The sequence below is a fragment of the Erythranthe guttata genome, chromosome 10, assembly GCF_056151865.1.
Source record: "Erythranthe guttata isolate IM_541 chromosome 10, IM_541, whole genome shotgun sequence".
Taxonomy (NCBI): Eukaryota; Viridiplantae; Streptophyta; class Magnoliopsida; order Lamiales; family Phrymaceae; genus Erythranthe; species Erythranthe guttata.
In genome coordinates, this window is record NC_142542.1 from 8,832,559 (window position 1) to 8,893,636 (window position 61,078).

The 61,078-nt window shown below is 34.6% G+C and overlaps 5 protein-coding genes and 1 pseudogene across 5 annotated transcripts; 3 read left to right on the forward strand and 3 right to left on the reverse strand.

The window, feature by feature from the left end:
* Window positions 1–4,400: 4,400 nt before the first annotated feature.
* On the reverse strand, window positions 4,401–5,201 carry LOC105963623 (uncharacterized). The gene has a single exon (XM_012988042.2). The coding sequence runs from the start codon at window positions 5,139–5,141 to the stop codon at window positions 4,758–4,760; it is 384 nt and encodes a 127-aa protein (XP_012843496.2). The 5' UTR covers window positions 5,142–5,201; the 3' UTR covers window positions 4,401–4,757.
* A 16,450-nt stretch (window positions 5,202–21,651) lies between these two features.
* On the reverse strand, window positions 21,652–24,594 carry LOC105954308 (uncharacterized; annotated as a pseudogene).
* A 2,777-nt stretch (window positions 24,595–27,371) lies between these two features.
* LOC105963613 (uncharacterized) lies at window positions 27,372–29,587 on the forward strand. The gene is made up of 5 exons (XM_088824623.1): window positions 27,372–27,396; window positions 28,196–28,863; window positions 28,940–29,083; window positions 29,152–29,307; window positions 29,425–29,587. Exons 1-5 carry the CDS (start codon window positions 27,372–27,374, stop codon window positions 29,527–29,529), a joined length of 1,098 nt encoding a protein of 365 aa, XP_088680749.1. The 3' UTR covers window positions 29,530–29,587.
* Window positions 29,588–34,965: 5,378 nt separating this feature from the next.
* LOC148767441 (uncharacterized) lies at window positions 34,966–36,307 on the reverse strand. The gene has a single exon (XM_088824369.1). The coding sequence runs from the start codon at window positions 36,294–36,296 to the stop codon at window positions 35,340–35,342; it is 957 nt and encodes a 318-aa protein (XP_088680495.1). The 5' UTR covers window positions 36,297–36,307; the 3' UTR covers window positions 34,966–35,339.
* Window positions 36,308–55,192: 18,885 nt separating this feature from the next.
* LOC105966430 (polyprotein of EF-Ts, chloroplastic) lies at window positions 55,193–56,108 on the forward strand. The gene has a single exon (XM_012990982.2). The coding sequence runs from the start codon at window positions 55,193–55,195 to the stop codon at window positions 56,012–56,014; it is 822 nt and encodes a 273-aa protein (XP_012846436.2). The 3' UTR covers window positions 56,015–56,108.
* A 1,293-nt stretch (window positions 56,109–57,401) lies between these two features.
* On the forward strand, window positions 57,402–60,505 carry LOC105966425 (putative serine/threonine-protein kinase At1g09600). The gene is made up of 8 exons (XM_088824107.1): window positions 57,402–57,599; window positions 57,784–58,199; window positions 58,299–58,583; window positions 58,674–58,994; window positions 59,069–59,296; window positions 59,385–59,485; window positions 59,665–59,752; window positions 59,850–60,505. The coding sequence occupies exons 2-8, from the start codon at window positions 57,813–57,815 to the stop codon at window positions 60,282–60,284; spliced, it is 1,845 nt and encodes a 614-aa protein (XP_088680233.1). The 5' UTR covers window positions 57,402–57,599; window positions 57,784–57,812; the 3' UTR covers window positions 60,285–60,505.
* The last annotated feature ends 573 nt before the right edge of the window (window positions 60,506–61,078 follow it).

Consider the following 61,078-nt stretch of genomic DNA (forward strand, 5'->3'; position numbering starts at 1 on the left):
ATACATTGTTATTTGGTGTTTGAAATAATAGAATCATTTTAAGCATATAATTTTTCAGTGCCATGGTTTATTTTTTATCCAATGATAAGTCATTATATTCGTAATTGACTTATTTTATTTATTTTCCATGCAATGATAATTAATTATATTAGTAATTGACTTGTTTCCTCAACAATATAATGTCTTGCTTACACTTTATCTTATCATAATTAAGATCCATTTATATAAGAATTTGATAAATCTTGATTTTGTTGGTAAAGGAAAATAGTGTTGTCTTTTATTCTAGGCATCCACAATTACTTTAATATTGTATTGTATATGGGTTCTTATTATGTATTTTAGAGAAGGGATTTTTTTTCAGTCTTGACATGCATTATTCTACGAATTTAGAAATTCTGATTAATCATAATATTATTTGTTAGGAAAACAATTATGAAAATAAGTTACTTTTTGTATTCTATAAGTTCCTATTTATATCCTTTTCTATCATCATTTATATTTAATTTAATAATTCAAATAATATTTTTTTATTAAAATATGTACCTTGAGTTTCATAAAGAAATTAAGTATAACTTGACTGTATGGAGAACATCTTATTACAATTTTATACAATTATACTTTGTCATTTGTATTTAAGAATACCCCTATATAATATAAAAGTTATCTTTTTGAACCTTCAATTTTGCACGAATGTAAAAGTTGTGATTAATCATAATATTTTAAGGAAGTCTTTTTTATATTCTAAGTTCCTCTTTATTTTTATTGTTATTATTTATATATAAATATTCAATATATTTTTTTGTACGAAAATATATATGTACAGCCAGGGGCGAGTCCACCCAAGGGCTAGGGTGGACTCAAGCCCCCCCTCACTTCCAAAAATTTTCCCATTATATATATATATATATATATATATATATATATATTATATATATTTTTGATATATATTCTATTTAAGTTTTTAGTCTATTCAAGTATATTATTTAAGTCCACTTATTTTTAGTCTATTTACTCAAAGCCCCCCATGTATATTTTATTTATATTTTTAGCCTATTCAATTATATCTTTTTTTCTTTTAATCTATTCAATTATATTATTTAAGCCCACTTATTTCTAGTCCACTTACTCAAAGCCCCCCATGTCTGACTTGCTCTCATCTTCTATTTTTCAACTTCGTTACGTTTCTTGAAAAAGAAAAAAAAAACTTTGTTCTCTCCCACAGTCTCACTAATAGCAGTTAAATTGCCACCCACCGACAATCGTTTAGCATTTGACAACTTCTCTCTCATCTTAATTTTCAGATTGGGTATCAATTAGAAGTCGATTGTGTCAATTTGATAATCGACTTGATATTCATGTTTCTTAAATTTTTATAGCAATTTAGCTTTCACGATTCGTTTTGGATTATCATCTGAAAGTGAAGGGAAAAAAATGCGTATCAAATTTTCATCTCAAATTTCTTTTATACAAATTTTTTTTCGGGGGCGCTGCCCCCGAACCCCCCGTGTGTTTAAGCCCCCTCTCACCAAACTTTCTGGCCTCGCCACTGTGTACAGCTAATTAAAGAAACTAAGTATAATTTAACTTTACGAAGAACATCTTATGATAATTTTCATACGGTAATACTTTGGTCATTTACTCATTTTTATTACTAATTAAAAGCACCCCTATATAATAAGTGACTTATTATCTTTTTCAGTAGCTCTCCATTGAATTATCATTTTTTTAAATTTTATAAGTGAAATAGTATATAATCTATTTATGATATTGTTCTCTACTGAACTGATTTATTATTCATATTAACTTAAAAGAATAAAAAAAATTAAATTTATATAAAAATGAAAAGATTGAACAAGAAATATAGTTCTAGAATATCTTTTCTCATTTTTGTGCTTACGACCTTACTAAAGCGCCCCAACATAGTTAGGTTTCGATATCTCGTAATCGAAGTAGTATATATAAGTAAAATAATTATGAAGATCAGTGCCTTTTTTTTTCCTTTTTTTTTTATGTTCTATAATTCTTCTTTACATTTTTGTATCATAACCTCTACAGCATTTTAATTTTGTTTTTCCTATATAAGGGGTGTCACATTCTAGTGGTTTTTTTTTTTTTTGGTTTAATGCAAAATAATTTATCTCTATGTTTTTATTTGTTTTTTTTCCTAAATATATAGTTCATTTACATTTAATGAAAGTTTAGTTAAAGACCATGGCAAAATGAATTTACATAGAACAACTTTCCTATTGAATTAGGTTTTGATATTGATTAATCATAGAAAATACATGATATAGCATAAGGCGTTTAACAAACGAACTTCCAAGTGAATTTCATCGTCCTTTTAATTAAATATTAAGAAAAAACTCAAACTTTGCAGATTTTAGAAATCTGTTAATTATAAAGAGTAAAGACTATAAGCGTCAAAAGTATTCATTTTCTATTAATTATTTTATTAATGAATATGACCAAATTGTCCTTATAAATTTACATATGCTAAGGATATTTTTGTACATACAAAAAAGGGAAGAAACTCCTAAGTCCTAACTATTCATACTTTTATAAGTAGTATAGATATAGATATAGATAGATAAAAACACAAACTGTAAATACACATTCAATTGTCTGAACTCTAACACTATGCTTTGTCTTCATCCCTAAATGAAGACAAAGCTAAAGAGGTCATCATGCAAATTATCTCTCATACTTTACGCCCGTTATAATACTAGAAGGATCTTATGTACCTCATCCGGAATATAAACACATGCAGAACATCCAAATAGAAAATACTACTTAGGGATCATATGTTCAATGTCAATCTGGTAATATTATACATTTAAGTTACATCAAATAAGTGCGAAGACGAAGCCATATACCAAAACCAACAATATGGTTGAAAAGGTGTCTTAAATCCATACTTCCTTACCTCCAAAACTACAAGTACCTAAACATACTAGTTTGATATTCATTCCAACTCAGATAGATGTCTGATCCTTAATGCTTTATCTACTGAAAAAAACAAGACAATTGAAACCAGTTTCCACTTTTGCTACGGTGGAGATCGATGAATTAAAGTAACAAAGTAAACTACCATTTCCAATTTAACGCAGCACGAAAATGTGAATCCATAAGAAAATAGACAACTTTCTCAAGTATGGTATTAAAAGTTAAAATACAAAGATCACCTATTCCGGACGTGCTAGACGTTTTACACTCATACGAAGAAAAAAAAAACAAATCATATTAGATCTCAAAAAACATTATCAAAATACGAAAATACAAAAAAAATAATGCTAGGTAACCGGAAATCCCAATAAAATAACAAGTTATGAAATTAAAATCTGAATTATTACCAAAATTTAACTTTTGAGAGTCTAGACGACATGGGATTGCCAAAATCTGTCATACGAGTATTGATCGTTGGGCCATATTTCTCTATGTCAAGTTAGCCTGGAGCTCAAACTCGATAGTCGTTTGAAAGGTCCTACTCAAAAACATTATCTTTTTTTTTCCTTCCATACCCCTTAGCACTAATAGAAATCCTTGTTGAAATACCACTCTGCCCTTTTGCATCACAATTCCACGGTATAAAAAACTACGACTGGTTCATCTCGTATACAAGTGACGGAAATTTCTAAATTCACGGCGAGGCTAAAGATTTCTGAGAATATCTACAAATGTAGGATACCCATCGACAATTGCACATCATGTAAGGGTGCTCCAAAACCATCAAGTACTCAGCATATTTGGCTTAACCTTGGAGGTTGGGTTGCGATAACCTTCAAATTCTGATTTTCCTTTTTCCTATGCTATGTCACATTTTTTTTCTTCTTCCCATTTTTTGTAATACCTTCTAAACTAAATAAATAGAATAGCTACTCAAGAATGCAGCTTCAATGAAATCGAAGTTCTGAAATAATGAATAATTTCTGGAGACATTTATCTCGCATTTCTTTGGATTGTGCACAATAATATGACTAGTATCAAGTACCAACTCAATTTACTTAAAGAAGAAATAATATTTTAAATACACTTTTTTATCCCTTACAATTACCATTAATTCAATCCCAATGTTTCAGCCATAATCAGAACCAGTAATAACAGAGAAATAATTCATAGCAGAGCTACTTATGTATCAAGGTGTGCTGCACTCGAGCAATTCGATCTCGATTAAAGCTGTTCAAACTGGCAGAACTGATTTGTTTATAAAAGAGAAATACGAGTAACTGATTTGGCAACAGGGTGAACCAGATTGACTGAAATTAAATTGATCAATTGAACCATGTACAGGGGAGTGTACTAACAGTAGGACAAAAAATCATATAACCAAACATCATAAATATATCCTAGTGAGTAAGATAAAGTTGTGCAGAGAAATAATATATTACCCTTACACCCAAGTGTTGCTATAATGAATCAACTGATTCGATCAATATAGATCAACAAACGGCTATTGCTAAAATGTTTTTTCAGTTAAGGCCACAATCTCATAGTCTCTCTTACCCCTACCATTATATAATGTACAAGAGACTAAGTAAATACAGTAAACCAATTTGCAAACAAGACCATCATAAAGTTGTACACAAACAAATCGGAAAGAAATATATCTGTTATCGTTATCTCACCTATTCAGTAACAGGATAGCAGCATTCAAATTCTAATTCACACTCTCATTCCCCACAGGGGCATTTCAGCAAACACATTGCATTCATTAAGTCTAGAATGAAATCATGGGTAATTAACATGATTCAGTATCTCACTCAGATGATGCAAACATAGACACCAAGAAGAATGAGAAGAGTACCGAACAAGGCAAGACCAACACGGGTTTCTTCACCAAGAATGATCCCAAAAACAGCAGTGGCAGCAAATGTAGTTGCATTCGTCACCGGCACAGCTAAAGAAATGGGAGTGTCAATCAAAATGCCAAAGAAAGTGGCTGATGCTGACAGATTTATCAGGAAAGGCAAAGTGTACTGCCAAATCAACACGAGCTTCAACCATTTCTTGACCTGTCCCGTGTTTGTTTGAGGGGTAGATTTCAGTGCTTCGTCCCATATGATTGCGCCTCTGCGCATAAGGGCGTTTGTGGCGCCCCAAACGAGGCCTACTGCCACCATCTTCTCTACATCTCTCCCCACCATCTCTGATCTCTTTCTCTAACAAAAGAAAAATATTTTTAAACCGATGGGGTCGAATCAATTTACTGGGTCAACGCCGAGTTTAGTTGTTCTCGGATTTGGTTCACCACAACCGGATCTCGGATGGATCCGGGTCCCGGGTCTACAATCACGCCAGACATTGACCCGACCAAGCTATCCGAGGCCACGGTTGGACCGTTTCAACCAGTGTCTAATCGGGTTTTTGAATTATTTACTTTTTATTTATTTATATTTAATTTATATGGTATTATTTATTCAAGAAATTACGTAAAAATAGCCTGTTTATCATCAGTATTAAATATTTTTATAAACTACAATTAGCACAACAAACAAATCATAAAATAACATGCAATATAAATCATAGTCATCTTATAAATTCAAAATTAACATTTAATTTAAAGTCTTACGTCTTACTGATAACAAATAAAACTCAAGTTTTACTTTCAAAGCAAATATTTAAAATAAGTCTCACATTAAAATTTAATATTTAAGGGTTTATTAGGGATAACCCCCTTGTTCATATTTTCTAATGAGGTAGATCCAATTTTTTTTCCCCTTTTTGAGATAGACCCAATTTTGCCAACTTGACAAAATATATTATATAATTTGCCTTTAATACCCCTGTTTTATTTTTAAACGGCATTTATTTCATTTACTACGTGATTTGAGATTTGCTGATACGTTGCCTAAAATCACGGAATAAAATTACGTGAGATCATTGGCCGTTATATCAAATCGTGTACAATATTTTTCGAAGGTTCTCTTCAGCGTTCCAGCGGTTTTTTATCGTCTTTGAAGATTTCTGCACCGTCGTTGAAATAGGATCGAATTTGAGCGTTCGTTGTTGGACGTTGTTAACCGGGTATGAATGCGTTATTCGTTTTTATTTTTCGCTCAATGTCTAGGATTGTCGATTACGGTGGTTAGAAATTTTTAAGAATTGTGTTGATACTTGATTCTATTAAGTAGAACGTTTTTTAACAAAATTATTCCGTCATATATACATCGTTATTTTTTGGCTGATGATGTTTGTTTGGAAGAGGATTGACAGAGTTAGATGATGATGGTTCACGCATATCGGACCAGAGTTGTTTTATATGAACATCGTAGTTGGTTTACGCATTAATTGAAATAACTGTCCGCTGTCGTGGAGTTCATGAGTCTGATCCCGGTCGATAGTTGGTTTATTTGTTTGTAACAGCGGATTTTAGGACGCTGGGTAGTACATTAAAATATATTTCGTAGTATTTTTTAAGTTATCGTATGGATTTTGCATTTTAAGTTTATTTTTGATCATATTAATATATTTTTTAGTATTCTGCATTTTTAATGTCGTATCATGATTCAAGGTTTTTATCGATGGCGAATTTTGTACGGATCTTGTTGAGATTTGGTGGGTTGGTTGCTATAAAGAGGTGTTCGAATGGGTTAACTCGCGGTTCATTGGTTGCATTTGTTATTTCAAAGTGGCCACAACTCGATGGGTGGGATATAAGCATACATATAGGCTGGAAGGCGTTGGTGAATGTATCTTGGCTCGATAACTTCGGTTAAGTTTTAAACCGTTGTAATACAGTAGTATACTATTATGAATACCGTATGATACTACCATTATCATTTTATTATACTATTATGAGATTATTAATGTACTAGAGTTTTTTAACTCGACATATTGGTTTGATTGTGTTATGATGTGTTTTATGTATTTTATCAAAACCCTAGATTGAAATTATGGGATTATTAATGTACTATTTTATTGGTTATGTTGGAATACTTTACGTTGGTGTTGTTCTCAATGTTCTTGTCATTTCAGTGGTATATTGTTTGTAACACAATTCATATCACTACTATAACCGTAATATACTATCATAGCAGATCAATGTACTATATTGAAATTATTAATATACTATGTGGTTGAATAATACGGGATCCATAGTCGATTAACGAGATCCATAGTCGAATTAGATCAATAAGATAGTCTATTACATGGTATAAGGAAAATTACCCTAATTGATTAGTATTTCAAACAAACATATTATTCAGTTTCCATATATATTATTATTTTTTCATATATATTATTATTTACCTTAATCGTTTTCATATAATAAGGAAAATTACCCTAATTGATTAGTATTTCAAACAAACATATTATTCAGTTTCCATATATATTATTATTTTTCCAATAGTCAATTAACTAAACCCATAGTCGAATTAGATACATGGGATAGTCTATTAAAAGATATGAGATAGTCTATTAATTTTAAAACACAAATCCGCCGCCGTCACTCTCAAATCTAGGGTTTTGATGATTCTTCGGCCCATAGTCGATTAACGAGATCCATAGTAAAATTATACCAGTGGGATAGTCTATTAAATGATATGGGATAGTATATTAATACAGATGTAAGTCGACTATGCATCTCGTTAATCAACTATGGGCCGAAGAATTATCAAAACCCTAGATTTGAGTAATCCTAAATTTGAGTAACCCTAGCTTGGAGCAGTGACGGCGATGGCGACGGCGACGGCCAACGACGATATCACTTATGGTGGATGTCCTGCCCATCAATTGTTGCAATATCACTGATTTAGTGCTCGAATTCGGTATGCGATTATAACAGATCTGCAATTACACAAACGTGATAATCGATTTAGCCAAAACATATCAACAAATCGATGGATGATAGCGATTCAGCGAGTGGCGACGACGTGCCTACGACAGCTTGCTCGGAGTGCACGAAAATCGTCGTTTCACGGCAGTCCAGACGTCTTCCCCTTTCAATCGGCCGTACCGGGAAGTTGTTCTGGGAGGTTTTGCAGTTTATTCGATAGTGGGTTTGGGATGATAGTGATTTAACGGGAAAATAGGAAGGATTTGATTTTATTTCAAAAGGTAAAGTAACGGGTTTTGTGGGATTTGATTGAGGGTAATTATGTAATTAGAAAAAGTTTGGGTTGTTATCAAAATGGCAAATATAAATTTGGGTCTACCCCTATTATTTGAATGTTTAAGGGGGTTATATCTAATAGACCCAATATTTAAAGTAAATAATAAATACATGTAAAAGACAATAAAACCAAAGTCTTTACGTTTTTTTTTTAAGATTAAAACCTACTATTGTTTAGTTGTTGAGTTGTTAAACTGTATTAGGCTATTATTTAGGGCATAAATCAAATTGCAATTAATTTCTTGTGATACAGGCGAAAAAAATGTTTGTTTTTTTTAATTAATTAATAATGTGCGGGTTAGCCAAAAAATCAGTTTTTAGCCGGTTTCCGGTCGGACCGGTCAAAGTACCGGATTTTGACAATTGGACTGGTTTTTTGTGATTTTCGAGTTTATAGTGCTAACCGGACCGGACAAGGCACCGGTTCACGGTTCAACCGGCTGGTCCGGTCCGGTCAGGTTTTCAAAACATTGGGACCATCTGATGTGTGAGATAGGGTAATTCCGTATGTCTTTCACTCAAATTTACTATGTTATTTTACTTTTCTGCTATCACATTCCACTTCTAATTACAATTATACCCGGTATATATATACCAATTACCCTCAAATCGTTTAAAGCCCTAGCCTTATATCCTTCGTTGAACATCTTCGTTCTCTTTCAATTCTCTCATGTATGCCCGTTGTCATACCCCTCTCCCCCTCCCCCCCCCCCCCCCCCCCCCCCCCCCCCCCCCCCCCCCCCCCCGCCCCCCCGAATTCTTATGGTTGATCTAATTCCGTTGCAGTTATACTTTTGTAGGAGCCCACACATAGGAGTACTCAAGTTCACAAGCATTTTAGCATTGTTGGTGGAGTGCGGCCACACATCGGAGCTCAAGAGTGGAAAACATTGACCTCACCGGCAGGTTGTGGCAATAATTTAATGTAGAGGTCTTACGATATAGGTCCTTGGTGATAAAACTTATTAGAACCAAATAACAAATTCAACTAAACATTTCCTTCGCCATTCGTTATAAATTTCATTCCAAAAATTCAATCCACGCCCAAAAAATGAATGTTGCACCAAGTAACTTATAAGACCTTATAATCTCTTTCAAAATGGTTGGCATTTTTTTTCAAAAAGATTTTAAAAACTTAAAAACTAAGACTATGTTTGTTATCGTTTTCAAATTGTTTTCACTCTTTTCCCAAATAAAAAATATCTTTCAAAAACTTTCTCCAAGAAAAATTCAAATGTTTTTCTCTGTAACAAACGTGATTTGACTGCTACAGTAAAAAAATATCTTCACTGAAATACAAACTAAAATAACTTTTTTAATACAAACTATAATCACTTTATCTTTCAAATTGTTCTTACAAAATACCTTTTTTCCTGACGCGTTTCAGACATGATTTGATTGGCTACAATACAAATTGTTTATTCTTAAAACACATATTTTCATATTTTTCTCCAAAAACATCATTCTCCAAAATAAAATTGAAACGGAAGCCCAAAAGCTTACCAAACATACCTAAGTTGCTCGAGGGCTGATAACAGACTTTTTTAAATTATATATACCCCACATTTTTATTTAAAATCTTAAAAACAATAAAAATGACTTAAAACCTAATCATCCAAACACTTCAAAAATTAATTCTAAACATAAGAAATAACAATTTGTCCGCTCATAAAAACTTTTATCAAATATAAGAGGTTATCAGTTATTTAAAATAATCTTTGTCGAATGGGCTTTAAATCTAAACTGAATTGTGCGACTATGATGTCTGGAAAAAAAAATCCAAGATCCTATTTATATTTGCTACAAATAAATTTATAAAATCAAAAGTAAAACTAAATCTAACATTGACATTGAGCTTAAAACATAAAAATCAACTAGTACTTTACCCGTGCGTTGCACGGAGGTCAATTTCAAAATGAGAAAAATAAAAATATGTAAACGACTATCTCTTATTGAGTTTGTAACTAAAAATGGATTGTACAAACTACTGATTTGCCGATTGATATTGTATTTGTTAATATAAACTATTTAAAGCACGAGCACCTCGAGTGGGGTTATTAAATGGGCTATGAAAACCTTTAACTACCAATTTTCATACTAAAAAATAGTAATTTTTAATTCCAATAGAGTTATGAAATGAGGGTGGTATTTTGATATTTCATCTTTCGAAATTAAAAATACATCATGCAGAATAAAATATCAATGTGTGTGTGTGTGTGTGTGTGTGTGTTATATAGGGGTGAAAATATATAATTTCAATTTGAAGGGTTAAAGGGCAAGTTGTAAATATGTCACATTATTTTAATAGAAATCTTGAAGATCAGGGACTGAAATGATAATACTTAAACCTTAAGAAATCATATTAAAATTACTATTATTGGAAACTAGCCCTGATCCAGTTCAAAATTTACATAAAATTTGGGAGCTAATTGCAATTTTAGAAGTTGCATTTTGAAACAATAATACTTCTTCTAAAACCGGCTTCCTCACCCCTTGGAACATATTTCACTTGCCAACAGAATACATGCACGCTAGTCGCTACACCATCCGAGCGAAATCGAAACGAATTCAAACCAAACCGAAGCATTGCTTACAGCTCTCTGCAACATATTTTAAAACCTATTTTTCTCTAACATCAAAAAACTAAAAAGTTTAGTAATATTATTTGGAAAATGGTAAACTTTTTCTCCCAAAGCCACATATAAGGACGTGACTGAATGAGGAAGATGAAGATTTTGTTCCAACTATCGATCCATGACTTTAAGGCTGTGACAACCAATAATTCGTTCCTCCATTGAGGTAAAGCTCCATATATCAAGCTCGAATTGCGAAGCGGCATATATCGTCACTGACATTGACATCATCATCAGGAGAATCAATAAAACCGTCACTGCTTCTCTTTGAAGGAGTGGCGCAGCAGTGATCAAGCAATCAACCTCACCATCATGTATTTCTATTACCAAAACCGAATCCTGCAGGTCCAAAATATTGATTATGAGGCAAATCAGAAGATACATTCATTTATAAACAGTTTAAATATTGTTTGAGAAACTAAAAAATCTTTAAATTTTATACCTTTGACGACAACACAACACCATCATTAACTTCATCGGAGCTTTCCATCTCCATGTACATTCTGTAACGTCATCGGAGCTTTCCATCTCCCTATATGTGTTATTGTATTGGAAATAAATTTAAATGTACAGTAAAAAAAGCTGTTATGACAATGTATATCACGTACCTCATAGATTTCATACTTATTGTTCGAATGAAAAATGGTGGTGGAATAAAGTGAATTTGTGGGGGTTTATATATAATTGTCTATGAACGATGGAAAAAAAACAATAAATTACATATGGTAATAATATAAAAACATTAAATGCAATAAAAAGATGATACATTTTTTTATGGGATAATTAGTGAAAACCCCCAACACATTTGGTTATATTATGATGGATATAACCCTATTTTGCATATTAGTGAAACCCCCCTTATTTTAATTTCAATTTAGCATAAATTAAAATTTGAAATAGTAAACCTATATCACCCTTAATTACCATATAATATCACCAAACCCTATTTATCTTCTTCCTTTTTCTTTTCTCTTGACTAGCCGTCTCTCTCTCTCTCTCTCTCTCTCTCTCTCTCTATCTCTCTCTCTCTCTCTTGTTTCTTCTCTTCTCTGTTCTTTATTTTTTTTTATTTTTTTTCACGTCATCTTCAACTCTAACCTCCTCCTCGCTGCTGCTCCTCCACAGCCACCGACGACTACGACATCTCCTCCCTGTTTTCTCTCCTTTCTCGCTCAAAATCTTATTTCACTTGTTCTCAGGGAATTGTCATAGATAATTGTTTTAGTTTGAGGAGATTTTCAAGACGGAAGAGGCATATGAACACAAAGAGATTTTTCTACAAAGACAGTTACTGTAAGTTATTCGTAGTGTTCGTAATTTCATGTTGTAATGGATTTCAATTCTATTCATATCCTTGCTAGAAATTCTTTTGAAGTTTTTATGTATTCCATTGTAATTTGAATATTTATTCGTTTTTATTTTTCGATTAATTATTTTCTTAGATTAAAAGTTATGAGTTGTGTCTTGATTGAATCATTAAATAGCATTTGATCTCGAAGAATTGTGCCATGTTAAATGTTGAAGAGTGAATTGGATCTGAGTAGATGGTGTTTTGTACTTGTATTCTCTCGAAGTAATAGTAGTTTTGCTGAAATTTGGATATTTATTGTTATAGTTGATTTCGATACCGGTATAGTTGTTTTTGTTAATGTTAAAGTTATTTTTTTATTTTTTGTAGTTATTTTCAGTTTTTTGTAGTAAATTTTTATAATGTTGTAGTTGATTTTTATAATGTTGTTTTCAGTTCTTTGTAGTTGATTTTTATAATGTTGTAGTTTTTTGTAGTTATTTTCAGTTTTTTGTAGTTGAAGAAATCAGGCGTTACGTCAGCCAAGCAGCGAAAACCAACTTCCCCATCAAAGAAATCTCCACTTCTCACTTCCAGTGCCATTGGGGGTTTTTTAATTTCATAGCCAATTTCGATAATTTGTTGTTTGATTTTTTTTAGTTGATTTTCAATAATTTTATAGTTGATTTTGACAGCTTTGTAGGTGATTTCGATATTTTATAGTTGATGTACGTTAATTTATAGTTGTTTTACAATTTTCTAATAGTTGATTATGGCGAAAAAAACTAATAGTTGAAAAAAGTAGTTATTTTTTAATAGTTGTTTTATAATTTATAGTTGTTTTTATTAAAAAAAACGTGGCTAAAAAAATGTTGTTTTCTGGAAAAATGCAAAAATTAACTGAAAATTAAAATTAAGAAAAATGAAAAAAAAATTGAAATTACAGTCGATTTCGGAAATATTATAGTGGGTTTCAGAATCTTTATAGTTGATTCCGAACAAAAAAATGGAAATTAAAAAAATTAAAAAAAAAGTAAAATATTTTATAAATAAAAAATTAAAAGAAAAATATTTTTTTAAAGCTATTATTGTTAATTTTTAAATAAAACAATAAATAAAAAATTAAATTTATTTAAATTATATATCAAAAAAACTAGAGTTTGCAGATGGGAGTTATGGAAAGATTTGAAAAACAATTTTTTTGGGATATAATCAATCACACACCATTGCAGGGATCCCAAATTTACGGATTTTGTGTATGTGTCTTTCAGGAGGCTATTTTCGGGAATCATTACAATAGTGGATTTTCTACTAATATTGAAAATATGGCTGGATCCCCCTTATTAAAAAACAGTAGAGGGGGTTATGGCTAATTGTCCCCATTTTTTATTGAGAGAAGAAATATTGTAGATCTTATTCTAGGAAAATATTTGTAAGAAGGTGGTTTTATAAACGTGTAAAATTAAAATTGTTGTTGATTTGTTAAATGTGATACGCATGCTTTGATGGTAATTTCTATATCTACAAATTAATATTATATATAAAGTTAATAATTATATAATGACATGTACAGTTATACCCAATGATGATATGTTTTTTGATAATTTTTTTAACCAATCAAATGGATGTTAGAGTAGGTGATCAACAAGCCAACTTGTGGCAGTGGTCTTTCCATTTATTATTGTAATAAACAAACCTTTTTCGTATTAATGATAAAACACATTAACATTCTATATCTTTGTCCATTTGTCACAAGCATAGATATAGTCCTTACAGTTATTACAAGTACTAGTAATTGATCGTTAGAATCGTGAGATATTTACTTTAGTATTATAACTGTTAAACGTGTTCCTAGTCGAAGGGTTACGCCACCAATGAGGATATCGGCCTTTCCCATTAAGAGACTAGCACTTAGTGTATGTGTACATCTCATCAGTAAACGTTATTGTGATATCGGCATGCAGAAGTGGATGCTCGTAAGTTGACGAATTCACTGAACCCCCTCACCCTAGAAATCTCTAAGTGGTTCTCAATAATCGAGTAGAGATATCTATGGTATAGTTGTACACCATTAGTCCTTATGACCTAGACATCACTGTGACTTCACTAGAGGACCAGCTGTATCGTGACCTGTCCCTGAGTTCCACCGAGGACCACCCCAAGGACCAGTGTTCATGCATTCCAAAATCTAGTGGGAGGTCTGTGCATTGTAGTCGGGGATTGGATCGCTAGAATAGTCTTGGATGTCCTGTGTGTTCTCATAGTTTGTAATCTCTAAGTCTCTGGCCAGAGCTGACTAAGTGATGATTAGAGAATTCGATTATCTAAGTCATGTACGTACCGATTACAACACTTAGAACGATCGCACAGTCATTGAACTACTAAGGAGGTCTCGATGAACCAATGCCTCTAATTTAATCGGGACATATGAATCGAAGGGATCGTACTGTACGCTAACTGTATCAAAAGGTTCTTGCAGGCACTTCATTTGTATCTAGGGAATCATGACGCGTAGTTGCTAGACACCAATCTTGATTCGTTTGGTCATTAAGGTGAAACGAGCTTCATCTTAATCGTAACTCTAAGGACCGAGTTTTGACCACAAAGGGTTGTGGGCCCACGGCTAGCTTACACCTAAACCATCGAGAGTCACACTGTTCGTGCACATGAGATCTTTGAATAAACGGTCAAAGATAAAAATGTTTTATCTTTGCATGATTGGAAGTCAATATGATTGAGTCCAACATTCGTAATTTTGAATTATGAAACAGAATAAGAAAAGGACAAGAATAGGCGAACATCTTAGTGAACTTTCTAAATCGGGAAGTTTCCAAATTTAGAAGTGCACTGAATTAGGGTTTCCACTTTTGGAAAGTTGAAAATCGAGAATTGGCACTCGTAATTACGAGGACATTATAATGATTCATAAATTTTAATTGTTACAATTTTCCGATTATTGAATTGAGATAAACGAGCGAATAAACAACTAACGAGCTTAAGATGTTGGGCCCAGTCCAACTTAAGCACGTTAGGGCTTTTATGCAAGACACTATAAATACTTGATTTATAGGTCTTGCAAAGACACACAACCGTAAAACAAAACCCTAGCCGCTCATCTCTCTCTCTCGGCCAACCTCCTTCCGCGGCCACCACCGCCGCCTTCGCCACCATCTCGCCGGAATCGGCCAACTCTTGGCCGATCCTATTGGTAGTTCTTTCCTCTTTTCGTTTCTTCTGTTTTATTCTAACTATTTCATGTCTAGTGCCACGTTTTAGTGGATCGAAGTATACGAGGTGAAATCCGAGAGGAGGAAGATCGAAGAATCGAAGAATCGAGGAGCAGCCACCGAGCCAACGACGCACGCGCCTCCACGCCCCACCCGAAGACAGCGCGTGAACCACACGCGCCGCCGTTGCTCACGCCGTCGCCACCGCCGCTTCGTCGTCGCTGCCCCGGATTGGTTTCCGTTGCAATCTTGCTTCGTTTCGTGTGTCTACCTCACGCTTCAAGAGGTAAAGTTTTGAATCCGTAGATATTCGATTCCATTTAAGTTAGATTAAATATGCATGTTCGTATAGTAAGTACGTTGTATGAATTTATGTATATTATGTGATTACATGAAATTCGTTATTTACTGCGAGCATGATTAACTGATTTAATGCGAGAATGCTAGTTGATTTAATGTCGATTAAATAATTCGCATGTATGTTGTTTTTAATTTCGCTGGAAGCGCAAAGGTACGCAATTAATTGTTTACATTTATCGGGCATGTGATTATGTGTTTTAAATTCATTTAATTCGCATAAAATTTTTGTTTTCCGCTGCGTACACGTGCCCGATTCCCAACATTGGTATCAGAGCTCGTTGCGCAATTAATTGCATTTTTAATATGCTATTATTTTGATGCATGTTCGATTTATTAAAGTAGTGATTGTTGTATTATATAATTGGGAGTTTTCGAAAGTTTAAAATATTTTTGATATATTGTTTAGAATTTTTCCAGTTTTAAAATTGTTTAAAATTTGAAAATCGGATCTGAAATTTTATTTAAAACGTCGGTTTTTAATTTGTTCGGATCGAACCGGTCGAACCGGCCTGTGCGATGGTTGTGCACGATCCAATTGACCGAATCCACTTGGATTCGGTTGGTCAGACCGGTTCTCGGTCCGGCTGACCCGGCCCACTGATTTGGGTCAACTGGACCGGGCAGAACCGGACCCTTTCGGTCCGAACCGGTCAGACTGGTCGGGCCGAACCGGTTCACTGAAAAAATAATAATAATAATAATAATAAAAAATATATTTTAGATTTCTAAAATTAAACTTAAAACAAATTGATTTTAATTTTCGAAAAATTATTTTCATTTAATCCCAATTAGATAATCGAATCAACAATCATCTATTTAGTAAATAGGTGTTAGATTAATTAATTAATTAATTTAAGTTATTAAATTGATTTCCATTAATATATAGAACACACATATAATATTGATTATACTTCAACTTAATTACTAGTACCTCAACATTATTTGAGTGATTTATGCTAGTTGAGGTCCTATTATTATTTTGAGAAACCCGATAAGTAATTAATGTAACTAATTATATAGCTAGATCGTATGTTCCTCTTTGGACAATATGCGCTTCCATATACCTTTAGAGAACATAGATGTAGGAATCACATAGACCAATCCGAACCTTCTGATGAGATAAAACATTTTATTAAAATCCCTCATTCGTAATCTAATTAAGAATTATTTCAAGCCATAAAGAAAAACCAATTTGTTGAATTTTTCTTTCCTTCTGCGAACGATTGAATTATGTGTAGCCCTTTACTGTAGTGCAGTAAGCCGTGTTAGCGGGGAGTGCTATGGTAAAGTAAGCTGTAATTCAATTGACATAACGATGAAGGTAGCCATAGAAAAGAGTTATGCTAGATTAACGTGGTCGGCTAGATTAACTAGGGACTGCATTAGTTTGGAATAATTAAGTTCTATGAGCATCTTTGATTGGTAGGTTAGACTTGACACACGACGATTTTGAATTCGCGAGATTATCAAGTGTGAGGAAAATTAATTTAGGGTCATATAATGGATATGATTGATTGTGATCTACATTTGGGCAAATATAATCGGGCTAGATTAACTACGGGTTATATTTGTCTATTGGATCTAAATCCCATCACTACAACACAAAACTCCATTCATAGCGTGTGAAAATCGCTATCGTAGGATAACATAGCGTTTTTGCAAACGCTTTTTCCGCCCAAGCTATAATAGGTCCGAGATATACCATAGCGTTTTATAAGTGCTATGATATTGGAAATTTTCTACAACGTTTGTACGTCGCTATTGTAATGGACGATTCAATAGCGTAATTTTAGTGTTCTTGTTATAGTATTTTATGACTCATGTAAAACGCTATTATACAGTTTCTCTGGCGTATAATAAACGCTATCATAGGTGCATACCATAGCGGTTTGTTAATCTAATTGAAAGTCTTCTATAGCATGAGAAAGACGCTATTTTAGTTGTACAATAGCAGATTGCTCCCGCTAGTGTATGTATTATTGATAGTATTTTAGAAACGCTATGGTTATATCTTGTGGTGCAGTAATTATGCTATTGTTAACTTTATAATACGCTTGTCGTAGTGTTGTATTAGGATTTATTTGTTTCAAATATATATGATAACTTTGAATTTAATGCTATGGTTTATTTCTTATAGCATTTCATAAATGCTCTTAATTATCTCCCAAATTTTGGAATTTTCTGCGTAGCTATTATTTTTTGCTAATATTTACAATTTGAAAAAAACATTAAAAAGAATAACTTCTAAGATTTTTGTAAATAACATAAACAAAATAATAATCATTGTTAATATGATTCGATACGATTCAAGTCATAAACTTCAAAAATATCAGTTTAGATAAATGTTTGAAATAAGACAAGAAAAAAAGGATCATCTTCACTGCCAATTTCAAGAACTCCAAAATCAGCTTCCGTGCAATGTCTCTTAATTTCTATATTTCCTGTTAACAACATAAAATTACATAGTGTTTATTCAAATATTACAACTAGAAGATAAATTAATGACCTAAGACTAGTCTAATATCCAGTATATCGAATATAACTAAATTGACGAAATGAGTATAATTAATCATTACAATTATCTAACAAAATAAATCCACCAAACAAGCATAAGACTCATTTTACAACCTGTATTACCAAATTATAAGGCGATCTATATATAAGTTTTCTCGATATTAAATATATATAAAGATTTTCTTAAAGGTAAGAGGACATGCAAGTCACAAATACATTTCTCCAAAAAAGTAAAAATCTGTTATATTACTTACCAGAGGTTTAAACTAATAATACTTTATCCGTAAGACCTCCAAAGCGACGCACTGGGAATTTTCGAAGTATCGATCCAAACACTCGTTGCATTAGGACCCAGGGGAACAAAATGAACAACTTGTTTCGGATCACTTGAGGACCATCGTCCTTCTGCAGCTATTCTACCAGATCCAGTAACATCCAATAATTTGCACTTCTTTACATTGTTAGTGTTCACACTCTAATAAATCAAACATGAAAAATCATAAAACATAAAAAGAAGAAGAAAATAAGATTCATATTCACAATTTGTATGTATATACATAAACACAGACACCTTCTTACCACAGGGGATGAAATATTTACTTCTCTTTCTGAATTCGATTCCATTATGACTTTATCTGCAGGCCAAGCTATTGTAGAGTTGATTGCATGTGTGATAAGTGACATATGTGATGTAGGCCGCCATAAACATGCTTCAGGACTTTTTGGAACATCCCCCCAAACTATCATGGCGTTTGGCCCAAGAGGAATATCATTTATTAATGCATTTGGGTCATTCGAATATAAACGACCTTCTGCAACCAATTCATCTTTCCCTCTCCTCCAATTAATCAATTTGCATTTGTTCCTTGAGTTACTCTATCAACAATATAATAAGTTCATATTAATCATAGCTATCTTTTACAAAATTTTCAAGTAAAAAAAAACACATCCTTACCGAATTAGGAGATACGTTGTCTCGTTCATCAGACTCTTGCTGAACTTGCAAAATAACGCTCTCAGCAGGCCAAGCTATTATCTTATCCTGAGCGTGTTGAATAAGGCTCATATTAACAGTAGGCCTCCACAAAAAAAACATCTGGTTTTATTAGAATATCAACCAAAACTTTCATTGCATCAGGTCCAAGGGGAATTCCACCGACGAGTTCTTTTGGATCAATTGATATAACACAACCTTCGGCAACAATTTCGTTTGTTCCTCTCCAATCTACTAACTTGCAAACTTGATTTGAGTCGGAATGATCATCCTACAATCAATCACTATGTAAGAATCTTTGTAAACAAATTCTCAAGCACTGCTAATTATTACATGCTATGTGTGTGTGTGTGTATATTTAGTTTAAAGCGCTGGTATAATATGTTAATAAATACATTCATACAAATTAAATGTTCATGTAGAGAATCATAGTTTTACGTAATCATTTAAACTATAGAGAAGTACCTTTGAAGATGATTTGTCCGCTTCTTCACTTTGATTAACCTAACACCAGAGGTTTGGATGTAGTTAAGTAATAATATTTCAAAATTTATATAATGACAATTACTTACATTATTCTTCTTGATCAAGTTCTCCAATTGTGTTATCCTATTTTCCATCTGTGATATATACTTCTCATTTGCACTGAACAACATCAATTTACTAATGGTCATTCCTCTTCCCATTCCTCTTAATCGACCATATTTTTCTTGTCCCAAAACTTTGGAAAGAGAATCATCCCTGATATTAATTGAAGACGATGGTGACTCATTTTCAAATTTATTGAGCTTCTCCTGATTCACACATATAAAAATATCCAATATTAAAAATGAAGTAATTAGAAACATTGCACAAATTAAAAAATATTTTTATATATAGTACATATTAGTATAAATCCTTACAATAGTTTCTTAACCCAAGTGTTTACTGGTTGACCATCCTTTCTTGTGCGTGACGTAATCCAAACATCGACCCTAGATACAGAAGACGGGTGTGCACTATTCTTTTTCTGTAACATAAAATGGTATTAATAAATCTATCTACAATGTACAAATATTTAGATTAATTATGGAATATGCATTACCATGTCTTCCGCTAGTCGAGTCATTCCTTTTCTGCTGCAGGTGTGTGAGATTTGTTTGCTCCTAATCTCTTTGTACTTACTGCTTGTATCCTAAAATTCTAATACATTAGTATAATTTTAAATATTCAATACCATAATTTGTAACTTACTGCTGTTTCATATAAAATTAATAACATGAATTTAACTCTAAAAACTTACCCAAAAATAATCGTAAATATTTTACATAGTACCTTAAATGTTTGACTTGTTTTCTCTTTGATAAACCTTTTCCACTCCATCATACTTTGAATGTTATTCGGTCGTAGTTCTAGTCTTTCATCCTCATTCTTTGCCAATTGTATTTGTTTGACTAACATTGACTTTGAAGCCCTCCATAAACATCCCATTGACTTAAACACAATTTTCTTTTGCCATTCCTCGTCAATGTCGAATCGTGCCTATCAGAAAAATAAAATAAAACAATCAGCTAATTTGAAGACATGTATTCCAATAATTATATTAACAAAAAAACCTGAGCATATAACAACCAATACAGAATATGCTCAAGCAGTCTCCATATACGTAAATAAAATAAATGAAAATCAGTATAACACATACATGAATATATGCACAAAACTAAACTTGTATCGATTTCCACAAAACTATTTTTTTGTCATCACCGAACTTTCTCCAATCATGCAGCGTTACAGGAACGTGCTCCCGTACTAGTGGACCTAAATAAGATGATAGGGTAACCGACCCCTTTCCACACGGTTCACCCATGTTAGTAAATTCGACATGTATCATACTCCCTGGATCCATCGCAATATGTTTCATTCTGGTTGGACCTCTGGTTTTCTTAAGTCCCTTCACGTCCAATGTTGAATCTTGTGATATTGGTACATCTTCTTGGACCAATTCAGTAGTGGATCTTGGTACATCGGGTTCAGAAACATGATAACTATTGACAAATGTGTCATCGCGTGCTTCCATATCGGTATTGTTAGCCTCAGATGTTTGTGTAATCCCCTTAACACGTTTTCGTTTCTTGGAAACTTTCTTCGTAGCACAATTTTTCATTTTTGTTCACCTGTTTCACACAAGAATAATTATATCAGCATTTTTGGAAAGAAAAATGATATGTAGAGATATAAAAACAAATAATAGATATTCACCAGTTTTACACATAACTAACACTTTGATCCAAACACTCATTGCATTAGTAAATACATAAGGAAACAAAAGTGACATATAATTGACATGCAACTAACAAAATTGGTGAATCCTTAAACACAAGATAAGTAAAAAAATAAACAAATAAAAGTCATAGATATCGAATTGTTGATGCAAAAAAAAAAAAAAAATGTTGTCTAGTAAATGTAAGTTTCAATATAAACTATAAAGTCTTATGATCACAGACGTTGTCCAGCATGTATATATCCCTCTAAAAATAGCTAAATAAAATTTATTCAAGTATGCCTTCACAATACTCCCTGACATATCTAACTTCATCATTCGACTCGTCAAATTCCACATCAACTTCAATTGGTGCAATTACATTGACATCTACATTTTCATCGTCTTCAATGATCGCCTCTAGTTCATGGAAACCTCTTGGTGGTGCCTTCAATACAACATACCAATTAGATGAATCATCATCCCTTGAATAAAATATTTGTTTTGCTTGAGATGCTAAGATATATGGATCATTCACAAATGATGCTTGACTTTGGTTAAGGTTGACAAGGGTAAATCCATCTTCAAACTTAACACCATTTCCTTTATTTGCCCAATGGCACGTAAAAATAGGGACATAAAATACATGATAATCTAGTAATATTATATCACTTATTAGTCTGTAATAGGTAACCAAATCTGCCACTTGTGCAGTATCTTTTGCGCTTGATCTACACATGCTTGTTGCCTCATAAATAACTCCACTATTTTGAGTTTCTCGATGAACATCTTTGGTGTGAAATCGGAGCCCATTTATGATATAACCAGTATAAGACAAAGTGTTGTCTCGTGGACCATATGCAATCCATTTTAACGTGTTCGAGTGATCCTCTGAGTCAATAGGTATCTGTTAAAGTTTAAAAAGTTTTACGAATAATTTAAATTAATTGGCAAATAAAAAATTAAAATCAAAAGTTAACAAAAATATTCCCTAACCTTCTTTTTCAACCATGCTGCAAATTTTCAGTATGTCTATTCCAAAGCAGAGTTGCATCTTTTCTTAAGCGTATGTTAGATCCTTGCAATTCTTCTAAAGCATGCTATGATAAAAAAAAAATCTTAACTACGTTAAAAAAATGCTTTAAATATTGAAAATATTGAATTTTGATTAACTTACTCAAGATATGGATCTACTACCGCTGTATTCATTAGAACTGCGAGATGGGCAATTTTTTTTCTTGATCACTTAGCATAATATATGTGGATCCGGATATCGGACGTCCTTCTAGAATTACCTCACTGCCACAATCATCATTGCGGACGTCTTTTTCTTCCACTTTTACTGAGTTTTTCAGAAACTCACTACAAAATCTTACGCATTCTTCTGCAAGATACGATTCAGCAATACACCCCTCTGGTTGTGCAGAATTTCTTACGTAGTCTTTAAGTATTTTCATATATCTGTATGTTAATAATGTATAAGTAATATAGATATACAAAGTGGATTAGAAAAGAAAAATATTACAATATTTACCTCTCAAATGGATACATCCAACGAAAATGAACAGGTCCACATAATCGGGCTTCTCTTCCTAGATGAACCACTAAATATACCATAATATCAAAAAATGAAGGTGGAAAGTGTCTCTTGAGCATACACAACGTCTCAATAACTTCCTCCTCTATGACTGCAATTTTCTCTCCGTCAATAACACGCTGGCATAACTTGTGGAAACAAATAGATAATCTATGCACAACCTTTCTAGGCCCTTTAGGGAGAAGTCCTCGTAAAGCAACTGGAAGTAATTGTTGCATTAGAACATGGTAATCATGGGACTTCAGCCCAATAACCTTGCAATCTTCCAACGATACACACTTCCCAATATTTGAGCAATAACCATCAGGTCCTTTGAAATCATACAATCTCTTGCAGAATTTATTTTTCTCAGGCCTTGATAATGTCCACGGAGCTGGTGGAAGATATGTTCTACTACCTCGAGGTTGTGGATACAGGTATTTTCGTATTTGTATATCTTCTAAATCTTTCCGAGCATTAATCTCATCTCTTGACTTTCCACAATGTAAAATTGTACTTATTATACTTTCACATATATTTTTCTCTACATGCATGACGTCTAAATTATGAGGCAACGGAAGTTCCTATAAACCATTAAAGTAATGTTTATGTATTATAGATTTATATCTTAATTTATGTAATATTTAACAAAAAATAAATAAAAATACTAACCTTCCAATATGGTAAATCGAAAAAAATTGACCTTTTCTTCCATCGTCCGAGCTCATCTTGATCATCATCTTTGTTAAAGGTATCATTATTGCCATCGCCATCATTGTCCTCCACATTTAAATTGTCATTCATTTTTCTTTTTTGTTTTACCTTTTCCGAAATTATTTTGAAAGTTTTCAAGAGCAGCGAAAATGTTTCGACTTGTCAAGATTATCGGCTTCATTCCATTTTCTACATTATTATCAAACCATGACCTTTTTCCACGATATGAATGTCCAGGTGGCAAAAATTTTCTATGGCCCATATACGCAAACTTTCTACTATAGCGTAACCATCGGTGATGTGTATTTTTTCCACAATGTGGACATGCTTTTTTACCCTTTGTGCAACATCCAGCAAATTACCATACGCCGGAAAATCACTTATTGTCCACAATAAAATTGCTCTAAGATTGAATAGTGTTCTACTAAATGCATCATATGCCTCCACCCCATTGTGCCACAATACTTTTAAATCATCTATGAGGGGTTGTAAGTATACTCTATATCATTTCCAGGTTGCTTTGGACCTGGAATCAATAATGTCAACATAATGTTCTCTTTTTGCATGCACAACATAGAAGGCAAATTATATGTAACTAACATTACAGGCCAACAACTATGTCTGGAGCTTAACATACAAAATGGATTGAAACCATCAGTGGAAAGACCAAGTCTAAGATTTCGTGGTTCAATTGCAAATGATTCCCACTTATCATTAACTAAATCCCAAGTTACAGAATCAACGGGATGGTGCATTTTTCCATCATTACTTTTATTATTAAAATGCCACCTCAGATCTGCAGCCATCTTTTCAGACTTGAACAGTCTTCTAAATCTTGGAATAATAGGAAAATATCTTAAAACTTTAGCGGGAACTCCCTTTTTTACCACTTTGGATCATTTATTTATCTTCCATCTTGAATCACCGCATTTTGGACAGTTGTCCATGTCCTCGTACTCTTTTCTAAATAAGCAGCAATCATTGAAACACGCATGGATTTTTTCGTACCCCATATCAAACTCCTTGAGGAATTTTTTCATCAAGTACAATGATTTTGGAAGTACATTGTCTTGAGGTAGCAATTCTGATAATGTATCGAGAAGATCATTAAAGCTTCTATCTGACCACCCATTACGAATTTTAAGTTGGAATAAAGCTACAATAGCTGATAATTTGTTGTGCCTTGAACCATTGGAATACAAAGGGGTCTCTGCATCTTTTAGTTTTTCTATAAAAACATCATCATGTTTACCTTCCATTGGCTCATTGTAGTTTTGATTAACAAATTGATTAGGCTCCACATAGTCTTTATCTAAAAAGTGGGTAGCTCTATATAAATTGAATGCATCGTTGTTGACTATTTCATCTACTTTGTCTTCATTAGTGATGTGCTCTCCATGCTCATACCAGTCTTTTCTTTGTTTGTACTTGACTTCCATTCCTCTTGTAACTAAATGTTCAACAACAATACTACCAGATTGACGATTAACATTACGACAATCCATACAAGGGCATAAGATTTTCTCAGGATTTTCCATGTTTTTCATAATTTTTTTCACAAAATCCCATGCTCCTTTCTGATACTCAGGATCAGCTCTAATAACAAAATAATAAGGGCATTGCAAAACAAAAAGTTATAGTTTGAAACTTGAAATTTATTAGTTTTTATAGTAATTATAGAAGTAATATCTTTACCTGTTAATATGCACCCAATCTTTACGGAATATCATGTTCAAGGTACCACTTACACAACTAAACTTTAAAATCCAAATAAACAAGCAACATATCAGTATTTTGAAAATTAAAGATAAATTATCAACTTAATCAATAACACAAAATTTAATAACTTAAACTTATTTCTCACGCATTTAAAAAATAAAGTATTCACATAAGATTGTATTCCACATAACTTCTCATGTTGGGACCAACTTGAACTTTGATCTCGGATTTGAAGGTCTAAACTTAATAGTTTCCATCTAAATGGACCAAGTCACAACAAAATTGAAAAAATAAACTAGAAGAAAACCTGTTTCATAAATACGCTCATCTTATAATGAAGTGCGTAATTGGATTATACATACGTATATCACAAGTATAGTACAATGCATTATATGCAAATTTCTTAAATGTAACATAACTACGTAATACTAAAGTTGCACACCATACATACATATGTCACATAGTGAGGGCAACAAAATATAAAAAATTGAAATAAATAACAGGCTTTGCATACAAGAATTAAGGTACTTCAAATTAAATGCTTGTTAAAGGTGAAATGTTAAGACAATAGATTCAACACGAGTTTTTTTAGAATCGGGATTTTCCTTATACTCTTTACACATGTTCTCAGATTCAATTCGAAGATAAAAAAAAAAGTATAAAATATTTTTCTATTGATTTCTTACTCAAAACCTAAACAATATGGTAAGTAACATAAGCAACATGAAATTTATAATATAACTTTATTCCGTACTAATGAGACACGCAAGTATAAGTATGAGACAGTAGAAAAGATATACATTTATTTACACTTGTATACTCTTGTATATAGCTATAACTAGATGTATATACCTGAAGTACATATAGGTGTTATTTGTAAAAAAATCTTTGAGTCCACCTAACAACTCTCAATCTCAGTCCAGTGATTTTTCCCCTTTCCTGCAACCAGTTCGGATAATCATGAAGTATATACTCTTTATATCTTCTCGTGTAATCGAAGAAAACTAAATAACAAAAAGCTACAAAATACATACAAAATATAATGACAATCTTTTTGGAAAATAAAATTTGCAAACAGATATGGTCGATAACTATCAAATTTTCAACCCTTCACGGTGTAATGCCTTTCATGTCAAAAATACTAATTAGGTAAATAATACATGAAATTAGCGGCAATTCCAGCATAATACAACAAATAATTTCAAAAATAGATGAAAATCAATATATCATAATTCGAGAAATTACCTGGTAAGGAAAAATTCTGAATTTTCCCTCGGCCGCGTGCCTATAACAGATCTTAGAGAAAACTCCTCACAGAATAATTATAGAGAAAACTCCTTACTGAATTATTTTTCCCGGCCGCGTGCCTCTTGTTTTCTTCGTTTGCTGCCTCAACGAGATTCACCTTCCTTTAAGAATTTGAAAGGTTTCACAGAATTGGGGTTTTTGTCCGATGAGTTTCGACGGTGGAAGTGTCTTTTTTATTTTTCTTTTACTTTTTTCTATAAGAATAATTAGGTTTATTATATTTTAGAGGCCCGCGAAACGAAAAGTAAAGCGGGGAAACTACAGATAAATCCCTAATCCAAAACTTGAAACACAGATCAGTCCCTAGGTAGTTTCCCCAAGCAATTCAGTCCCTACTCACGCGCCTAACATGCAGATCAGTCCCTAATAAAATGTGCAAATACTAAAATACCCTTTACTTTATACTAATTTTACATAACTTCTTTTCAACTTCCAACGCGCCGTTTGTGTTACACGCTCTTTGCCCGTTACATTTCAAAAATCAAACAACAAAAAAGAAGCTAAAAAGGCGCAGAAAAAAACCACCGTTCAGTTATACCCATTTTCAGACCAAGAAGAAACGCAACAGAGAAACGAAGAACAGAGAAACAACAAAGAAGGAAGAAATTACGAAGCACGAAGAATCAACAAACCGCAGAAAAATAGTATAAAGCGAACGGAAAAATAGAAATAAACAAACCCATTTATAAACAATGGTGAAGCAGGGCAAACAAAAAGGTTTGATTTTTTTTATTTTTTTTTTCATTTTCTTGGAAACAGACCCATTTGGGTGTTGCTTAAGCAGGGCAAAAAGGTTTATTTGTTATAGAATTGCATGATTTTGAACATATCCACTCATGGGTATTATGCCTCGACTTTATTCGGTGTTTTCCCTAATCATTAAATCGGTTCCAATATTTGTTGTTCTGTTGTTTGGGTTTGCAAAGATCATTTATTTGTTGTCGAATTTCATGATTTTGTAACAGTTTTCTCATGGGTATTATTCTTCGGTGACATTAGCATGTCCCCAAAGCATTTTGAGTCCTAACAAGGGTTTCATATAGGATATGGGAAAGAGGCTTATTGTATTTTTCGTACTGGTTCTATAGTATGTGTCATGCGCAGTAATGGTATTAATAGTGCATATAGATGGTATAATCTTTGATGGTTCTGTAGCATGTGTCATATGCCACAATAGTATTACTAGTGCCTTTGAATGGTATTACTAGTGACTTCGGATGGTATTGACATGTGGTACTAGAAGTATAATGTTTGATGGTCCTGTAGTATAAGTCATATGCCATAATAGTATTACTAGTGCCTTTGAATGGTATTACTAGTGACTTCGGATGGTATTGACATGTGGTACTAGAAGTATAATGTTTGATTGTCCTGTAGTATAAGTCATATGCCATAATAGTATTACTAGTGCCTTTGAATGGTATTACTAGTAACTTCGGATGGTATTGACATGTGGAACTTTATAGTACGTTGTATTTGTTATAATTGTATTTGTTTTATGTGTATGTAATTGTAGGAATTGTTGTAAAAGAAGAAGGCAGCAAGCTATCAATAGGCTGCAGGTGCTCACCGATCGCCTTTCAAACAACTATGGAAGGTGTGAAAAAAGTGATGAAGAAACAACATCATGAAGTACTGAAGAAAAATCCCTTCTATCACTACATGGACATGCCTAAAATAAACCACAGCTTCCATAGGGTTGTGTCTCTGATGCAAGCGTACAATCCAGAAGATCGGGCCTTCTGGTTTGGGGGAAATACTATACGCTTGGAATTCACTCCGCAGCAATTATCTATCGTATTAGGGCTGCAGTACGAAGGCGTACCGGTGGATGTGAATATGGATGGCAGAGACACTGATTTCATCACACGTATTTTTGATGGTAAGTTATCTTTAATGACGAGGCCATATATTGGTTATAAACTGGAGGCCTATGCAGTTATGACCGATCAACAATCTGTTGAAGATTTCAGCAGATTGTACACTATTTATCTGTTTAATACTATTCTACTGCCAAAGGGGAACAAAACGTTACAAAGGTGGGTTTATCCGCATGTAGAAGATTTGGAGGTTTTAGGGTCTTTTGCATGGGGAAAGTTGGTGTATGATATTCTTGTTGAGAATATGGAGGGGTATCTGAAGGGGGGGTTGAAGTATTTTGATGGATGCACTATCGGCTTATTGGTAAGTGATATCTAATAGTGAATATATATTATGTTATATTGAATATACCAATTAATATTGATTCCAAAATACGCAGGCATGGGTGCATGAAAGGATCACGTTACTAGGGGTTAGCACCAGTGTTTACAAATTTCCCCGGTTCTTCCGGTGGCAAGACAGCAAAATCCCAATCGATGAAGAAGCAGCTAGGTTGCTTTTTGATCAGATAAAACAAGTGCAGGTAACACTTTGAGTAACAAAATATATAATGTATTAGGTATTTGCTAACAATTTTTTTACGTTTATTAGGTTATACCATTTTCTGTGTACCCGAAAGAGAAAGCGTTGCTTTCTCCGGTTTTGGAAGTAATTTCTGGTCCAGTTGTTGGAATTAGTGCTGACAGATTTGTTGAAATAAGTTCTGAGAGTAGTGAAGATGAGATTGGAGACGTGGAAGCAACACCTGTAAGTCATTAATACAATAAACCCTAAAATTCATACTTCCATTCACATTGGAACATACTATATGTCAACTAATATAATACTATTGTATAACATGTTTCGTACTATTGTTTTTTTTAGTTGCAGCATAAGAAGAATAACTTAAAAAGGAAGAGGGGGAATGTAACAGAAGAAAAAAATAAAGAAAAAAAATGCAGAGTAAGAGAAAGAAAGAAAAGGAGATAGAGAAAGAGAAGGAGATAGAGATAGAGAAAGAGCAGGAGAAAGAGAAGGAGAAAGAGAAGGAGAAAGAGAGAGTGAATGAGAGAGAGAATGAGAGAGAGACAGAAAAAGAGAGTAAGACAGAGACAGAGAAAGAGATAGAGATAGAGGCAGAGATAGAGATAGAGGAAAGGGAAAAGGAAGGAGAAAAAAATGAAGTAGAGGGGATGGAAGGTGAAGGAGACGAAAGTCAAAGTCAAAGGCCAAAGTCAAAGTCAAAGGCCAAAGTTCCACGCGTGCGAGGACGAGGACGAGGACGTGGCCGTAAACAAGTTCCTGTGTCCAAGGTTTCGGTTTCAGTCCCTGGGATCAAGGTATTTTTATCTAATATTAGTATTACATTATTATTATTTTTTGTCATAATTGGTGTGATTTATTCGTTATATAGAATGCCGATTATTACCGGGGAAGAAAGGACTACGTACGTCGTGACCAAATATCCGAAGAAGATAGGATATTGTTGGATCAGTTCTTGGAAAGTGTTGATTTAGTGTAAGAGCACAACCACCTTGATAGTACATGTTAATGTCTTTAATGGTATATGTCAAGTGAATGCATAGTACATGTTGACTGCATGTTATAGTATGTAGTAACTTTGTACATAGTATAAGTTTACTTATCCAATGGTACATGTTGACTGCATGTTATAGTATGTAGTAACTTTGTACATAGTATAAGTTTACTTATCCAATAGTACATGTTTACTGCATGTTATAGTATGTAGTAACTTTGTACATAGTATAAGTCTACTTATCCAATAGTATATGTTCACTGCATGTTATAGTATGTAGTAACTTTGTACATAGTACAAGTTTACTTATCCAATAGTACGTGGTTATGTCTTACTGTAGTGAAACTATTGTGGAGAGAGGCCCACATCAATTGACGGGAAGGCATATGTGCGAACTTTTATTTGATGACATGTTGAGTGCAGAACACATAGATTTGTACTTGAATCTATTATGTTCCGAATCTATCATGAACCAGCATGGACATGAGATTGATTACCTTGACTCCCCTGCCCAGGTATATAGTGGTTTAACAAATATGTTGCATACATTACAATGTTTATCTAATATTCTCTATTATGTTTCGTAGCAAGAGTTACTGTCGCGACCTCGGGTGGACGTAGAACGAATGAGCGATGCCAAGTTTGATCGTCTTCTCAATGATTTTACTATTTTTGGAACGATGGCTTTTGACAAGCTAAACACAGCAAATATCTTCAGTAAAAAGTTTGTCATGATACCTCTCAATTCCAGTGAACACTGGTTCCTGCTTGTTCTAAACCCAATAGATAAATGTATTTACCATTGGAACTCCATAGACTATTCTCCGAATTTCCCAGGAATTGCGAATTATGTCGTAAGCCCATATTCTTGTAATTAGTTATTCTTTATTCTTGCGAATTGTTGTAGACTAATATAATATTTTATTTTCGTAGGCCTTGTTATACAGCAAGGTGATTGAAAGAAGGTCTGGGTTGGAGATAGAATCGGAAGCTAAATGGGTTCATGGATGCAGGCAGCAGGATGGGAACCTTGATTGCGGCTTGTTTGTCTGCATGTGGGCATATTGTCATGCTGTAGACAGTGAAGATATTTGGTTTAAGGCAAAAACTTGCGATATCAAAACACTTCGCCCAAAACTAGCAGCTATCTTTCTGAGGCATCGGGGAGTAGAAGTGGAAGCTAAATATGAAATAGATCTGGCGTTATTGTGAAAAAACTGGGAGTGGAAGTGGTTTGGGGTTTTTGTGTTTTTTTGTAATTAATTAATGAACAGGTGAATGTGTTTTTACGCCATAAACAATCTGTCCTTTTGTTGTAGAGCTAATAATACTATTGATTAGCTCTACTCGTACTTGTTCATTGTATACATTGTACTATATGTTTCGATGAAATGTACTTGCCTTTTGAACACATGGTACTATAAGTACGGGAGATGCATACATTATGTTTTAGATGATTATTTTAAGGTAGGTGAGCATTATTGTTGCGTTTGGAATACAAGATCCCATAAATATGTTGAATTTCATATACTATACAATATATTCATACAAGTCTACAATGCTCAAGTGTAAAACTAATACTTTCCTCAATTCTTACCATAGTCGATGTTGATCTACTCCCACATTGTCTCCATTCATTCTTAATAGTCTAAAACTGAAGAGTTGTGTCTTAAAATGCGATCATATGGATGCATTGGCCCGACAATAATATATAGAGTGTAAAAATACTATATGAATGGCAAACATATACTTTATCAGTGAACAAATCGTACTATAGTCACGACTCACTTGTACTTTACCAGCTTATACATTATACTTAATTGGTGAACAAAGCGTACTATATTTTTTGATGAATTGAATTGTACCAATTTCATCGACGTTTTAATGATCAATAAGTACGGAAGATGCATAAATTATGTTTTAATTGATTATTTTAAGGTAGGTGAGCATTATTGTTGCGTTTGGAATACAAGATCCCATAAATATGTTGAATTTCATACATGATACTCATATACTATACAATATATTCATACAAGTCTACAATGCTCAAGTGTAAAACTAATACTTTCCTCAATTCTTACCATAGTCGATGTTGATCTACTCCCACATTGTCTCCATTCATTCTTAATAGTCTAAAACTGAAGAGTTGTGTCTTAAAATGCGATCATATGGATGCATTGGCCCGACAATAATATATAGAGTGTAAAAATACTATATGAATGGCAAACATATACTTTATCAGTGAACAAATCGTACTATAGTCACGACTCACTTGTACTTTACCAGCTTATACATTATACTTAATTGGTGAACAAAGCGTACTATATTTTTTGATGAATTGAATTGTACCAATTTCATCGACGTTTTAATGATCAATAAGTACGGGAGATGCATAAATTATGTTTTAAATGATTATTTTAAGGTAGGTGAGCATTATTGTTGCGTTTGGAATACAAGATCCCATAAATATGTTGAATTTCATACATGATACTCATATACTATACAATATATTCATACAAGTCTACAATGCTCAAGTGTAAAACTAATACTTTCATCAATTCTTACCATAGTCGATGTTGATCGACTCCCACATTGTCTCCATTCATTCTTAATAGTCTAAAACTGAAGAGTTGTGTCTTAAAATGCGATCATATGGATGCATTGGCCCGACAATAATATATAGAGTGTAAAAATACTATATGAATGGCAAACATATACTTTATCAGTGAACAAATCGTACTATAGTCACGACTCACTTGTACTTTACCGGCTTATACATTATACTTAATTGGTGAACAAAGCGTACTATATTTTTTGATGAATTGAATTGTACCAATTTCATCGACGTTTTAATGATCAATAAGTACGGGAGTTGCATAAATTATGTTTTAAATGATTATTTTAAGGTAGGTGAGCATTAGTGTTGCGTTTGGAATACAAGATCCCATAAATATGTTGAATTTCATACATGATACTCATATACTATACAAGATATTCATACAAGTCTACATTGCTCAAGTGTAAAACTAATACTTTCCTCAATTCTTACCATAGTCGATGTTGATCTACTCCCACATTGTCTCCATTCATTCTTAATAGTCTAAAACTGAAGAGTTGTGTCTTAAAATGCGATCATATGGATGCATTGGCCCGACAATAATATATAGAGTGTAAAAATACTATATGAATGGCAAACATATACTTTATCAGTGAACAAATCGTACTATAGTCACGACTCACTTGTACTTTACCAGCTTATACATTATACTTAATTGGTGAACAAAGCGTACTATATTCACGAATAACCCGAACTTTACCAGCTTATACATTGTACTCTTATGTTCACTAATTAAACAACAGTACATAGGTTTTACATAGCATGTAGACTGCAAATATTACTAGATTCAACACTATCAAACTATGAACTACTCCACCTTCAGAATTGCAATTCTTCACTTCACTTTCTTGATGGACTTGGTTCATCGACGCACTTGTAGCTTCATTTTCTTCACGATTTGAGTTGGAAAAAGTTTGCCCAACTTCAAATGGTTCACACCAATAGGAGTAGCCATGGTGTGGGCAACAGTAAAATAACCTTCCAGGATTCGAAATAGTTTCTGAAACCATGATTATTGTTTTCTTCCCACAATCAAGACGCTTGCATTTCCCTTTTTTGTATTTTAACCCACTCATTTGAGTGGTGCTACTCGAAGAAGCCATGAATTAGAAACAAATGAGCCTATGTGTCATTTATGGTCATATTATGACTTGACTAGTTCTGACAATAAGCAACGGCTATATTATAAGCAACGGCTATATTGTAACGGTCATAAATTGAGTAAGTCATACCATCCTATCTCATAGATAATACCATGTGTAAATAAAAATAGTACCATTAGACTGAAAATTATAAACCATCAATGAACAGAGTACCTAATACATAGTACAAACTACAAATAGCAAAAACATAGTGCAAATTGAAACATAGTACAAAGTTCAAATCAACATAGTACAAATCACATAATAATAAAGTACAAACAGCCAGTTTTCATTCACTTCAATCACTTGAATAACATAATGGGCAATCATGTAAGCTCTCCTCCATCTTGTCCTCCCTGATGAAAAACATAAAATTTACATTAGAAACAAAACTAGTTAGTTTAAGTAACACAAATGCAGACAATATTTACATTAAAAAAAAATTGCTAGTCAGATTGGTTGTGTGCAAGTACGACGATTGTGTACAGGCTTCCCACACAGAGTACACTTCAGTTTACGAGTTTGCACTTGTGAAGGAATTCTTTTTGTCTTTCTACGTCCCGGTCGAGTTCTCGAATCAGGTGCATTAACAAAGACATCGGGCGGAGCATTACACGCATCGTACAAGTCAAAGTCCTCATCAAACGAGGGAATTGGGTTAATCGTGAATTGATATACCTGTTTGTACGTATCAATATGAAAGCATGGATCAACAAACTCATATACTGAGTATCCTTTTGACTCCAAACATGCACATGCATGTTTGCATGGAAGTTTCTCTAATTGCCATGCTTTACAAGAACAAGTCTTGTGCTGCAAGTCAACCTTATACGACTTGTCCTCATCATATACCTCAAAAGCGGTACTACTTGATCTACAATATTTTAAGGAACGAGAGGCCATATGATTGATTGTTAATCTCTTTAGAATTTTCTTGCACAATATGCCAGTCATTGCCAAACTTTTTCCTTGTTGTTTAACTAGCATCTCCATTATTTTGATCCGTATGTGATCAATCATGGATGGAACAGGCAAAGATCGGGCATCTTTAACCCAACCATTCCAATTTTATGCCTGATTATTGTTCACGATTCCCCATCTTTCTCCAGAAAAAATAGGCATTGGCCCAATGATTTGGATCAGAATTCGAAATAAATGATGCCGCGAGAGGCATAGATTGCACTATACGAGAAATAGTTGCATCGAACTCCTGCCGAGTAGGAGCATATGCAGCATTATGTAAAACACTCGCCCAATATGACTTGTTGTGCAATGGGTACTTCCTCAGGACCTATATTATTTTGAAACATGTTATACAAATGTATGAAACATGCTATACAAATGTATGAAACATGCTATACAAATGTATGAAACATGTTATACAAAAGTATGACACATGTTACACAAATGTATGAAACATGTTATACAAAAGTATGAAACATGTTATACAAAAGTATGACATGAGGTGACAAATGGTACGTTCCAATTTGCATATTAAAGAGAATCAAAATACCTGAGTTCTAAAGTTATCCACCAAGTGTCGCAAACAATATGCATGGTGGCTACTAGGAAATACCAACGGGACGGCTTTAAGAAGCCCCGAATGACGATCAGAGAAAATGGGAAAAGATCTATTGTCATTGTGAAGATCTAGAATTTGTTTCAGTTTAATGCAAAACCACTCCCAGTTTTTATCATTCTCAGCATCAACTACTGCGTATGCCAATGTATATAAGGAATCATTTGGATCCTTGCACACAGCAGAAAGCAAGCATCCTTTGTACTTATTTTTAATGTGAGTCCCATCCAAACATATCATCGGCCTACACCGATGAAAGCCGGAAATAGAACTCCCAAAACTAATAAATATTCGAATAAACTTTTGAGTAGCAGGTTCAATCTCATACTCTGCCATGCTACCAGGGTTATGCATTTTTAATGCACGACAATAGCGTCTCAGTTTATCATAACATGTCGTCTCATCACCATGGATATCACGCATTGCTTTTTCTTTACCCCTCCATGCTGTGTAGTACTGAAGCTCCAGACCATAATCGTCTCGGATATCTTCTAACATACCACATGGTGTGTAAGCTGGCTGCGTTCTCAATTTTCGTTTCATAATTTGGGCAATCCATGTAGCATCGGCTTTAGGATGACCCCTTGTACGAAGAGTAGCATCACCACAAGTGTGCTCAAGATTGCACTTGCGAATGCTAAATAACTTATCCGACTTGTACAATGATGCATAAACCCTCCATTTGCAGTTTTCGTCAATGCATACTGCTATGATCTTTTGTTGATCATTTTTCATGTACTTAAATGATCGATTATTAGCAATAGAATAGTTTTTCAGCATATGCCGAAAATCATCAGGATCTTTAAAAAACTGATTCTCCCCACGGATGCAATGTCTCCATGCATCAATTGAATTTCCAAGCGGATTACCCTCGATTTCCATCGATTGATCGCCGCTTTTGGTTTAATTTTTTTTTTAAAAATGGATTACAATAGAGTGGAATCCAAATAACAATGTACATGAAAATATCATAACAATGCACTGGTTCCATACTATCTTCTCCATTATATAATACTAAGTTTTCCCACAAATAGTACCAACTTTACCTATCACCCATACTATTCAGATGAAGGTTGCGTACTATATTCCCCATTATATGATACTATGTTTTCCCACCAACAGTACCAAATTTACCTATCACCCATACTATTCAGATGAAGGTTACGTACTATCTTCCTCATTATATGATACTATGTTTTCCAACCAGCAGTACCAAATTTACCTATCACCCATACTACTCAGATGAAGGTTACGTACTGTAAGTACCATACGTCCATACCATATTTATATTAGCATGATACTATTATGTGCCATATTTTATACTATATATCACACAATAATTAACAACCATAAAGAAATGCATTTCAGCAGTACAGAAAAAGATGGATACCTACCAGCCATCGGTGCGAACCCTCTTTCCACGCGAATTAGCTTCATCTTTGCGGATCACGACAATGTCGACCACACTCATCTTCATTATCAGATGCAATGCAACCATATTCTCCACATCTTCATCACTGCCCAATGTCACATACAATCTTTCCCGAGGAGCCAAGTATTGGAGGATCAGTGCATCTGGATGGATATGATTCCATTTGTTGATAATAGCACCATATATCTCCATTATGGTCGAATTACTTTTTATGGAAATAATGTGAAGTTGATTTTTGTATCGACAACTTCCAAGAATCACAGTGGGTGCATCATTAGATACATCATTTGTAGCCATTGTGGGTTTTACAGTGATTTTTTCGCCGGAAAAAAGAGGAAACCAGAGGAGAGAAATGGAGAAGAAATAGAGAAGAAAGAGAGCAGATAGAAATGAAGAGAGAGAAGAAAGAAAGAGAAGATGAAGAGAGAGAAAAGCAGGAGAGAGAAAAGCAGGAGAGAGAAAAGGGTGAGAGTGAAAAGAAAATATAATAAAATATATAAAATTCACATTAGGGACTGATCTGCATGTCAGACGCGTGAATAGGGACTGAATTGCTTGGGGAAACTACCTAGGGACTGATCTGTGTTTTGAGTTTTGGATTAGGGATTTATCTGTAGTTTTCCCAAGTAAAGCCGCGCTTAAATTTTTTTTATCTTATAGCGTTTTATATTTATTGCTTTTATAATAGCGTTTTTTTACGGTGATGAATGAGATGTAAAAATTAAAACAACTATATAATAGCATTCAGTCCTAAAACGCTATGGTAATATGCTATGGAAAAACAGTTTTCTTGTAGTGCATTAAAGAAAAATCGGTTTTCTCGTTTGTCTACTAAAGGGAAGTGGAACTCGATAAATTAGTGAGAGAACAATTAAATAACATAAGTCCAAACATTTAATTGTAAAATTCATTTTAATACGAGTCTCTAATAATCCTCTTCTCTAAACCTCTCAGATAATCATGTCTAAGAATCCCATAATGTCCATCCTCGACAATAAACTCAATGGATGTTGGGTACCCGTTGAACTCAATAATTATTACAGACCGAATAATTAATTAAATACAGAATAATAAATCCTATGGGAAACGGGATTAGGGAGTACAAAGCAATTCTAAATATTCAATAATAATGAAATTACAGATTATACGAATAATTAGCTAACCCGGCAGATCCGTAAACAGATCTGTGTAGGAGACTTGGATCCGGCTCAGTCCTCAGTTTCCGATTGTCCTCGTCCAAGACCCACTTGGCTGCCTCCACGCATTCACCGGAACCAGGCCTGACTTTCACTAGCCACGAACTCCAACTCACAGCCCTTTGAAACCCTCAACCCCAACCGAAAAACCCCAAAGCTCACGAAGCAAAAGTACACAATCTGACCACTCTCACTCACACACAGATTTTCTCAACCCAGAACACAAAGCAGTGAGAAGAGAAGAACGAGAGTATAATAAAGGCAGATTAAATGGGAATTTTTCGATATCTCATTCTCACACAGAGAAATATATTTATAGATCTCCACCACACAACAACCCTCTACGGAAAATAAGAGTCACGAGAAGACCAAGCAATATTTTCCGGCGGAAGAAACGGACCCGAGAAGAGAGAGATTGCAGCAGCGGCGTTTTTAGGAGTTAGGGTTCTGGGAAAATTGCTGGAGAAAAACAAAAGAAGGAGGGTTTATAAACCTGGATTTAACGGTCGAGATTAATCCTTCAAATCCGACGGACAAGATTAAATCCAGCCTTTCTCCTTTAGTTGGGCCTTAGTGATGGGCCGGTTCCAATGTGAATGAGCTGCAAAGGTGGTTGGTTGTTGGGCCTATTGTAGAAAACTCATTTGGGCCCACATATACCAATAATCTCCACCTGGACCAAATGAGTCATCGGGACTTTTGTGGAAACATTGAGGTCATCATTGCCGGGTAAATGTACCTGCACTCAACAGAAAGAGTTAGTACATAATTTATTTGCATAAAATAAAATTAAACTACGAAAGCAATAAAAAATGAAATACATAAAGTAAATCAACCTTTCGTCTCAAAATTTAGATTCTTCAAACAAGATCTAAATTTTTCGATGGGTAGGCATTTAGTACCCATATCAGCAGGATTAAATTCGGATGGGATCTTTTCAAGTCTAATTTTGCCACGGTCCACTATGTTACGAATAAAGTGGTACTTAATTTGTATGTGTTTAGTTCTCTCGTGGAAAACCGGGTTCTTACACAGTTGAATACCTGATTGGCTATCCGAATAGACAACTACTTCTCCATTTAAGAAACCAATTTCCTTAAGAAGCCCTTTAAGCCAAATGGCTTCTTTCATAGCCTCGGTTGCAGCAATGTACTCTGCTTCAGTAGTAGATAAAGCTACTATACGTTGCAACTGAGATTTCCAACTAATGCAAGAGCCACACAAAGTAAAAACATAAGAAGTAGTAGATTTCCTATTATCTCTATCATTAGCAAAATTAGAATCCACATACCCGATTAATTCAACACCATTATTAGATTTGGAAAAATTTAATCCCAAGTTCAATGAACCTTTCAAATAACGAAGAAGCCATTTAAGCGCTTCCCAATGTGGCATACCGGGATTAGACATATATCTACTTAAACAACTAACCGCATACGCAATATCAGGCCGAGTACAAACCATAAGATACATGACAGATCCAATAGCATTGGAGTAAGGCACAGATTGCATATCATTTATTTCAGATTCAGTAGAAGGAGACTGAGTCTTACTTAGCAAAAAATGGGCAGCTAATGGCACAGAAGCAGATTTAGCAGAATTCATTGAGAATTTTTCAAAGATCTTTTCAACGTAAGAAATTTGATTAAGAAGCAAGGTATTATTACTACGATCCCTATCAATATTAATTCCAAGAATCTTCTTGGCATCTCCTAAGTACTTCATATCAAATTGTTCACTTAGACACTTTTTGATATAATCAATAGATTTCAGGCAAGGACTAATTAGGAGCATATCATCAACATAAATTAACAGAAAGATAGGAACACGAGCATTCTCCATAAAATAAAGGCAAGAATCAAAGTCACTTCGTTTAAAATTCAAAGAGAGCATACAAGAATCAAATTTCTTATTCCATTGCCTAGGAGATTGTTTCAAGCCATACAAAGACTTTTTAAGCAAACACACATGTTCACCTTTATTAGGATCTATAAAGCCCTCGGGCTGTTTCATATAGATCGTCTCATCTAATTCACCATGCAAAAACGCAGTTTTAACATCCATTTGCTTCAATTCCCAATTAAAATGAGCAACTAAAGCAAGCATAATACGCACAGTAGTGAATTTAACAACAGGGGCAAAAATTTCGGTGTAGTCAACACCCTCTTTTTGAGTAAAGCCCTTAGCCACAAGTCTAGCTTTATACCTAATAGAATCTACCTCATTTTTTACCTTAAACAGCCATTTGCAATCTACCACAGAACAATTAGCAGGTTTAGGCACAAGTTCCCAAGTATGGTTAACATGCAACGAGTTCATTTCATCATTCATAGCATTTAACCATTCGGCAGATTTATCAGATTTTAAAGCATCTTTATACGACTTAGGCTCATTTCCATCTAGTGATTCAAACACATTAAAAACATGTGAAGCAAGGTGAAAATCATCAAAGTGTTTAGGTTTCCTAACATGCTCTCGTCTAGGTCTATCCCTAGCAAGTTGATAATCAGACAAATCATCCACGTTAGGCAAATCAGTTTCAACAGTTTGATCTTGCAGATTTTCAGATAATTCAGAATCACTCACATCATCAGATTTAGTAGGCAATTGCTCCACCTCATTTGGAGTAGATTGAGGAATAACCACATTAGGGACAGCAAGACAAGGAAATTCATATTCATTGAAAATAACATCCCTACTAATTACGGTTTTATAACCGAAATCCTCTTTTAACCAAAGCCTATACCCCTTAACCCCATCGGGGTAACCTAAGAAAACACATTTCATAGAACGGGGTTCAAGTTTATCACCTTTATGGTGAACAAAAGCAGCGCAACCAAAAACATGCAAGTTTGACAAATCTACTTTCTTACCACACCACACAGATTCGGGTAAGTCACCATTTAATGGCACAGATGGAGAACGATTAATCAAATAAGTAGCAGTCAAAATTGCTTCACCCCAAAACAACTTTGGCAGTCCGGAACTAGTTAACATAGCCCTTACTCTTTCGAGAAGGGTTCAGTTCATTCGTTCGGCCACACCATTTTGTTGTGGGGTGTAGACAACAGATTTATGCCTTCTAATTCCAGATTCAGCACACAAATTATCGAATTCTAGGTTGCAAAACTCAGTACCGTTATCTGTCCTAAGTGTTTTTATCCGTTTACCTGTTTGATTCTCAATTAACGTTTTCCACATTTTAAATTTATCAAAGACATCCGATTTTTGGTTTAACGAGAAAACAAACACTTTACGAGAATAATCATCAATAATAGACAGAAAATAACGGTTCCCACCATGTGTAGGAACACTGGCAGGACCCCACACATCAGCATGAATATATTCTAGGATTTCCGTGCATCTAGATAGATTGGGAGAAGGATATTCAGGAAAAGGAACATGCGTTTGTTTACCTAAAATGCATGAATCACATAGAGTCACAGAAGACACTTTATCATTTCCAAAATACTGATTTTTATGCAATATACTAAGCCATTTATTACTCATGTGACCTAGCCGTTTATGCCATAATTCAGATAAATCATTTTGGACAACATTCACAGATGCAGAAGATTCAGCAGAACAAACATACATATTTCCCATTCTCACAGCCTTAAACAAATAACGGCTACCCTTCATAATATTCATGCAACCATCTCCCCAATCCCCACGAAAACCATCATCTTCAAGTACAGCGCAAGAGATCAAATTATGACTCAAGGTAGGAACATGCCTCACGTTTTTCAAGGTTAACACATAGCCCGTATCAAATTTTAAGCATACAGTTCCAATACCATTCACAATTATCCTAGTGCCATCAGCTAAGGTAACACCACAAATTTTCATTTGCACATAGTCAGAAAAAACTTCCCTACGTGGAGTCATATGATATGAACATGCAGAATCAAGAAGCCATTCATTCTCACTAAGAGAGGCTAACACAGAATTCACAGAAGCATTCATACCACTTAGCATAAAAACATCACCAATATTATCAGAAACTTGATTGACATTAGCAATTTTCTGATCTCTCCTAGGTTTAGGACACACATTAGAAAAATGGTTTGGATCACCACAATTATAACACTTCCTAGGAGTATTTGGTTTCACATTATACTTTCCATTCCACTTGCCCTTTTTCTTGTTTTGAAAATTTGAAGAACTTTGAGCATTTTGATTGAAAGCCGGGTTTTTGTTTTGAAAACGATTTTGTTGCTTCCCTTTCACAAAGTTCACCTCACCAAAAGATTTGTTGCTCTTATTCACTTTTAAATCCAACTCCTTACTTTTCAAAGCATTTATAACAACATCAAGAGTCACAGAGTCCCTACCATATTTAATGGCAGATTTTAAATCATTGTAAGACTCTGGTATGGCATTTAAAAGAACAATTGGAGTATAATCATCAATATTTTTATCTCCAGTCAGTTTAATATCTTGAACAAGTTTTGTAAATTGATCGATGTTGACATCAATCTCTTTGTTCAAGTCAAGTTTAAATCTGAAAATTTTTTCGAGCAAAAACAATTTTGAGGGCAAGGAAGTTTCAGTATAAAGTTCCTCCAACTTATCCCATAGACTTCTAGCAGAATCATGCTTTCCTACTTTTCTAATCACAGAATCACTCAAATTCAGAATAATAGAGGCATAAGCAAGTTCATCAAATTCTTCACGTCTGACATTAGCCATAAAAACATCTTCTAAAGAAATAGCTTTATAGCATTTTTGTTGAATTAAAATACTTTTCATTTTTTGTTGCCAGATTGAAAAATCACCTTTTCCATCAAAAGGAGCCACAGAATAAGCAGTCATAGAAGCCATTATCCAGAACACACAGCATGATAAAAAATTACGATTGCGCAAATAAACGATACCAAAATTAAAGTAAAGCAAGTAACGAAAACCTAGCAGTCCTCCCTCAACTACCCCAACCAGATCAGGAAGCACTAGCAGTTCCCGCAAGCTGGGTTTTTGTGTAGAGAGAGAGGTTAAACTAATAAATCTAAATTTGGTATCGTTAAGACAATTCAAGTAAGCAGCGGAATAAATAAACGAGAATTTAGCACACACAGATTGAATCACAGATTCAGCTAAATTAACACAAATGGACACACAGATCCAGCACTTAATGGACACACAGATCCAACAATTAATGGACACACAGATCCAACAATTAATAAAACTGGACACACAGATCCAACAATTAATAAAACTGGACACACAGATCCAGAAACGCAACCAAAAAATAAACAGGAAAATTAAAACCAACCATAGGGGGTTTAGAATACAATACCTGAGCAAAACCCATGGTAGAGTTTTGTACGCCAGTTCAACGGGTACAACAATTTAATGCTCTGGTACCACTGTTGGGTACCCGTTGAACTCAATAATTATTACAGACCGAATAATTAATTAAATACAGAATAATAAATCCTATGGGAAACGGGATTAGGGAGTACAAAGCAATTCTAAATATTCAATAATAATGAAATTACAGATTATACGAATAATTAGCTAACCCGGCAGATCCGTAAACAGATCTGTGTAGGAGACTTGGATCCGGCTCAGTCCTCAGTTTCCGATTGTCCTCGTCCAAGACCCACTTGGCTGCCTCCACGCATTCACCGGAACCAGGCCTGACTTTCACTAGCCACGAACTCCAACTCACAGCCCTTTGAAACCCTCAACCCCAACCGAAAAACCCCAAAGCTCACGAAGCAAAAGTACACAATCTGACCACTCTCACTCACACACAGATTTTCTCAACCCAGAACACAAAGCAGGGAGAAGAGAAGAACGAGAGTATCATAAAGGCAGATTAAATGGGAATTTTTCGATATCTCATTCTCACACAGAGAAATATATTTATAGATCTCCACCACACAACAACCCTCTACGGAAAATAAGAGTCACGAGAAGACCAAGCAATATTTTCCGGCGGAAGAAACGGACCCGAGAAGAGAGAGATTGCAGCAGTGGCGTTTTTAGGAGTTAGGGTTCTGGGAAAATTGCTGGAGAAAAACAAAAGAAGGAGGGTTTATAAACCTGGATTTAACGGTCGAGATTAATCCTTCAAATCCGACGGACAAGATTAAATCCAGCCTTTCTCCTTTAGTTGGGCCTTAGTGATGGGCCGGTTCCAATGTGAATGAGCTGCAAAGGTGGTTGGTTGTTGGGCCTATTGTAGAAAACTCATTTGGGCCCACATATACCAATAATGGCCCTAATTACCTAGATTGGTTGCGTAGTCTTAAACTTGTGCTAACTGTTGAGGGGAGTCTCTATGTTCTTAACGAGAGACTTCCTGCCACTATACATGCGACATCGACTTATGCTGAAAAGGAAACTTATGAAGCATGGAAGAAAGATGACACTCATGCTAGGTATTGATATGATAACCGCCATGGAGCCCGCGCTTGCGAGGAAATATGAGTCTCACTTACATGCTTTCGATATCAAGGCTCATCTCGATAGCATGTATAGTGAGAATATTAGGGCATCGAGGTACGCTGCTACAAAGGAGTTGATCATGGCGAGACTGCGCGAAAGGACTTTGCTCCACGAGCAGTGTCTCAAATGATCACTCTCCATGAAAAGCTAGTGAATCTCGATGTCACCCTCCCTGCCGAGCTCTCATTGGATTTGATCATGTTGTCTCTTCATAGTTCCTATGAATCGTTCATAGTGAACTTCAACATTAACAAACTAGATCCTCCCTTGGATGAGTTAATGAACATGTTGGTCAGTTTCGAGTCCACCATTAAGAAAAATAAGTCTGTTCTCATTGTTGCTACTTCTGGAAAGAAGAGTTCTTCCCAAAAGAAGAGAAATGAAAGAGTTCCCTTTCCAAACAGCAAGTTCGAAGTGGGTGAAGATAGTGGGGGCCCCAAGGCAAAGGTCAGCAAGCAATTTGATGATGCTTGCCATCATTGTAGAAAGAAAGGACATTGGCGCCGCAACTGCAAGGCTTACCTAAAGCAGAAACGTTCTGAAAATGGTACGTATTTCATTGACGTAAATTTATCTGTCAATTCTTTTTCTTGGGTATTAGATACGGGCCGTGGCTCACACTTATGTAATGATTTGCAGCTAATGACAAGAAGTAGAAAACTTAGAGCGGGTGAGACCTACCTAAGGATGGGGAATGGAGCAAGAGTTGTTGCTGAAGCCATTGGCACAATTTACTTAAATGTTTTGGATTCTAGTTTTCCTATTGTTTTGAACGATTGTTTATTTGTCCCGTCTCTCATTAGAAACCTTATTTCTATTCATGTATTAGATATTGAAGGTTTTACTTTTGTTTTTGGAAATTCGATTTGCATTATGCAAAAGAATGAAAATTTGATTTGCAAGGGACGACTATTAAACAACTTATATGAACTAAATCCAAGTGAAATACCTATTAATGTTATATCAGCAAAATGTAAGGAGATAGATCAAAACCCCGTACAACTTTGGCACGCTAGATTAGGTCATGTCTCTTTAAGAAGGATGAACGATTTTGTTAGTGAAGGATTGTTCACTTTGGCCGACGTGAAATCATTACAAATTTGTGAATCTTGCCTTAAAGGGAAAATGACCAAGTCACCCTACAAAGGGAAAATGGAGCGGGTCGAAGGTCTTTTGAATTTGATCCATACAGACGTATGTGATCCACTAAGTGTTAGTGCGAAGGGTGGATACAACTACTTCGCTACCTTTACCGACGATTATTCTAGGTATGGGTACGCGTACTTGATGAAGTAAAAGTCCAAAACATTTGAAAAGTTCAAAGATTTTAGACACGAAGTAGAGAAGCAACTCGGACGAAGTATTTAGAAACTACGATCCGATCGTGGTGGAGAATACTTGAGCATCGAGTTCGTAGACTATATAAAAGAGAATGGAATACAATCTCAATGGACTCCACCTGGAACTCCTCAACTTAACGGAGTTTTCGAAAGTCGGAATAGAACCTTATTAGATATGGTTCGATCTATGATGGGGTTCACCAACTTACAGGCATACTTGTGGGGTCATGCACTTCGCACTGCCGCGTATTTGCTGAATATAGTTAACACCAAAGCAGTTAAATCCACACCTTATGAACTTTGGCATTCCCGGAAACCCAACTTCAAACATATTAGGATATGGGGTTGTCCCGCTTATGTGAAGCGATTAGTGGGAGATAAGTTGGATAGTAAATCCGACTTGTGCTACTTTGTGGGGTATCCCGAAGACTCAATGGGATACGAATTCTATTATGTCAAGGAAAAAAAGACGTTTGTTTCGAGAAATACCACCTTTTTGGAAAGGGAGTTTATATCCGATAGAAAAGGGAGCAAGTAGTTCAAGAACCGCAAAGTGAAGTTCAAGTGCAAGAACAAGTAATCGAACCAATACAAGAATCCACTAATATACCTCCTGAACCTATAGTGCATAGATCCGAAAGAGTTCGGAAAATGCCGGATAGGTTATTCCTCCTCGAAAATGATGAAGATCATGTTGATCTTGGACAAGATCCAAGAACATACATTGAGGCCGTATCGGATGCGGACATGGGACATTGGCTAACTGCCATGAAATCTGAAATGGACTCCATGTACTCCAACAAGGTGTGGACCGTGGTAGATCCACCTAAGGGAATAGTTCCCATAGGCTGCAAGTGGATCTATAAAAAGAAAATTGGAGTGGATGGAAAGGTATCGACCTATAAAGCTAGATTGGTAGCGAAAGGATATACTCAAAGGCAAGGTGTTGACTATGAGGAAACCTTTTCACCAGTGGCGATGTTGAAGTCCATTAGGATTTTGTGGGCCATAGTTGCGTGGTATGACTACGAGATATGGCAAATGGATGCGAAGACCGCTTTCCTTAATGGAGACATTGAGGAAGAAATTTACATGGCGCAGCCGGAAGGCTTCATATCTACTGGAAGTGAGCAAAAGGTTTGCAAACTCCAGCGATCCATTTATGGATTGAAACAAGCATCCCGTAGTTGGAACATTAGGTTCGACTCAACTATCAAAGAGTTTGATTTTGAGAAGAATCCGGAGGAACCTTGTGTATACAAGAAGGTTAGTGGGAGGGCAGTAATATTTTTGGTGCTTTATGTTGATGACATTCTACTCATTGGGAATAACGTAGGAATGTTGCAAAAAACGAAAGCATGGTTGTCCACACGTACCTCAATGAAGGATTTGGGTGAAGCATCTTACATATTAGGAATACGGATCTATAGAGATAGAACAAGAAAGATGCTTGGCTTATCTCAAAGTATGTACATAGAAACTGTTATGAAAACGGTTTAGAATGGAAGAATCCAAGAAAGGATTCTTGCCAATGTCCCATGGGTTTCGTCTCTCGAAATCTATGTGTCCTCAGACACCTAGTGAAATCGAGGAGATGAAAAAGGACGCCTTATCCTTCTGCCATAGGAAGCATAATGTATGGCATGCTATGTACGAGACCCGATATTGCGTCTGATGTGAGTGTCACAAGCCGATATCAGTCTAACCCCGGTCCAGCTCACTGGAAGGCCGTGAAAGATATCCTCTAGTACTTACGAAGGACTAAGGATATATTTTTGGTCTATGGGGGTGCCGAGTTGAAATTAGAGGGCTTTATCTAATCTAGTTTTCAATCGGATGTGGACGACTCAAAGTCGAACTCGGGATTTATATTCACGCTTAATGGTGGTGCCATGTGTTGGAAGAGTTCCAAGCAAAGCACGACGGTCTTTTCCACTACCGAAGTTGAATATATTGCAGCGTCCGAAGCTGCAAAAGAAAGGACTTGGATAAGGAAATTCATCCAAGAGTTGGTGTCATTCCTAATACTAATGATCCAGTACCGTTGTACTGTGATAACAGCGGAGCCGTGGCGCAAGCTAAGGAGCCGAGATCTCATCAGAAGTCCAAGCATATTATGAGGAAGTATCATGTGATCCGAGAGACCATTGATAGAGGTGAAGTTAAAGTAGATCGAGTCACCTCGAAGGAGAACGTTGCAGACCCCTTCACGAAGCCTTTACCAAGGTCGGTCCACGAGAAACATCGAGAGTCGATAGGATTGCGATTCATGGGTAGTTGGCTTTAGTTCAAGTGGGAGATTGTTAGATTAGGTGACCAACAAGCCAACTTGTGGCTGTGGTCTTTCAATTTATTGTTGTAATAAACAAACCTTTTTCGTATTAATGATAAAACACCTTGGCATTCTATATCTTTGTCCCTTTGTCACAAGCATAGATATAGTCCTTACAGTTATTAAAAGTACTAGTAATTGATCGTTAGGATCGTGAGATATTTACTTTAGAATTATAAATGTTAAACGTGTTCCTAGTCGAAGGGTTATGCCACCAATGAGGATATCGGCCTTTCCCATTAAGAGATTAGCACTTAGCGTATGTGTACTGCATCTCATCGGTAAACGGTATTGTGATATCGACATGCATAAGTGGGTGCTCGTAAGTTGACGAGTTCACTGAACTCCCTCACCATAGAAATATCTAAGTGGTTCTCAATAATCGAGTAGAGATATCTATGGTATAGTTGTACACCATTAGTCCTTATGACCTAGACATCACCGTGACTTCACTAGAGGACCAGCTGTATCGTGACCAGTCCCTGAGTTCCACCGAGGACCACCCCAAGGGCCGGTGTTAGTGCAGTTCGAAATCTAGTGGGAGGTATGTGCATTGTAGTCGGGGATTCGGTCGCTAGAATAGTCTTGGATGTCCTGTGTGTTCTCATAGTTTGGAATCTCTAAGTCTATGGCCAGAGCTGACTAAGTGATGATTAGAGAATTCGATTCTCTAAGTCATGCACGTACCGATTACAACACTTAGAACGATCGCACAGTCATTGAACTACTAAGGAGGTCTCGATGAACCAATGCCTCTATACATGATTGGAAGTCAATATGATTGAGTCCAACATTTGTAATTTGGAATTATGAATGAGAATAAGAGAAGGAAAAGAATAGGCAAACATCTTAGTGAACTTTCTAAATCGGAAAATTTCCAAATTTAGAAAGTGCACTGAATTAGGGTTTCCACTTTTAGAAAGTTTGAAATCGAGAATTGGCACTCGTAATGACGAGGACATTATAATGATTCAGAAATTGTAATCGTTACAATTTTCCGATCATTGAATTGAGATAAACGAGCGAATAAAGAACTAACGAGCTTAAGTTGTTGGGCCCAGTCCAACTTAAGCCCGTTAGTGCTTTTATGCAAGACACTATAAATACTTGATTTATAAGTCTTGCAAAGATAGACAACCCTAAAACAAAACCCTAGCCGCTCATCTCTCTCTCGGCCAACCTCCATCCGTGGCCACCACCGCCGCCGTCGCCACCATCTCGCCGGAATCTTGGTCGATCCTATTGGTAGTTCTTTTCTCTTTTCGTTTCTTCCGTTTTATTCTAACTATTTCGTGTCTAGTGCCACATTTTAGTAGATTGAATTATACGAGGTGAAATCCAAGAGGAGGAAGATCGAAGAATCGAAGAATCTAGGAGCAGCCAACGACGCACGCGCCTCCACGCGCCGCCCGAAGACAGCGCGTGAACCACACGCGCCGCCGTTGCTCACGGCGTCGCCACCACCGCTTCGTCATCGCTGCCCCGGATTGCACTGGTTTCCGTGGCAATCTTGCTTCGTTTCTTGCGCCTACTTCACGCTTCAAGAGGTAAAGTTTCGAATCCGTAGATATTCGATCGATTTAATTTAGATTCAATATGCATGTTCGTACAGTAAGTACGATGTATGAATTTATGTATATTATGTGATTACATGAAATTCGTTATTTACTGCGAGCATGATTAATTGATTTAATGCGAGCATGCGAGTTGATTTATTGTCGATTAAATAATTCGCATGTATGTTGTTTTGAATTTCGCTGGAAGCGCAAAGGTAAGCAATTAATTGTTTACATTTATCGGGCATGTGATTATGTGTTTTAAATTCGTTTAATTCGCATAAAATTTTTGTTTTCCGTTGCGTACACGTGTCTGATTCCCAACAATGGACACATTTGATAATTAAGAACATGTCATCATTTTAAATTGACCAGTGTCGATCAATTAGGTGTAAATTGAACTTTTATACATTATGGGCTCGTTCAGTTACCTATTGGGTTAGATTGGATTGCATGAGATTGTATTAACTCTCTACTGACTAATTAATTATTTAGTTAGTATCATGTTCGGTTTCTTAGATTATATTTGCTATTAAATTTGTTAAAATCAATTATTATATATGAATTGTCTATAAAACCACTTAGTTAACAGTAATAAAATATGGTTTTAAGAATAAAATTGCATTTTTCATTTTTAGTCACCCCCTATAAAATTAATGTCAAGGGCAGGGATACTACTAATTTAATAAAATAGTAGCATTTAATAGAAGGCTTTGATTTTAGTAGCGGGTTTGAAAAAATGTGAATCTTGCCAACCAAACATGTTATTAGACCCTACTATTAAGTCACTAGAACCTTATTGCGGTAACCGAACGAGCCCTATATAGATTAGTAAATGGACTATATTTGGTCCTGCACGTGGGGAAAGAAAATAATTTTACTTGAGTGATGTTATTTCCAACTTCAAATTATCTCAATTACCATCAAATTTATATGAATATTATAAATACCTTCAGATTTCTAATCCACCGTCCTCCCTTATATTCAGTTAATACTCATTTGTTCTAATATTGTTTTGCAACGCAATATTTATGCAAAAATATTTATTATAAGATAGTTAAACGTCCATATCAGATGATCCGCGGATTTTGCAACTTGTGTTAATGTATCAGAGCATTTCATCCAATTTTGCACAACAAAATTGTGAACTTTAAATTTTATAATGTTACCCCACAATTAATCTTTTCCAAAATTAAACCTAAATGGGTAACCGACGATTCTAATAATCGTCCAATATAAATCAATTTATGGGTAGATTGTGCTGAATAAAATGTAACTCATTTCTTAAATTTTTATCCGCCGAAAACAACATTATCAAAAATCTCTAATTTGTTCACATAACTTATTTCTACACGAATGCTCTTACTTTATTTCTACAAAAATGTGAATTCCTGCTCTTTTTTGACATTTGCGTATTTTCCTCTGACGAAGGTATCTTTCGCTTAAGGTGGAGATGGTGGGATTTTATGGTAAAGATTCTAGTGGGAAATGGTAAAGTTTTTTTGTGAATATTCTAATTAGTTTGGTTGTGAACCGTTTATAAATTTGTACAAAATATGAGTGAAAGAGGAAAAATGGTAGAATAAGAAATGGCGGCGGATATATGCAAGCCCATTTTTTTCTTTGTTCAAACACACATAAAAGGGTTCCTTAGTTCAAGCCAACAAATTTATCTAATTTTCTTATATCAAGATCAAAGAGGACGAATATGCCCTCATCCATAAATACTACCAAAATACAAACACAAACCCTATAATCCTATTTTTAATTTGTTCGAGACCAACCAAGAAAAAAAAACAAAAAACAAAAAGAAAAATATCTGATCCGCCGTCGTTGTACAACCGCCGTTGCACGAACGACGTCGCACCACCACCGCGAAGCCGATCAGAGAGATCGCCACCGCACCGGCGCCAGCATACAACCCACCCACTTGCACTCCACCACCACCAACCCACCACTTTTTTATACTAGACTTTTTGTTGGTAAATTTGAAACATTAATCAAGCATTGATTCCTTGAAAATTAATCGATGTTAATTACTTGTTGGGTTGCAATGGTTTGGTCGATTTAAGATTAAATTTTGAGATTGAAATCGGAGCTGGGAAATCAGCGGGTACGCGTCGATTTTTTTGAAAAAGTCAGCATATTCAGACCGATGTTTTTTTTTTTTTGAAAAATCGGCACTGTAATACCGATTTTGTGTTTGTAAAATCGGCACGTGTATACCAATTAATTTTGAAAACCTCGAACAGTGAATACCTATTTTTGGTATCCTTGATTTTTTTTTTTTTAAAAAGAAAAAAACGACACAAAAACTAAAATAAACGGTTAACACATATCTTATTACTTTTTCAACCCTCATAAATCACCATCTCCTTGTTTTCCGACTCCATGGTAAATGTTTGGTGATTATTTGATTGTTTTGGTGTTTAGAGTCTTGGTGGTTTGTGAAGAAGGAGGAGAAGAAGAAGAATGGATTTTTTAGATTGTGAAACAGTGGGTGTGTTTGTAGATTTATTTTATTTGGATTTACACAAAGGAAATTAGTTTTTTTTCCTTTCTTTTTTATTTTTTTGTACAAAGAAATTTGTGGGCTTGCATATATCCGCCGTCATAAGAAATATATTTAATTTGGTTGTGAAATAAAATATTTTGAAGGTGGAAATAACACGTCCTATTACTTTTATGATTTGGAAGGGCAATGAGTCGTTAATAGGTTATAGATTGTTAGAGATATTTACAAAGGGGTTTTGTGCATAAGTCCCTGACCAACCATCTTTATTATTCTAGGTTTAGGAGTTATATCTATTTCGTCAATAAGCCCATCACTTTAATATTTATTATAAATATAAATAAAGGAAAAATAAATGTATACGACAAAACTATCACAAACCCTTTACACTCAACTTTTAATTGTAACCCCAATTTAATCAATTTTGACCACACAATTCCATTTTTTACTTCCCTTTTTTAAAAAACTTACTTTTTTTCAAAAAATATTCTTTTGCCGCCGGTTTCTGTCGTTGACTTTTCGATTTTTTTTTTGTCTGTTTTTTCCGCCGTCGGATTCCGCTGTTGACCGTAATTGTTTTTTCCACCGCCGGATTCCGCTGTTGACCGTAATTGTACTGGCATTCGGGTCGGATCGGGTTATTTGGGTTTTTGGCTTGGAAATCATTACCCGAACCCGACCCGAAATAACCGGATACCCGGCAATCGGGTACCCGGTTATTTCGGCTCGGGTCGGGTCGGGTTCGGGTTTCTTCCTCTTTTTTTTTGTTGGAATCAATATATTCAATAATAATGTTGATATTCGAACTATTACCTATTACAAAGTTATTTATTTATTATAAAAAATAATAAAAAATTAGGTGCCAATATAAAAACTTGAACGACTAAACATATTGTTGCAATATGAAAACAAGAATTGGAAGCTCAAAATGAAATGTATTAGATGAAACTCAATAGTAAATAATAAAAAGAATATATAGATGATATAGCATTAGATGGGCTAGAAATTGTGTTGGGCTTGGATGAAATGGGCTACGTAGTTTAGTTTTTTTTTTTTGGGGCCGGGTAACCGATTGGGTACCCAGTTGACTTCAAAATTACCCGATTCGGTCTGGTAAAACCCGACCGGGTCGGGTCATAACCCGAATGCCCACCCCTAACTGTAGTTACTAGTAAAATAACTCTAAACACAATAATATTACTATCAACCACATTAATATTATTATTTTTTTGGATTTTTTTTTTTTTGAGTTATTGACGAAGTGACGTAATAATATTACTGTCTATTATTGTAATATTATTGTTATCACAATAATATTACTGTGGCTGACGGTAATATTACTGTCAACCACAGTAATATTAATTCTTTTGGCTTTTTATTATGTTTACCTTTGTTGAACGGTCAACCTATTAATATTACTTTATTACACAATAATAATGACTTTTGTTGTGTTAATATTACTGTGCTAGAGATTAATATAGCAATATTACTGTGTTAACCGTAGTATAGTTAATTTACTGTGTTTAACCATAATATTGTTAATATTACTGTCTGCCACATCAATATTACTTGTTTAAACGGGGGAAAAAGATGTTAAAGAAATCAAAAATTCAAAAAAGAAAACCAAAAAAGTCAACGCAGGAAACCGGTGGCGGAAAAATCAAGAAGGAAAAAAAAAGGAAAAAAGTCAACGGCGGTGACAGACGAAATTGTCCACAAAATTGTGTTTTGGGAAAATAGAATAATTTGGGAAACTTGGGGTCAAATTGAGGTTAAATTAAATTAAATGATGAAATTGGAGCATATTAAAATGTGAGGGGCTAGTTTAATGTTTTACTAACCTTTGGACCATGTGTGAATTTTTTTATAAAAGAGTTTATTGTTTGGACCATTTATAAATAAGTATCTATTGATGGACTTGTTTGTAAAGTGCCCATTTAGGAAAGGAGATCACATTTATATGTTGTGGTTGATTGTAATCTTTTATAATCTCTTTTGTTTATCTTGAGAATTCTATTAGTTAGGATATATTTAGAATATATTACAAGTTATGTAAACTATATATATATATATATATATATATATATATATATATATATATATATATATATATATATATATATATATATATATATATATATATATATATATATATATATATATATACTCCCTTCTCAATTACGTAATAATATCCACAAATTATTATCATCCTCAATTCTCTACAACATAGATTACAAACTCAAAAGCCAAAAACAACATGAGCTCATAATCGATTGTGATATGCTACTACAGAAAGGAAAAAAAAAAATATTACTTCTCTAAATCTTATAAGGGTACGGTGTTCTTTTTAATTAGTGTCGTGGTATCATTGTTTCATTCTCTTTAACTTTTACCTGCCTGATATACTGCATATATAGCCATCTAATTATTTATTTTAAAACCAATTTTCAGCTATTGTTGGTGTACGATTATTCATGTTTCTCGGGTTACTGGTAATTGTTGTTTATCGTATAGCTGCTGCTGTTTCAGTTTTCTTGTTAACGTACGCTAATTGGTTTTTTCGTGATCTGTTTAATCATTTTTAGCTTTCAATCAGTTTTGCAAGTTTTCTTTTTTTGAATACTTTAAATTCAAGTTAAGAGTTTGTTTCATAGTAATAGCCTTCTTTAGGAATATTGGAATTTGATCAATTCTATGAGTTTGTTTCGTATCCTGTTACAAATAGCGGTGTAAGCGATTGTCCATATACATTATTATTATGAATAGTAGTTATTTCCGTAGTTTCATTTTTCCAGTAATATGTATCCACTGTATTGTGTGTTTGCTTATGAATTTGTTCTAGAAAGTGGTTGGTTTGTTTTAATTTTAAATCAAGACAAATGATTCTTTATCATCTCATACATTTACCTCAATCTTGTGTCTCAGGTGTGATTATTCCAGCTTAAACTTGATTATATATGGCTCCCCTAATTCCATGCACCACCACAAACAGCATTTCACCTACTTCAGGTGTTGCCTTTACAATAAACCAAAGGAGCAACTGCTACTTATCCAGATTCAACATCACTATAAAGCTTAACCGACAAACGTTACAAGCCCAAAAATATACACTACCTCTGTCGAAATCTGTTGGATTACAAACGTTTTCGCAAATTCGGATTGGTTCTGTTTTTTACGTACATTCAGTGGGTGCTGCTACAGATGCTGAAGGGACGAGTGGAGGATCATTTAAACGCTCAAGATATGTTAGAAAGAGTGAGATGCCACCTGTGAATAACGAAGATCTTATCCCTGGAGCAACTTTCACCGGGAAAGTAAGATCGATCCAACCATTCGGTGCATTTATTGATTTTGGGTCTTTCACCGATGGGCTCGTTCATGTTTCGAATTTGAGTAATGAGTTTGTGAAGGATGTTGGTAGTATAGTGAGTGTTGGACAAGAGGTGGTAGTCAGATTAATAGAAGCTAATATGGAAACACGGAGGATATCTTTAAGCATGCGCAACGTGATGACGTCAGCAAATGATGAAGAAGATTTTGATGAAAATCTCATACAGCAGGGTGTGGTGTATACCGCCACTAACCCTTTTGTGCTAGCTTTTCGGACCAACAAAGTCATCTCTGCATTTTTAGATGAACTGGAAAAGGAAAAACAGAATGAACATGAGTTGTTAGTGGCGGATATTTCCGACAAGATTGTAGCACAAGTTAAAGAGAATGCAGTTGATGAAAAATTAGTAAAAGGTGAAGAACAAAGCAAACATCACAGCTCTATATGAAACACAAAGTGGTAATGACTTATTGATCTCGAGATTCCTTGTCGGTTGATGCAAATGATAATCATGATTCTCGTATTGGAGTTCTATTTCTTTTTTAGGTACAAGTGCAGCATGCATCGGTTCAAGTTCTTATAAAGATGGCAAGGAATCAAGAAATCTCCCCATGGATGTGTATAACGAGTATAAGGGTGAAATAGTTGGTGGAGCAAGAGATCATGTAATCATATGACACGAGTTTAATTCCCCTTACCAACGGCTATCTAATTCGAGTTTATCACACATGACTTATGTCTGGTGTACATGGTTGTTCATCGCAAATTTAATCGAAGTACACATAATAAAAACTATGTAGAAATGGTTAGACCATAAAAAATGTTGTGCGTCAAACTGTAGGGTTTTCCACTGATATCGATATGAATTTGTTTGATTTTGAAAAAATATTTTTCATTCCAAATTCTGAAAATGTGATTACGATTTTTGGATGGGAATTGGAATATGCATGAGATTCCGATTTTCGATCCGATTTCAATTTCCGAAAATAATTCCAAATTTTCCGACCTTTTTTTTCTCAGAATTACACTTATAATATTAATAATATTATATTTGAAGTTACTAAAAAAATAGAATTTTATGATTTCCGCCAATTACGATCCGGAAAATTCTGATTTCGGAACAAAGTTTTTTCATTCCATTTTCTGAAATTCTGTTTTTTTTCTAATTTTGGACCAGAATTGGGATGGATTTTTTCACTTAAAAAAAGAATTAGAATTTTTCCGAAAGTAATTGTTCCGATTCGACTGGTCCGTTTTCCATCCTAAGGTGGGCAATTTGGCAATTGCATATACGCCCATTGTAATGTGGACTACTTATTGAATAATAGGTCCAAAGAAAAGAAAAAAACTCTTTTACCTCACTGATAGGGATAGCCATCAAAATTGAAAACAATAATTAGTTTAATTAATGACAATAATAATTAGAATGAAAACTTAATTGTCATAATATGAAATTAATTATTAAATAAATGAAACAAACAAAGAAAATAGGCGGGAAAGTAAGAGATAAAAATAATAATAATAGTTAAAAGATATAGATGTAGTGGATTATTATGTGTTTGTGGAGATTCCGTAAGTAATTAGAAAAAAAATTGGCCGGATATAATAACCACATGGGTTTAAAGTAGTGTTGGCAATGTGCGAAGTGTTTTTTTTTTTAAAGCTCATTAATTCAATGTATATTTAATTAATGCAAGAATAAAATTCCAATCAAGAGAAAAGCCTGAAGGTTATGGGTCAACGAAAATTTGAAAATGTCTTGTTGGATGGGATTGGGTAGGTGTTACTAGTTATTAGTGCATGTCTTATTGCAACGCACGTCTGAAACTTGAAGTAGTTGAAACAAATTAAGAAACATCATAACAAAGTTGTTAATTATGCTAAAAAAAAAAAAAAAATCTTAATTAATTTGAAGAGAAGAAACTAACCAGGGTATTTGCAGGGAAGATGGAGAAGAAGAAAAAGGTTGATCAACCACAATTATGTTTTCTTTCTTTGTCCACCAAATTAATCCTTGTTTAAAAGGATCGGAGGTAAGGTGATCGATATATATATATATATATGGTGTACTGTTATGTTTCTGAATTTGTAGAGTTGGATTCTCATCTGGTCTTTTGACCTTAACTGCTTTTTGCATTTGTGTTTCTTGAAATGTTTCATTTGGGATCATGTTTATGTGACCTTGGATTTAATTGTGGGTGCAATGAATTGTTGCAGAATTTACAGAAGATTTCTATTGAGAAAGGATGGGGTGCATATGCTCAAAGGACTTGAATGCACCTGATTATTATGTATCATCAGCTGAAAATGAAAAGGAGAAACAAAAAGATCACGAGTTTGGTATTCCTAAATCATCTCTTGTGAATTCAAAGTCTAACATAACAACAACATTGCAATTGAATAATGATGTGGCAGCGAGTAGAGCAAGTGTGGATGAAAATAGAAAAACGAGAATAATTGAAAGGCCTAAATTAAATGGGGGAATTAAGCAGACAATGAGTAGAGTTAAAGGCGGTATGCTACCGGATGGTGGTGCTGCTGCTGGATGGCCATCATGGCTAGCTTCCGTCGCTGGGGAGGCTATTCGCGGTTGGACTCCTAGGACTCCAGATTCTTACGAAAAACTCAACAAAGTCAGTCCCCCGATAATTTGTTTTCCTTTGCTTTCTGCACTATTATTATGTTGTTTTCTTAAGAAAATTGGTTTATGTTGGCCATGTGTATACATGCAGATTGGGCAAGGCACTTACAGTAGTGTTTACAGGGCACGTGACCTAACAACAGACAAGATTGTAGCAATGAAAAAAGTAAGATTTGTTAATATGGATCCAGAGAGTGTTCGTTTCATGGCAAGAGAGATTTGCATCCTTCGCAGGTTAGACCATCCAAACGTAATGAAGCTTGAAGCACTTGTGACATCAAGGATTTCGGGTAATTTGTACCTTGTGTTCGAGTACATGGAGCATGATCTTGCTGGCCTTCTTGCTTCACCCAGGGTCAAATTTACCGAACCTCAGGTTCGTTCCTTTCTCTTCTTTTCTTTTCCAGTTGAATTAAAGATCCTCCATCTAGGGTTGTTGTTAACAGTATATTGCATTGCATTGTAGATAAAATGTTATGCTCGGCAAATGTTTTTGGGACTTGAACACTGCCACAGTCGGGGTGTTCTCCATCGAGATATTAAGGGTTCGAATCTTCTAGTTGACAATAACGGAATCCTTAAGATTGGAGATTTTGGTTTGGCTACATCCTTTGATGCTAACAACCGAAAGCAGCCGTTAACTAGTCATGTTGTAACTCTGTGGTACAGAGCTCCTGAACTATTGTTAGGTGAAACACATTATGGAGTAGCAGTCGATATGTGGAGCGCTGGTTGTATTCTTGCTGAATTGTTTGCAGGGAAGCCTATCATGCCTGGAACAACCGAGGTTACGTATTATTATTATTCTCATTATATGATTTGTGTGTCAAATTAATATCTAATTTTAATATATTAATGCAGGTGGAGCAAATGCACAAGATATTCAAACTATGCGGTTCCCCTACAGAGGAATACTGGAGAAAAACAAAATTACCTCACACCGGTAGTTTTAAGTCGCAACGCGTGTACAAGCGCCGTGTTGCTGATGCATTCAAAGACTTCCCTTCATCAGCTTTGAATCTAGTACAAGTACTCCTCTCTATTGATCCTGAGCTCAGGGGTTCCGCTTCTTCTGCACTCAAAAGCCAGGTATTTAATTTTATTCGTTCATCACTTTTTGATATTATATTCCTTGAAGAACACAAGACGATCCAAATTTGTATTTTCATGGTTTCAGTTCTTCACATCAGATCCTCTTCCATGTGCTCCATCTAGCTTACCCAAGTATCGTCCAAGTAAAGAATTTGATGTCAAGCTTCGAGAACAGGAAGCAAGACGGTAAGAAACACGATACTCGGAATAAACAAATATAAATTCAATTAAAAGGAATCAAGCTTTGTTGTTTCTTCCTTCTGAATTAATAAGCAAGTGAAGTAGTTATGTAGTTGAGAAATAATGGATCACAAATATTGCCACTTATGGATGACAAATGTGTTTTTTGGCTCTTATCCCTGCAGGCGAAAAGCTGCGAGCGTGAGAGAAGTTGGAGCTGAATATGTAGCAAGTAATACAAGAAAAACAAAAGCCACTATGGAAGCTGACAAGGTTTCTATTTGCACAATCTCTTGTCATTTGTCCAATAATAATGATAATAATAATAGTAGTAGTACTAGTAATAATAATAATAATAATAATGGAACAGGGACAATCAAATAATAAAAGCAACATTGAAAAATACAAGCCAGCGGAGGAGGAGAATGGAGTTGATGATTCTATAATAATAATGCAGCACCCGAAGTCTGTAGGAAGAAAGCTGATGGATGATGACGATGATGATGATGTTCATTCAATTCTAGTGCGGACATTGAGCTCTTCTGGAGGTGGGGCACAACAACTTATGAAACAAGCTTCACAACTGCATCAGATAGTAATAGAGCCATCGTCGAATTATCATTCCAACAACGATCCAAAAGTTGTTAAGGAATATGCACCAAAGAGAAACAGGATATTTTGCTCAGGACCATTAATGCCTACAGGGGGTGCGGGGAACATGGAAGACATGCTAAAAGAGCATGAAAGACAAATTCAACAAGTTGTCCGCAAAGCTCGTCTCCACAAGTCCAGGACCAAAGACTAGCTAGACTAACCCCAAATTATATTCACTATTTTCTTTTAGTTTACATTTATTTCAACAACTTGAGTCTCAAGCTGCAAATACAAATACTTCACTCATGGAAATTAAATACTCTTTTAAGCCTGATCATGATGAGTTAAGTGTTCCTCAGATTGTAGTTGTAAAATTAATGTTCAATTTTTAGTACATTTTTCTCAAAATAAATAAATAGCTCTCAGATATAACTAGTATGGGTGTCTCATATCCTCTTCACATGCATATTATTTTACAATACATATTCATTGTTGTGTTGCGTTTCCTGCAAGTATTCCTTTCTCCATTTCACAACATTAACAACACCACTAGAGTGATATCCATGATCCTATTTTATTTTGGCCTTAAAACATAAAAATCAAGGGGTTATTTCAGATAGCCCTCTTCACTCGCCTGCATAATGTGGGATAAGTCCAAGTCTTTTTAATTTTTTAAGTAAAACCCATTAGTTCTAAATAGGGGTGTGAACGAGCCGAGTTCGAGCCGAGCTCGCCTCTTTTGGCTGGCTCGAGCTCGAGCTCATCGAGTTGTTCGTGTTAATTTTGTCGAGCTCGAGCTAGAGCCCAATTTTTTTTTTTTTTATAAATATTTTTTAATTATTATTTTATTATTAAAAATTATTTTAAAAAAATACAAAATAAAAACTAAATTGTGATTATATATTTTTTTAATATTTGTATTTATTTCTATAATATTTTATATTATTATACATTATTTAAATAAAATTAACATATAAAAAATAAAAAAAAAAAACAAAAAAAAAA

Excerpts from the sequence above, each read along its gene's own strand:
- LOC105963623 (XM_012988042.2), bottom strand. The coding sequence starts at position 5,141 with ATGGTGGGGAGAGATGTAGAGAAGATGGTGGCAGTAGGCCTCGTTTGG.
- LOC105963613 (XM_088824623.1), top strand. The coding sequence starts at position 27,372 with ATGGTGAAGCAGGGCAAACAAAAAG. Across the intron at positions 29,084-29,151 it reads ATCAGATAAAACAAGTGCAG|GTTATACCATTTTCTGTGTA; the intron begins GTAACACTTTGA and ends TACGTTTATTAG. Across the intron at positions 29,308-29,424 it reads GAGACGTGGAAGCAACACCT|TTGCAGCATAAGAAGAATAA; the intron begins GTAAGTCATTAA and ends TGTTTTTTTTAG.
- LOC148767441 (XM_088824369.1), bottom strand. The coding sequence starts at position 36,296 with ATGGAAATCGAGGGTAATCCGCTTGGAAATTCAATTGATGCATGGAGA.
- LOC105966430 (XM_012990982.2), top strand. The coding sequence starts at position 55,193 with ATGGCTCCCCTAATTCCATGCACCACCACAAACAGCATTTCACCTACT.
- LOC105966425 (XM_088824107.1), top strand. The coding sequence starts at position 57,813 with ATGGGGTGCATATGCTCAAAGGACTTGAATGCACCTGATTATTATGTA. Across the intron at positions 58,995-59,068 it reads TCATGCCTGGAACAACCGAG|GTGGAGCAAATGCACAAGAT; the intron begins GTTACGTATTAT and ends ATATTAATGCAG. Across the intron at positions 59,486-59,664 it reads CGAGAACAGGAAGCAAGACG|GCGAAAAGCTGCGAGCGTGA; the intron begins GTAAGAAACACG and ends TTATCCCTGCAG.